This window comes from Erythrolamprus reginae, chromosome 2 (assembly GCF_031021105.1).
Source record: "Erythrolamprus reginae isolate rEryReg1 chromosome 2, rEryReg1.hap1, whole genome shotgun sequence".
Taxonomy (NCBI): Eukaryota; Metazoa; Chordata; class Lepidosauria; order Squamata; family Dipsadidae; genus Erythrolamprus; species Erythrolamprus reginae.
In genome coordinates this window covers 182,247,282-182,317,034 of record NC_091951.1, presented here as the reverse complement: position 1 = coordinate 182,317,034, position 69,753 = coordinate 182,247,282, and the positions used below count along the sequence as shown (strand labels likewise).

General features: G+C 39.7%; 2 protein-coding genes across 2 annotated transcripts; both read right to left on the bottom strand.

Moving 5' to 3' along the window:
- Positions 1-13,115: 13,115 nt before the first annotated feature.
- LOC139158697 (keratin, type II cytoskeletal 5-like) lies at positions 13,116-26,036 on the bottom strand. The gene is made up of 9 exons (XM_070736024.1): positions 25,464-26,036; positions 24,152-24,369; positions 23,666-23,726; positions 22,308-22,403; positions 20,191-20,355; positions 18,431-18,556; positions 15,217-15,437; positions 13,526-13,557; positions 13,116-13,438 (listed from the first exon to the last, which is right to left on the bottom strand). The coding sequence occupies exons 1-9, from the start codon at positions 26,034-26,036 to the stop codon at positions 13,116-13,118; spliced, it is 1,815 nt and encodes a 604-aa protein (XP_070592125.1).
- A 20,240-nt stretch (positions 26,037-46,276) lies between these two features.
- On the bottom strand, positions 46,277-58,614 carry LOC139161494 (keratin, type II cytoskeletal 4-like). Its single transcript, XM_070740688.1, has 9 exons — positions 57,849-58,614; positions 55,352-55,569; positions 53,480-53,540; positions 51,698-51,793; positions 51,033-51,197; positions 50,195-50,320; positions 49,237-49,457; positions 48,178-48,212; positions 46,277-47,342 (listed from the first exon to the last, which is right to left on the bottom strand). Exons 1-9 carry the CDS (start codon positions 58,341-58,343, stop codon positions 47,068-47,070), a joined length of 1,692 nt encoding a protein of 563 aa, XP_070596789.1. The 5' UTR covers positions 58,344-58,614; the 3' UTR covers positions 46,277-47,067.
- Between the last annotated feature and the right edge of the window lie 11,139 nt (positions 58,615-69,753).

The window sequence follows — 69,753 nt, the reverse complement described above, 5'->3', positions numbered from 1 at the left end:
ATAAATAAATATTCACAGCAAGAAAGATATTGATGACAGATTTTGTTTAACATCAAATCATACACTGGCTCATAGGCCATTGTAATATATATTATATTATACTGTAATATCATACAACAAGGAGCAGGGCAAATGGGCAGAGGAAATAGATTCATAGGGTAATTTCAAAGGAGATTGGCCAGTCTCAGACACCTTCCACATAATAAATGAAATTGCTGATAACAAAAGATTTGTCCAAGGTATTGCCAGTATGTAGATAAAACTAAACACTTTTAACTGGCTTGTTCTAGTATTTCTATGAGCAACCACTAAGCAGGGATCCTTCCTTCTGCATTTTGAAGCTTTTCAGAACATAATTCTGAGGTATTCAGTCAGTAGTTGCCACAGACATGATGCTGACCTTCAAACAAAAACCAGACAGACTCAGCTACTCTGCCTAAATATTTGTGGCTAAAAACCAACATGAAACTGACTGAATGGAAATAAGGAAGTGATGCTTCCATTCCTGTCTCTTCTACTTCTTTTAACATTCTCTTCCCATTAAAATCAATAAAAGATCTATTATTTCAACTTTGGATCTGGAGTTTAGAGATTAGCACTGTGCTTGAGGATGCAAGTGGAAGTCAAGAGGAGTTTATATCTCGTGCATCCTTCCTAGTGCTGCTGTTTAGTGCAGTTTTGGAGTCTTGGTTTTAGACTAATTATTGGTTATATCATTTAAAAATCGATGTGTGACTGGTATTCTTTTTATGATCTTTAAGCCAGTCACATGACCTTTAAGCCACCCCCAGGTCATATGATCATCAAGCCACTCCCACCTGGTCACATGGTTGGCAAGCGACACCACAAAATAAGCCATGTCCACAGCGTGGTAGTAAAACTTTTTGCAGCCCTTTACTGCACTGGCGCTACCAGTTCACAGAACTAGGCCAAACCAGGATCAATCCACCGCTGATGGAAACTAAAGAAGGAGACAACCAACCTAGAACAAAGAAGAAATTTCCTTTAGAACAGGTAATCAGTGGAACGACTTGCCTCTAAAAGTTGTGGGTGCTCCAACACCGGAGGTTTTTAAGAAGAGATTAGACAACCATTTTGCTGAAATGGCATAAGATTTCCTGCTTGAGCAAGGGGTTGGACGAGGAGACCTCCAAAATCCCTCCCAACTTTGTTATTATATTATTCTGTTATTCTTGAAAAAACAAACAAACCATGGCTGGGGAAATGAAATGAACTAATCCCATGTGCCTGTTTGGCATCCAAGGAAGCATTCCTATCCTTTCTCTCTTTTCTGGGGCAGAGAGACCTCCTGTCTGCTTTGTTGCCAAGACAGAATAGGAGTTGGAAGAGTAGCCAGCCCTTCTGTAAGCTGGCATAGTTTTCTACCAGGTTCTTATACTAGGTAGCAGTTGCAGTGCAAAAGAGCCCCTAGGCTCTGTCTGGTTTTATATCAAGATCTGTTGTGCTTGAACTTGGGCAACAAGGCGCTTTCCAAGGAATGCTCTGTTGGGTTATATGAACCAGCGTCCTCTTATTTTTCTGCAAATGGAGCAGAAAAGGAGGCTTCAGAAGCTTCAGGGAATTAGGTCACTCCCCACTTCCCAACTACACAGAATCTCTCTCAAGTGGCACACAGATTTGTCCCAATGTAATGGATTGCCACTAAAACAGAAAGCAAAATATGGTTTCCAATGAGTCAGTTTGGTCTAGTGCAGGGGTCCCCAACCCCAAGTCCGTAGACTGGCACAGGTCCATGGCATGCCAGCAACTGGTCCACGCACCTTATACCCTCTCCAGTCCACTGAACCGGTTCCTGGTGCCTAAAGGTTTGGGTCCCACTGGTCTAGTACTGTATGTAAGGCACCAGGCTAGAAACTGTGAGTTCTAGTCCTTCCTTAGGCATGAAAACTGGCTGGGTGTCTTTGATCAATCACTCTCATTCGGCCCAACCTGTTTCACAGGGTGGTTGTTGTGGAGAAATAGGAAGAACCAATATTAGTTCAGTGAAGCAGTGGAAGTGATGTGCCGGTGTCTGGAGGCTGTTGGGGTCTGGATGGGTGTCAACAGACTCAAACTCAACCCTGATAAGACGGAGTACCTGTGGGTTTTGCCTCCCAAGGACAATTCCATCTGTCCATCCATTACCCTGGGGGGGGAATTACTGACCCCCTCAGAGAGGGTCCGCAACTTGGGCGTCCTCCTCGATCCACAGCTCACATTAGAGAAACATCTTTCAGCTGTGGCGAGGGGGGCGTTTGCCCAGGTTTGCCTAGTGCACCAGTTGCGGCCCTATTTGGATCGGGAGTCACTGCTCACAGTCACTCATGCCCTCATCACCTCGAGGATCGACTACTGTAACGCTCTCTACATGGGGCTACCTTTGAAAAGTGTTCGGAAACTTCAGATCATGCAGAATGCAGCTTCGAGAACAATCATGGGCTTCCCTAAATATGCCCATGTCACACCAACACTCCGCAGTCTGCATTGGTTGCCGATCAGTTTCCGGTCACAATTCAAACTGTTGGTTATGACCTATAAAGCCCTTCATGGCACCGGGCCAGGTTATCTCCTGGACCACCTTCTGCCGCACGAATCCCAGCGACCAATTAGGTCCCACAGAGTTGGCCTTCTCCGGGTCCTGTCAACTAAACAATGTCGTTTGGTGGGACCCAGGGAAAGAGCCTTCTCTGTGGCGGCCCCGGCCCTCTGGAACCAACTCCCCCCAGAGATTAGAATAGCCCCCACCCTTCTTGCCTTTCGCAAGCTGCTTAAAACCCACCTCTGTCGTCAGGCATGGGGGAATTAAGATATTCTTTCCCCTTAGGCTTCCACAATTTATGTATGGTACGTTTGTATGTATGATTGGTTTTAAAATAAGGGTTTTTAGCTTCTTTAGTATTGGATTGTCGCATGTTGTTTTTACTACTGTTGTTAGCCGCCCCGAGTCTACGGAGAGGGGCGGCATACAAATCCAATAAAATGAAATGAAATGAATGGTTTATTTGCCTCCTTGAGTCATTTATAAAAATAATAAAGATGGGATAAAAAATAAACATTGTCCCTCTCTCTATCTGCTAAACTTTCAATTGAAATATAAAAGGGTTCCCCACCCCCATGCCTCTGAGACATGTTACTGTTGTGTTCGTTTAAAGAAATACAGAAAATCGCTGATTGGTTAAGACGCGGCTAAGTTTAGGTTGCCGCCAAAAACAAACGGTTGTCAGTTAAAAAAGCCCGCGCTTAAGAAAAGGTATAAATAGGGCAACGGATTAGCCGTTGCCCTTGTTGGGAGTTGCTATTGAGAGGAACGGTTGATTGTTATATCCTGTGAATAAATAATGCTTTTGAATGAACAGAAGTCTCCGGTGCTGTGATTTAACAGTGGCGACGAGGAGGTCGAACTCCCCCTAAGCAACCATGAGCTCGGTCATGGCTCCACCACCGCCTTTCTTCAATCAGGACACAGAATCCTGGACATCGTACATGTCCAAATTTTGGATTTTTTTACAAGCAAGTAACCTGCAGGACGCAGAAGACGACAGAAAGCGAGTTATATTTTTGAGTTATTGCGGACCGGCAATTTATAGCTTAGCCTCCACTCAGTTACTGTAATAGAGTTCTCTTGCATATACAGTGTTCCCTCGATTTTCGCGGGTTCGAACTTCGCGGAATGTCTATACCACGGTTTTTGAAAAATATTAATTAAAAAATACTTCGCGGATTTTTCCCCTATACCACGGTTTTCCTGCCCGATGACGTCATATGTCATTGCCAAACTTTTGTCTGCCTTTAAAAAACATTTTTTAAAAATAAACTTTAATAAATAAACATGGTTGCTAAGGGAGTGGGAAATTGTAATTTATGGGTTTAAAGTGTTAAGGGAAGGCTTGGGATACTGTTCATAGCCAAAAATAGTGTATTTACTTCCGCATCTCTACTTTGCGGAAATTCGACTTTCGCGGGCGGGCTCGGAACGCATCCCCCGCGAAAATTGAGGGAACACTGTATCTATATGTGGTCCTTCATAATACTTCTAAACATACGTCTAAATACAGGTGTGATGGGTGTGGCTAAAGAGGACTTGGGGACAGGTTAGCTGAAGTTCCTTAAAAATGAATAAATGGTTGAAACAGATAGACAGAACCCACTTTTTGAGCATGACTCTTTGGAATCATCAAAAGCTTTGACTTTACTACTCTTTCGTGTCTTCACCTGCATTCTCAGCCAATTGAGGCACGCCAGGTCTATCGCCCTGGAGGGCTATTAAAAGAAACTACAGGAATGCAACCACTTCTGAAAAACATCTATTCCGTGAAGGCCAAGTAATAACTGAATCCGCACCTTCCTTGCTGGTTTTACTCTTGCTAATTCTGGCCCTTTATTTTTATCTTCACAACTGTGCCTTACATTCCTATCATTCTTACCAATGTGATAGAAAAAAAACTTAAATGCCAGTTTCTCTCTCATTGCACAGCCCAGAAGTAAAATTAGGTCTTTCTAAACATTATCAGATTAGCCATTCAGACAGTCAGGAGTCCAATGTCTAGTGCTGACCTGAAGCTTACTGAAGGCAAGCAGATTAAGGCAAAGTAGAACAAACATCATGACCGGGCAACTTCAAATATCAACCAGCAAATGTTCTACCCTCCACATCGGCAAAAAGAATCTGAACCTCATATACTGTATAAACTGAATAAACAAAATCTCACAGCTAACCCCCACTCAGTAAAAGACCTTGGAATACTAATATCAAATGATCTAAGTGCCAAAGCCTACTGCAACACTATTGCCAAAAAGGCTTTTAGAGTTGTTAACCTGATCCTACGCAGTTTCTGCTCTGGCAATCTCACACTACTTACCAGAGCCTACAAAACTTTTGCCAGACCCACCCTTGAATACAGTTCATCTGTCTGGAACCCATACCACATCTTGGACATCAACACCCTTGAAAATGTCCAAAGATACTTCACCAGAAGACCCATTCACTCCTCCACTCAAAACAGAATACCCTACGAAAGCAGACTATCAATCCTAGGTCTTGAAAGCTTAGAACTACGACGCCTAAAACCCGATCTATTCTTCTATTCTTTTCTTTATTTATATTACTTCATATCTATTCTCTTCAATGTGTATTATGTATTGGACTAGATAGATAGATAGATAGATAGATAGATAGATAGATAGATAGATAGATAGATAGATAGATAGATAGACAGACAGACAGACAGACAGACAAACAAACAAATAAATAAATAAATAAATAAGTAACTACTGTATTTTTCTGACTATAAGATGCTTTGGAGTATAAGACTCACCTATCTTTTGGGAGGAAAACAAGAGGGGAAGAAACTGCCTCTGCCTCCCAACATCCATCCAGTATTCATCCGGCCCATTCGCAGCAGCCTGTTTGCTGTGGCCCATTTACCGCAGTCCGTTTGCCATTGTTGTGGCCCATTTGCCATGGTGGCCCATTCACTGCAACCACATGTTTGCTGCCACCACCATTTCCACAGAGGCCCATTCATTGTCCCCACCCATTTGCCCTGCTCATTTGCTGCTGCTGCCTCCTATTCATCAACACCCATTCACCGATGCCAGTTCACGGATGCCCGTCCCCTGTAACCATCTGCCTCCACTGTGGCCCTTTTGGCATGGCCCATATTAATTTAATATAAATAGGAGAAACGGAAATGAGAAATATGATTGCTATAACCCGGATGACAAAAATAGTCAAGGTGGCAGCATAAGGTAAATAACATATACTAAAAATTAAATTATAATAGAATGGATATAGAAATAAAGATTTAAGATTGTGATTATAAGAAGTAAAAATTGAGAAAAGTCACCCAGTCTGTCATTTAATATAATTAAAATTAGCCACCAGAAATAAATTCTCGGACAGACTGATCTACTGGGAATTTGAAATGCAGTTCAGGCTACTTTATTAGTTTATTATAAGAGATAATAATATATAGATTGGTATTAAGAGCCTATGTGTTGTTGTGTATGTTTTTTCAATGTGGAGAAAAATAAAAAACTTTTTTCAAAAAAGAACTTCAAAGCAATTCTTTAGGTTGTTCTTGATTCCTTTCTAGTATCCATGTAGTAAAGATCAACATTAGAAGAAGGAAAAGAAAAAATTGGGGAAAGGAAGGGATGGGTATGAAATGTATATTGTTACCAGTTCTAAGGCTGTTCTTATTGCCGTTAAATAAGGAAAAAATTCCCTTCTTTTTTATTAAAAGAAATTAATAATAAAACAAAACCAAAATCTATTACTATTAAAACTAAAACAACCAGCAAAACCAAAAACACAACTATTAATAAATCCATGCTTTAAAATCTTCATTTCTTAAATATTTATCATAGTATTATAGTAATCTAATAATACTATGAAAATCTATCTGAACACCAATGTATCAATTAATATATTTCCATATTTACTTTACTATAATTTCATTCAATATTTCCAAGCTCAATTAATTTTCAGGCACTTAGCATTTACTATTATTAATTTCATCAATCTTCTACATTTCCAAGTATATTTTAAATTCATAATGCAAACTCATAAAATCATACAGTACATATCATAAACCCCTTTTTTATCCTATGTATCTTCCATTATTTTTACCTATGTAATTCTATATAGTTCTAAAATTCTAATCCAATTTTACGAATTAATACATCCTAATATTAAACAACATCTAAATATATCTTTTACCATCATTCCATAGTTAATCCACATTTAATAATCAATCATCCCTCCTCAAATTTCTACCACTCTTGCCAAAGGGAAGAAACCATGTTATTTTTCAGTAGCCTGCGTTTTTCTTTTGATATTTGTTATTTTACTTTTTAATTATAAGTTACCAAAGGTTTTTACGCAGCTGAGAGGCATGAAAATTGAAGCATATTAAGAAATTGGATGATTGATATTGTTTTGCTGATCTTAATCTGCAGTAAAGATATTTTGGTTTTTAAAAAACCCACCATATTTTGCCTCAGAGAATTTCAAAATAAAATGCTGTGTTTGTAACAGTGACCTCAGAATGGGCAACTTTGCTAAGTATCAAAATGCCACTTAAATAGTTGAGTTAGTTTCAAACTAGATTTTGATTTTCTTTCCCTCTCTCTCTCTCTCTCCCCCTTCCTTTCTTTCCTTCTCTTTCCTTCCACTTTTTCTCTTTTTCTTCCTTCCTCTCTTCCCTCTTTCCCTCCCTCTCCCTCTCTCCCTTCCTTTCTTTCCTTCTCTCTTCCTTCCACTTTTTTCTTTCTCTCTCTCTTCCTTCCTCTCTTCGCTCTTTCCCTCCCTCTCCCTCTCTTTCTCCCTCCCTTTATATTTCTCTCTTCCTTCCTTCCACTCTTCCTCCCTTTCTCTCTCCCTCTCTCTCCCCTTCTCCCTTTTCTCTCCCTTCCTTCCCTCCCTCCCCTCCCTCCTTCCTTCGTCTCCACTTCTCTTTCCCTCCCTCTCTTTCCCTTCTCTTTTCTTTCTTTCTCTCCACCTCTCCAGCGATCAGCCGGCTTTGCTGGCCGGCACAGGACTTGAGCCTGGTGCCACGGGGGGGGGAGAGGTGGCCACCTCCCCCCCCCCCGCCCGGGAAACCGGTGCAGGAAAGCAGCGCGTTTGAAAAGTACGCCGCTTTCCCGGAAAGCCGACTTTGCTGGCCGGCACACCCTCCCCTTGGCTCTGCACCCTCCCCTTGGCTCTGCCTCCTGCCACCACGGCACAGCTCACCTCAGAATCCTTGACGCTTTGCTGGCCAGCACGGTGGCGGGGGAGGAGACAGAGTTCAGGGCAGAGTAGGCCGAGCCCGGACCCATCACCCCCAGCTCCAGGGGGCAGCCCCCAGCATGGCAGCGGGGGAGGAGGTGGTGTTCAGGGCGGAGTAGGCTGATCCTGGGCCCATCGCCCCCGACTCCAGGGGCAGCTCTCAGCGTGGCGGCGGGGTAGGAGGCAGAGCTCAGGGCTGAGCCCGGGCCCATCACCCGCGGCTCCAGGGGACAGCCCCCAGTGCAGTGGCGGGGGAGGAGCCGGAGCTCAGGGCCGAGCCTGGGCCCATTGCCTCCAGCTCCAGGGGACAGCCCCAGCACAGTGGTGGGGGAGGAGGCCAACGCTGACGCCGCACGGGTGGGTATCAGAGCTGGGGCAGCCTCGGCCCTGGCTGCCAACGCCAAAGCGGGGAGGAGAGGAGAAGGTCCTCTGCGTGGGAATTCAAAACTCCCGTGCTGAGAGGGGAAAACCAGCACGCTATAGCGCGCTACGCACCTTAGAGGGAACACTGGTTCAGACTGTACAGTTTTCCCACAAAGATAATGAGATATGCTAGAATTCCCTTCCCCACCCCCCAAACACATTGTACAGCTTGATGTGATTGACACAATCAAAACCCTTTCTAAAATCAGTGAATGACATAGTACTTATTTTTGCATTCTTCGGCTTTCTGATATCCATGTACATTAGAAATATTGCCTCGTGTTCCCCCGTGTTCTCTAAAACCAGCTTGAACCTCTGGCACCTATGTAGGGCTCTAATCTAACAAGAAACCTGAAGATTAGTTTGCCAGCATATGAAAATGATATTGTGCAATAGTTTGAACAATCTCTCCCTCCCTCCCTCCCCCTCCTCTCTCTCTCTCTCTCTCTTGCTTTTTCTCTCTCTCTCTGAATTGGAATGTAGATGTATCTCCTCCAGTAGATTGGCCGTTGTGTCATTCTTCCGATTTGCTTGTGAGAAGCTTGGCTGATTCTTCTTTTGCTTGCCACTTTTCTATAGGTATTCCATTGATTCCTATAACCAACTTGATAATGACCAGAATGCTGATATGACTTCATCTTCTAATATTAGAGGTTATTCTAAGTAGGGGTTATCTTCTAAGGTATCTTCGATATTGATGTTTTTACTAAACGGTATTTTAATAGATATTCCTTCCATCTTTCTTTGATCTCTTTCAATCAATTATTCTCAGTCAATTGGCAACCTTTGGCATACTACTCAAGATTAGAACCTCCTTCTGAGGTTTGTCAGCTGTTAGCTTTTGAATTAGTCTTGTATTAAAGGAAAAGCAAGACCAGGCAATATGATTCCTTGCAGCCTAGATTTAATTTAACATTAATTATTTTAATGTTTGAAAGCAAAAATGTAAGATAAATGTACTTAAATAGGCTGATACTTTTCTTTTTATCTCTCTCTCTATGTGTGTGTGTCTGTCTGTCTGTGTATATGTAATGGGGTTTTTTTGTTTTGTTAGTTAAATTGTTTCATTTGCTTTACATTTTTTAATCTATTCTTTTTATATTTTTAATGATTTTTCCTCTAGATTGTTTAGTAAAAGGTTATTTTCCTTTATGTACACAAGAAACCTATTATATAACAAACTAGGGTTTTTCTTCTTCTTCTAAAGTTAATGGTGTTTTTTATAAGATTCCACACATTCAATACTATTATATAATTCTTTTTAAGAAACGTCAACTGCAACATTTATAGGATACAATTGCTTAGAGAGAAAAAAGAACATCAAGACTTGAAAATCTGCAGTTATTAACTCCTTCAAATGTCGATGTCTCTTTTCTGAAACATACAGTCTGAGGGACCCTTGGTGCTGTTGTGTTTGGGCCTGGGCCAGCCGTTGCTCCCACAGATGGGAGAGATGCAGCACAAAGTGAATGTGAAAGCCTGGCTGACAGCCAGGAAGATGTGGCAGACAGCCAGGAAGATGTGGTAGACAGCCAGGAAGATGTGGCAGACAGCCAGGAAGATGTGACAGACAGCCAGGAAGATGTGGCAGACAGCCAGGAAGATGTGGCAGACAGCCAGGAAGATGTGGCAGACAGCCAGGAAGATGTGGCAGACAGCCAGGAGACGAGGCCACTGGGACGCAGGATTCAGCAGACAGTCTTTCCTCCCTGGGTTCTTCTGCAGATCAATATATTGATCTACGTAGCTGAAGAGCTATGCAAAGAAGGCATCGCTTTAAGGAGTATTACAAATCATTATAGGAGCACCTGGGCTGGGTGTGGTTCCCTTAATGAGGGCTAAAGGGATAAAAGGGAACAAAGGCCAAGGCAAACTGTGGCTGTTTATCTGTGTTGCTTTGTGGTTCCTGCTTCGAAGTTTCTGTGCCGTTGGAGTTTTCAACCCAGCTTTTTCAGACAAGTGGGAGGTGAAAACTCTGGGACTTGCTGTTTGCTTCAAAGATTCAAAAGGACTCCTGAAACGTCTTTGCTCATTCCAGGTTGTCTTTGTTTGTTTTTCCCTGTGTTTTTTGTATGCGGCTGAAGTAAGCCTTGCATTGTTTTCGGACATTAACAACTGTTTTTTGAGTAAGCTATTTTTGTTTATCTAATACAAGTTTGCTGATTAGCAGAGCACGTGTGTGTTTGATTTCTTTTCCTTGAACTATTACGCATTGCGGAGCCAGTCAGGCAGAACAGATGCTCTCTGAGCTTGCTTATTTTCTTGTAGTCATTTCATTACCCAAATTGGGTAACCTCATCGATGCTAGTCACTGAGCTACAAATATTCTCCTTTATTGTTATGTAAGGTATGCTTTTATTTCCAGCTCACCACTAACCAGGATCTGCAACAGCCAAGTATTAAATGTCTTAGTATCATCATTCAGTTATCACAGAAGCCTGTTATTTTGACAAGATAGCAAATAGAAAAGGCTACACAGGAAGATAGTTAGATATCCAGACTGCCTGGTAACAACCAGGTCCTCTATTCAGGTGGGGAAATGGAGACTGCTGATTGGCTGATTCCTATAAAAGGGCTAGCTCTCAGACTGGCTCTCTGCTGGATCTTGTAACCTCTTCTACCAACAAAGATGCCTTTGTATCTTTGAAGATGCTCTGAGGAAATGATTGAAATGATGCAGCAATAATAGCAGAGGAAAGGAAAAAGCTAGCTACTACAGGAAAAGATAGTGTGGATAACCTTCTGGTACTTGCAGCCTCCACCCCATCCCACCCGACCCCATTGCATCCTACCCAGCGTAATTCTGAGTTGATGATGCAGAAAAGAGGCATGTAGTTGCTTCTGTTAAATGGAGTATATGTATGATGTCGAAAGGAGGTAGAAGACAGAAATGCTGGGTTTCCATTGTTTGAGAAGAACAGACACATACATCCTACGGACAGACCTCAGCTATGTAGCTTTAGTGCAGTTTTAGATCAATGATCACAGAGCCAACAAAATGCCAACTTAATTCTTAATTATGTGAAATTGAATTATCATCCATTCTCAGATTGATCCAGCATCCTTGGGCTGGGCCACGTTGTATATCTGTGTTCTGATGTGCTCAAGGTATCATTCAATCATTGGGAGTCAACTCTTTGACCTACTTCAGGAGTAATCAAGCCTATTTCACAGCGTGACATGAGATAGTTTCCTGGATACCACCTTAATTTTTAGAACAGATACAAATAATAAGCAGGAGATAAAACAACCCAATAAAAATCATTTTGAGAAACAAGGACTATTCCTGAGATTCTATGGATGGTAAACTCAAAAAAAGCTAGATGCTGCATCCAAGCTGAAGTTAAAATTTCCATACCAGTTTTAGGTTAACAATTCTGAATACAAAGCAATATTTTTTAAAAAAAATTAGACCTTGAGTAAATAGTTTAAAAACTGCATCAACCAAAAAACCCAAAATCCACCCAAAGTTAAGCACTTTTAAAGGCTGCTGAATTCACTGATATGAAGCATCCATCTTTAAACTACTCCTATTTATCATAATGCTTAAGTTTGGTTGTTCTTATGTTTTGCTGATTTATTTTAATTGGGAGATAGCTGGCCTTAAGGCAAAAGGGATCTTTATTAATTGGCCTGTCCACTGGAATACATCAAGGTTGTGCACAACCCTGGTTTCCATGAAAAACATGATTCTGGGCAAACAAGGATACAGCCAGAGCATCAGTCAATATTTTCCTAAGTTTGTAGATCAACTACCGAAGACCACTCCATAGGTCCCGGAGCAGCAGCTTTGAAGTAGTTTGAGATGTTCCTGACAGATGGTGCACAATATATCCATGTTTCCTCCAATCATGTAAGCTCTTTGCTCTTTGAAACCAGAGTTCACCACACTCCAAGTAAGTAGCTCTGAATAGACCAATTAAACATGAAGTTTTTTTGTCTGACTCCATATTGCCCATATTATTATATCCATATTATTATATGCTGTTTTATGGAGACCCAATTAATTCAGTGAGGTCTATTCTCAGATAAACAAATCATCTTCATGAAAAGTTATTTCCCAGAAAATGATACATGGAGTTTGTGCAAGCCACTTCAGGGATGGTCCATTTTTTCAAATAAAATAATATGCGTGAAACCAACCATTAAAACAACAACGAGACAACAGCTAACTAGACTGCAGTTTATTGAAAATGATCAGCTGCTAAGAAAATGGGAAAGAAAGCCTTAGAAATGAAGATAGGTGCAACATAATCCGCAAAACTGGCCCAAGATTGAATGTTTTCACAGTACAGTCCTTGATTCCTGATTTCCTGACCATGAATTGTTGCTTGCTCAGGATTCTGCAGGACCGTGTCTTTGTGCAAACCGAACTGTTGAGTGAAAATGCAGTGGTGGTATAAGAAAATTGGCATTTAACTTAGCAGTACAAGTTTGACCTGTCTAACATTGACCAAACATATACAATGAAAACAAATGATCTCCTCAATGAAGCAGGGAACTATAGCAAGACTGAAGAGAACCATTGGTGGGAAGAAGACTCCAGGCAGTGGGGAAACATCTGTTTCATGCACATCACAATTTGGCAGCCACCAGCTAGGCCAAGTATATACAGCATACTTAAGGATGCGGAACCCAGATTCATAGTTGATTAATCTCCCCTTTCTTTCTTGGCTGTCCTAAAATGGAATTTGGTTACCATTTCATGACTGGTCATCGAAAGCAATAGAAGTGAGATGGGCGATGACCTCTGCATGGGCTGGTTGCAGGTTTCCTCTGGGAGCGAAATAGAGACCAGATCTTACACTTTAGAAAACACAGTTTGTTGTTTTCTGGGTAGCCAGAATGGGGTTGAAAGAGTTGTGTAAACACAAGCAGCTAAAAGATGTTCCTTTCCTTTGTGGGGGACCAGGAGAGATGCCTAATATCTTCCGCTTGATTTGGTGCACGAGCTGGACGTGGTGGTTCTTCGGATGACAGTGCCGGAGCCGCTTCCTGAGCCACGAGAGAATCCTCCTCCGCAGACAGAGCCACCAGCCCCTCCACCACTTATGATGCCACCATAGCCTCCACTTCCGTAGCCACTTCCAATGCTGCCGCAGATGCCGCTGCCAGCGCCGCCACCAATGCCGCCACCGATGCCACCACAGATGCCACCGCCGATGCCACCGCCGATGCTGCCACCCATGCCGCCGCCGCCAATGCCACCGCCAATGCCTCCACCGTAGCTACTACCCCGCACAGCTGTAAAGAAAACACAGGTTTAGTACACACATCTTCCACAACTGTGAAAACGGTAAATATATTTGGGGGAAGGCATAAGCTACTTACAGACATGGACTGCAGATCCGGAGCCACAGAGTCTGTTTAAAAAACAAACAACCAGGTGATTTTTGAATAAAATTCTCCTTCATGAAGTAGACAATTGCTCAACAGGTCGAATGATATTTCCATATGATGGTCTACTACATGTGAATCATAGAATTATTAGCTGCAGCTTGAAACTGACAAGCACAAATCACCTAACCAATTTGTTGTTTGCAAGATGGATCCCCCCCCTCTCTTAAATCCCCATTTCATACCCAATGATGGGCTCCTATGGGTAGTCAGGTATGTAGAACAAGTAGAAATGGTTTGGTCAGGTTCGCAGAACTGGTAGAAAAATTTTGAATTTTTTTCTTTTCCCTTCTGGGCCCTGGATATGTTTTTCCTATCGCAGTAAATGAGGTTGAATGTGTATAATTTTAGAAGAGCTCTCTCTCTCTCTCTCTCTCTCTCTCTCTCTCTCTCTCTCTCTCTCTCTCTCTCTCTCTCTCTCTCTCTGTGTGTGTGTGTGTGTGTGTGTGTGTACATACATACATATACAATTTAAATAATAGGTAATGTATATTTTTGTGTGCCTGTGTGTAATATATACAGCATGTACACATATGGCATATATACATAGAATTAAATAGTATATTTTGGATGTTCAGTAATAGTAAATAGATAGGGAAATTGTATCTCTCTGAGGCGAGGAGAGGCCAGGCATCTTAACCCTAACCCAAATCCTTGACGTGAGTGACGTCAAGTTGGCCAGCTTTAATTATTATTATTATTATTATTATTATTATTATTATTATTATTTATTAGATTTGTATGCCGCCTCTCTCCATAGACCCGGGGCAGCTCACAACAATAACAAGAACAGTGTAAGAACAAATCTAATAATTTAAAAAATGCTAAAACCCCCATTATTAAAAGCAAACATACACACAAACATACCATGTATAAACTGTATAGGCCCAGGGGAGATGTCCCAGTTCCCCCATGCCTGACGGCAGAGATGAGTCTTAAGAACTTTACGAAAGGCAAGGAGGGTGGGGGCAGTTCTAATCTCCGGGGGGAGCTTGTTCTAGAGGGTCGGGGCCGCCACAGAGAAGGCTCTTCTCCTGGGTCCCGCCAAACGACATTGTTTAGTCGACGGGACCCGGAGAAGGCCAACTCTGTGGGACCTAACCGGTCGCTGGGATTCGTGCGGCAGAAGGCGGTCCTGGAGGTATTCTGGTCCAATGTCATGAAGGGCTTTATAGGTCATAACCAACACTTTGAATTGTGACCGGAAACTGATCGGCAACCAATGCCACGCATGACCTTTAAGCCACTCCCTTAAGCCACATGATCATCAATCCACTCCCACCTGGTCATGTGGCCAGCAAGCCACACCCACAAAACAAACCACACCCACAGTGTGATAGTAAAAAAAAATGTTGCAGCCCTTCACTGGTCCTACCTGCAAACCAGCCCACAAAGGGAACACCTTTGGGATCCAGGTAAGGTAGAGAGTTGGACCTGGAGTACCCACATGGCATGAAGCACATCAACCTTTCCAAAGGCAATTCCCCAAATTAGGGTGTTAAATATTGACAAGACACTCTCCAACTATTCAGATATTTAAACAGACATTGTTTATATCTATTGGTAGATTTTTAGATTTAGCTTGTGGACACTTGGCCCATTTAAAACCAGACCAGCAGACAAACCTGCTCTCTTCTCCTTCCAGCAGTTTCCTGTACATGGCAATTTCGATATCCAGAGCAAGCTTGATGTTCAGCAGGTCTTGGTACTCTTTCAGGAGGCGAGCCAGTTCTTCCTTGTCTTTCGCCAAGGCGCATTCCAAGTCGTGCAGTTTTTGCTTAGCATCTCGGAGAGCCAATTCACCACGTTCCTCAGCTTCATTAATGTCAGACTGCAATTTGGCATACTGCAAGGCAATGGAGGTAACAAACAGCTCTAGTTGCCACCATGAACATCTTTTTTTAAACTCCTTTTAGATGAAGTATTTATCATGCTGTCATTCTATTTCATTTGGGAAATTTTCCAGGGGCTTCTACCAATAGTGCTGAATATTTCTCTCCCAACTAAATAAATTCATAAATTTAAACCCACTGTAAATAATGGGATACTTCTGTACTATCACTTCCTTGGTGGGACTTGGGAGCTGGAGATGTCCAGATCAGAAAAATAATTAATCCATGTTAGTGTTCTAAGTTCACTGTCTGGTTTGGTTTTATTTCATTTTTTTTAAAAGATCTGATAAAACTCAGCCTTTTTTCAGCTATCCAAATGCAAGAGTATTTTAACATAATTACCTTTAATTACAGTTTAACACAAATGATCTCAAGATAATATCAATCTCTAGAATTAATTTCCATGATGTCATTCTTTGTTAACTTACATTTCCTCAGTGTAGGTTTTTAAAATATAAGTTCTCCCAGGTAAGTTATTTTTCTTTAGGCAGCTTATTTCAGAAACATACTATCTATCCAAAATAGCTTCCTCTCTTTTTTTCCCATCCAAGTGGACTAAGAAATGCTTCTGTTCATAGTATATGTTACAAAGGAGTCTGCCTTGGTGGCAGAATGCCCAGTATAGAAACACACTTAGAGACCAAATCAGATTACTTCGTTGATGGTCCTAGGGATTTGATGGTTCATTGATGATAGTCAGAAACCATGAAGGGCTCAGCACTCTGTCTGAATATAACAATCCTTTTTTATTCTCATGTTCCAGGTGTCAGCTCAAATGCTCAATCCAATTTTTAAAAATGCATTATTACTTCTTATTTATTTGAATGTATAAGCTGCCAACTCTAATGGATTTTGAATTTCTGCCCAGGCAAGCCCTAAATATAAGATCATCTGAAACTTTTTTTTGCTATTGTTCTTTTCTGAAGCATCATCAACATAGAGGGGAGTAAGAGAGCTAAATCATTTACACTCCACTTTTTTTCAATTATCATTCCTTTAAAACACCCTGTTACTATGATTCCTTCTGCTTTTCAATTTTCTGAGATTGTGAACGAGGATGCTTTCTTTCCCTTATTTCTCCAACTATCCTGGTGATCTCCTTATACCACCTCCAGGTTGATGGGGGGGTGGAGTGTTTGTAAGACACTCATTTATATCAAGCTAGATCAACCACCTTTTCAGAAAGCCTTTTCCAGCCATATAATGGTAGACCAGTGTAGTTATTTTCTGTGAATGAACTTATATCTGGGCACGGATGAAATGTGAACTCTTTTCACTTCTCTTAACAATCTCTTAATGCACTTCAACAATCTATAGATATCAGCATGGAAAAGGCATCTTAGAAGCTTCTTTAAGCCTTTTGTTGCAAGGCTTAACATGTTTATGAAGATTCTCAGTTGTCTAGGACCAGGGTAGACAAAATTGGCTCTTCTATGATTTGAGGACTTCAACTCCCAGAATTCCTGAGCCTATCATGCTACCTCAGGAATTCTGGGAGTTGAAGTCTACATGTCATAGAAGAGCCAACTTTACCTACCCCCTTTACCTACCAACTCTAGCTCATTTCACTTATCATCCAAAAAGCTTCTTCGGTTCTGAAGAACTGAAGAAGCTTCTTGGATGACAAGCAAACATCTTCAAAGAAAAACAAAGAAAAGCCAAGTTCCTCTTGAAAAAAAATCTTTGGGACAAGGCTTGACTTATTATTATTATTATTATTATTATTATTATTATTATTATTATTATTATTATTATTTATTGGATTTGTATGCCGCCCCTCTCCGGAGACTTATTGCTGTCTCCCCCCCCCCCCAGTCCCATACAGTGTTTATGGACCTTAATTGAGGCTGGGGAATAAGCCTTGTAAATAAAGAGGGCTGCTGTGAAAAGATTCTCTATCTATATGGTGCATTAAAATGTACAGGTTCTTTTCAGATGGAAGCATCAGCACTTAAGCTTCCCACTTGCAACATGTTCTCCCATGAACCACTAAAGAGCAGATTAAAATTATGAAGAGGCTAAGGACGAGGAACAGAGTTGAATCATTGGCTCATCCAGTTAAGAATTGCTGACAATGACAAACAGCAGATCTTTAAGATTTAAAGATTTATGAAGATTCTCCAGCCCTACCTGAAGACTCCTAAGACATTATTCTTGCCAAACCAGTCTTCTATCGTGAGCTGCAGCCCTTTCTTGGTACACAGCCTTTCCTTTTCAACCACTGGTTCAGTGCAGAAAAGATTCTATCCCCAAACCAATGCAATTCACATTGCAACACCCATTCCATTTTGCTACCCAAGCCAACTATATCACACCTGGATTTATTTAAAGATAATGCAATTCATCTTGTGTACAAGAAAGCTCAGCTGCGATGATGCAACAAGATGTGTGGTGCTGCAGTTCAGCTCTTACCACGCTGAAAGATGGGAGAAGTAATTTAAAAGGATTGCAGGTGTCAATGAAATGTGTTAAATTACTGAGTCAGAATGTTATCTGCCTGAGAAACAAAAATGCTTCAAGATCTTAAATCAAATGATAAAAAACAGGCACTTAAATGGCTTTAAAAATAGGCAAATGTCCTAGAACAGAGGTAGGCAAAGTGTGCTGTTCTATGACATGTTGAAATTTGTGGAGTTGAAATCCACAATCATAGAAGAGCCCACTTTGCCTATCCCTATCCTAGAATAAGATTTTGTACAAACCTTCACTAAGAGATTCTTTCCCTTTGTAGCGGTAAATTCAACACTCATGTACCCTGTTTTCCCCAAAATAAGGCATCCGCTGGTAATAAGCCCAATCAGGCTTTTAAGAACATGGCAATAAGGCCAAGAGCTTATTTCAGGGTTCAAAAAAGTATAAGACAGGGTCTTATTTTGGGCAAAACACAGGTAGTGACCTCGATCTTCCAATGAGATTGAATTGTAACCCTTCCCTGCACACTCCATACCTGCTTCTTGACATGCTCAATTTCTGAACGCAGTCTCTGGATGTTCCTAGTCAACTCTTGAATCTCCTGCCTGGTGGTGTGCAGATTGTCACCATGCCGTCCTGCTGTGTGCTGCAGAGCTTCATACTGTTGGGCAGAAAAAGTGTAATTATCCATTTTGCTGCATCAGCCCAGTGGATGACAATGGAAGCAGAACAGCTCAGGGATGGCAAAGGATGGCCAAACAAACATTCCTAAATTACAATTTTTCCAGCAGACCCAGCCAGCATAGTTAATGGTAAAGGATGCTTGAAGTTGTACTTCAGCCACTTCCAAAGAGCCATGATTTTCACATTTTATATTGATTTGACATCAGTTTGATTATTATGATTCCCAGAAAGGGCTTTGTAAATAATTGCGAGTACTGAGTCCATACTTAAGAACTTAGGGCCAAGATGTAGAAGCTGCTAAATCATTTTGTATTAAGGGGATGTTATTGTTTTTATATCATTTTTATTGATTGTAGGCCGCCCAAAGGAATTGGGCGGCTTACAAATCTAAAATTAAATTAAAAAATTAAATTAAAAAATTAAATTAAATTAAATTAAATTAAATTAAATTAAATTAAATTAAATTAAATTAAATTAAATTAAATTAAATTAAATTAAATTAAATTAAATTAAATTAAATTAAATTAAATTAAATTAAATTAAATTAAATTAAATTAAATTAAATTAAATTAAATTAAATTAAATTAAATTAAATTAAATTAAATTAAATTAAATTAAATTAAATTAAATTAAATTAAATTAAATTAAATTAAATTAAATTAAATTAAATTAAATTAAATTAAATTAAATTAAATTAAATTAAATTAAATTAAATTAAATTAAATTAAATTAAATTAAATTAAATTAAATTAAATTAAATTAAATTAAATTAAATTAAATTAAATTAAATTAAATTAAATTAAATTAAATTAAATTAAATTAAATTAAATTAAATTAAATTAAATTAAATTAAATTAAATTAAATTAAATTAAATTAAATTCATTGTAATTGGCCAAATCTGGGCTCAGTTGAAGAATCTATACAAATGATGTATCAACCTCTATCATATATAATGAAGGACCATTTTGCTGCAGATAATTGTTCTTTTTATATATTGTTCAGAAAATTAAGAGGCTTAAAAACTTAAAAAAGAATTGATTAAACTAGGGTACCCACAGTTGACTATTTATGTTCTTTTCTAGCCTGTGTGTCAGCTCTGAGATTTGGCATCTTTAGGATTGACTGGTTGCTCCTTGGCCAGATTTTTAGGCCTCATCGTTCTCAGCCTTCCTCAGTCTGGCCTATTCCAGATGAGATGGGACTACATTTCCCAGAATCCCAAGTGAGCACAACTGAAAACATGCAAGATAAGTACAGTATTCTACAACTTTGGAATGTGCCAGACAGGGGAAAGCTGATCTGTCCTGAGAATATCAGTGAGGGAATTTGCTGTAGAGGCTTTCTTCAGAGAATTATCTATATTGTACTTTGGTGAGGGAATTACAAATTCAGCTTTAGAAGTCTGCAGAGAAACTAAAGTCCAATTTGCAGGGACTGCATGGAGAAAGAGAACAACCGTTTAAATAGCAGTCTCAGCAAATGAGTAGAAGCGGAAAGTCCCTACTGCAATGTTCTGCGATTTTGTAGTTTGAATCCCCAGTTCTTGCTTTCTGGAAAAGCATAAGATAAATTAGGCGCTTTTATTGCCTTGTCTCAGTGCAATTGCTTACCTGGGTGTGATACCAGGCCTCAGCCTCAGCTCGGCTACTGCGAGCAATTTCTTCATACTGGCTCCTTACTTCATCAATAATACCTTCCAAATTCAAGTGGGTGTTATTATCCATGCTCACTACTACTGAGGTGTCTTGGCCTCCAATCTGGTACTGAGAGATTTCCTATAAAGAATTCAAAAAAGCTTGAGTTATGTTGGTAATCTGTCTCACTTTTCCCCTATTTCACTACTGATTAATTATTAGTTTTACTCTCCATACCATGCCTTTTTTAAATTCATACTTTTATTTAGAACCCCCTTCTCGTGTTTCTTTTACAACGGCTTATTTCATTCTGTAACACAAAAAAGCTTTGGCCAAATCTTAGCCTTTCCCTGTATCATTTTAAAAAACAACCTTTTTTGAAAGATTTTCAGATCTGAGTTGTTTAAATTGCAAATGCAAAGGACAGAATCCAGAATTCAGAACAGAATTATGACTTTCAGTTTAAAATAAATGTCTAAACTTCAGGGTGTTAAAGAGAAATATGGGAAAGCAAGGGGAAAACAAAACAAAAAACATGGCTGGCGGAATGTAATGAGGATTTCAGTAAGCAAAAGTGAGGTTTCCCTGAATAAATCACCTCACGACTATCTAATTTTGATCTTCGGTCCACTCTTTATCTCATGCTTCATCTCCTTCTTTTTAAGCTGTAGGTCTATCTGGGGCTTGTTTTTATCAGGCTCAGAATGAAAGTTAAAATGGCTACTGAATTGAACCCTGTTTACTGACCTTACTATGGCCCTGTGTGCATTCAAACTCAGGAGAAGCAGTTAAACAGGGGTTAACTGAACTTTGTGGCATCTGCATATGGTCTTGTGTGGCAATAATGATGTAACGAAAATATTTAAGTACAGTTACTCTACGACTTATGACTACAATTGAGTTCAAAGGTTCTTTTGCTAAAGGAGACGGTTAAATGAGTTTTGTTCCACTTTATGACCTTCCTTGTCACAGTTATTAAGTTATTATTATTTAACATGGTTGTTAAATAAATCTGCTTCCCCATTGACTTTGCTTATCAGAAGGTTGCAAAAGGTGATCACATGACATCAGTAGTGTTGGGCGAACCGAACCTGCAAAGTTCGAGTTCGGGTAAAGTTTGGGTTTGGGTTTGGCCGAAAACCGCGAAATGCCGCCACCTGGGAGGAGAGTGGGGAATCCCATCGTGGGACTTCCCACCTCCTTTTGCTTGCGGCGCTGCAAGAAAAAGGAGGTGGGAAATCCCACAAAGGGATTCCGGGGGTGGGGCTTTGATGTCACGGAGACTACTTCCTGGCCGGCCAAAACGGAGAGGAAGGAGTCTCCATGAGGTCAAAGCCCTGCCCCCGGAATCCCTTCGTGGGTTTCCCACTTCCTTTTGCTTGCAGCACCGCTGCGGCATCCTTTTTCTGTAAAAATAAAAGGAAGCAAAAGGAGGTGGGGAATTCCCCACCTCCTTGTTTATTTTTACAGAAAAGGATGCCGCAGCGGCTTGCTGCAAGCAAAAGTTCGGGTTCAGTGAACTCACCCGAACTTCACAGCAAAGTTCGGGTGAGTTCGCCAAACCCGAGCTTCATTGGGTTCGCCCAACACTGGACATCAGCATACCACATCCATCATAAATATGAGTCAGTTGCCATGCTAGTTAATCATGTGATCATGGAGATGCTGCAACAGTTGTGTGGAAAATGATCACAAATCACTTCTTTTCAGTGCTGTTGTTTAACTTTGAACATCCCTAAAGGAACTGTTGTAAGTTGATGACTACCCATAAAAGAGAGCTGGAAGAAGGAATGGTTTTCCTCATTCCTGTTTCTAGGTCTCCAGTCACCTCTGGTTTTAGATAGGTGTAGAAGGAAGAGCAAGTCAGTCGTCTGGGCATTATAAGAACATTTGCTGTTATAATGTGGAGGGGGTTTTGCATTTGTAGCCAACATCGCTGAAAGGTGTGTCCTGTGAAGATGCCCTTTATGAAATAAGATTCTTTCTTGGGAGAAAAGATTTATGGTATACATAAAGACAAGTCTGAAATTGAGTTGAGTGGGATCTGAAAATACCCTAGTCTTTCTAGCCAATGGAACTGAACCATTCCTTACCAGTTCAAAGATTCTTCTCAGGAAATTAATCTGATCAGCCAAAGCACCAACTCTTGCTTCCAAGTTACTCTTGGACAAATAGGAACAATCCACATCCTACAAGGATCAAGAAGAACGTTAGTGTAAATCTTCAACAAGTCTCATCGCCAGTTGGACCATACCTGAATTCTTTTTAGCAAGTCTACACAAAGAGCCTTGCATGTTCCTGTTAGGTTGTTTAATTTTAAGTCTTTAGCTCTCAGTTTTTGAAAGACCTCATCAGTAACATGTGAAGAAACAGTACACTAGAAAATACTGTATATGCAGGATAAAATTGCTGTTTCTGTTCTCCATTGTGTAATTATGAACAGCAAATCTTTTCAGATCAAATCAAATATCACTAAGCTTCAACACATGATACCTTGCTTTTATATAAATGAAACAATAGGTTCATATTTTAAAAACATATTTTTTTCATCTTTTTGACTAGTGTAAACCTTACCCTAAAAGGATCCATTATGAATTACAGGGAGAACATGTTTACTGTTTCAACATTATCAGGAGCTATTGAATTTATAAATACTGTAGATGCATGACACTTTTTAATGGTTAAGGAGAGAGGTTAATAAGTTTTAATTCCAATGTCAAATTATTATTTTTAGCCAAATCTGAGGACCAAAATTAGTTGTCTGGATTCTCTGTGCAGTTTGCTAATAACAAAAGCCATATAAAGATTAGGAAAATGTGAGATGATAGGTGATAAAGATTAGATAGACCGGTAGATGAGAGAGAGGGAGAGAGGGAGAGAGAAGGGATTACTAAAAAATGCTATACGCTTTGTGAGAGGAAATCAATTGCAAAACCTACATATTTTTCAGGGTAATCTTGCTAGTGGCTATGCATACTTCTCTAAATCATAAATGTGCATCAAAATATTATGCATTCACATTTTTGTATAAACTTAACAAAAAAAATCTTGTTCATGTCAAATGAAACTTGACATACGAAAATCCAGAAATTTGGTCCTGTCTGTTCATGGTTTGGTATGTATATATGTATTGTTTCAAAATACTTTTAATATGCCAGGCTCCCTGAAGATGGAAAACAAATGTATTCAGGAGGTTCACAATTTGATACCATGCTGCTTTTCCATATGCAACGAGATTCAAATATGGAATGTAATCCTATAACTGCATCATGTAGCCTTTTTGGCAACAGCATCAGGAACAACAAAAAGATAGGCCTACATTGGAAAGACATGCACATTGTTGATCCTGGTGATTTAGTTATTAAAAGTTGGAGAAATCTTAAAGAATGATTCAATTCTGTCCGTAGAGCATGCCTTCCATGTTTGTAGCAAACTGCCAGATGTTTCTCACCTTTTTCAGCACAACAAAATCATTCTCAGCCGTTGTGCGCCTATTGATCTCCTCTTCATACCTAGAAGAAAAGGCAAGGTGAGTTTATTGATTTCTTGACCAGGATTTTGACTACAGTCACACCGAGACTACAGAAGCCAAGCTAAATCCTAAATACAAGAAGTCAAGATAAATACAAAGCTATCATAATAAACATAATGAATAGAATGTGAACAATTTTGTCAAAGAAGCCTTAAGAAATTAATTCTCCCACCTTATGCTGATTGTAATGTTATCCCCCAACCTTATATCTATAACATTGGACTGCAATATTTATGTTCTCCAGGGCTTGGAGCAACACATCCAAAGAACATTCCTTGTGGAAAGGTTTCTCAAGAATTGTGATCAGTGGCATTATTGTGATCCGCTGCTCATCTAGGGGACAGACTGTCACCTGACTGCAAGTGCCAAAGGGAAACAGTGGTCTGTTGTTTCTGAGGTTCTCACTTGTTCTTGTAGTCTTCCACATAATGCTGCATACTTTGGAGCTCTGTCGCCATCTGTGTCTTCTGGCTGCGGATATTTTCAATCTGATTCCTCAAGCCATTGAGGAATTGCTGGAACTGACCATCCAGATTCATAGTTGGGCCAATGCCTTGTGTTTGCTGTTGAAGGATTTGCCATTTGGTTTGCAATACCTTGTTTTGTTGCTCCAGAAAGCGAACCTATAAAAGAAATTATTTGAGGTAGTTGCCACCACAATACATTAGGATAACTGTGGGAAAGATTAACAGCAAAGTTGGACCCTTCCAGCTAAATTAACCTTAATTGAGAGATAGGACCAAACCCATTATGTTCTATTCTCTATTTCACTTTTCTTTGTAAAATTAAAACTCTGATCATCTGGGAATGAGATGAAGAACTAAAGGACACAAGCATCTTGAGAAGTTTATGAATCTCACTGGTCTTCCTTCAGCTGCCAGTTGAAATCAATCAAGAGCTTGTTCGGTCTCCTTCAAACACTATTCTGGCCCAGGCACTTTATAAAGGCCTATGTGATTGAGCAAGAATATTCCAGCTAGAACGCATCCAAGGAATGTAAATGCTGCCTCTTTTTTACTAGACTACAAATGATAGACACAAATGTTTTGAGTAACAAGGCATCATTGTTTGAAAACTTGTGATAGTTTTCATGCCCGGCATTTGCACTGAGCCATTTTTAATCCTTGGCATCTCCAATTACAGCTTAGGTAGGAGGGTTTGGAGGCCAGCAACTGATTTAGCTATTACAAAATATCTTTTTTTAAAGGTTGTATGAATATATAAGGCATATATAAGGTAATCAATTATATTTTGTCTTATAAATTCCAACCATGCTAGTTTTTAAAAATGGCATATATAAGGTAATCAAGTATATTTTGTCTTATAAATTCCAACCATGCTAGTTTTTAAAAATGGCAACTCTTTCTGTTATCCCGAAATCATTTTGAAAATCTATTACATAATGAACACTCTAATCACTTTTCTGGTTTTCCACTACTTCCCAGACATTTGCTTCTATTCAGTTCATCCATTTCCAACAGCCTAACAAACAGAAGCATTTTAAATAGTTACTATGAGTCTTTGTAGGTCTCATGATATCAATGTTTCTTATATTATTCTATGTAATTTCCAAATAAAGAAGGTTAGTAAATGAATTCACGTCAGGAACTTTAGACCTTATTAGAATGTCAAGCACAAAGTGCATCAGGTTTTACCAGCTGACATGCATTCCATGACACCAATAAAAAATATAGCACTTTCTGTTCTGTTAACCTACCTTGTCAATGAAGGAAGCAAACTGGTTGTTGAGGACTTTGATCTGCTCTTTCTCTTGATTTTTTACTTGCTGTATTTGGGGGTCAATGTCTACCCGGACTGGTCGAAGAAGACTTGGATCCACTTGGACACTGCCAATACCTCCAGCTCCAATGCCGCCAAGTCCTCTCCCACCTCCTATTCCTCCGTAACCACCTCCTATTCCTCCGTAACCACCTCCTATTCCTCCGTAACCACCACCTATTCCTCCATAGCCACCTCCTATTCCATAGCCACCTCCTATTCCTCCGCAGGTACCTCCTATTGCACCAGTGCCACCACCTATTCCTCCATAGCCACCACCATATCCCCCGCAGATGCCCCCTCCATAGCCAGATCCATAGGAAATCCTTGTACCTCCACCATAGTTATGCATACTTCTGCTACCATATTGGCCTCTCATACCACCGCTGTATCCTCTGCATGAAGAATAGCTACGCCTGATTCCACCTCCAGTGCCACCACCAAAAGCAGAGCATGAGCTGTAGCCCCTTCTGCTCCCCTGGGTGCCTTGGCAGATGGTCTGGAAAGACATTGTTGTGTTCAGGTCAAAGGAGCAACAGAGAGAATGAAGAGGCCTAGTAGCAGCTGCGGCAAAGTTTAAATAAAGGAGTAGCTGGAGAGTGCTGTGCCCAAAGAAAGCCGAATCCCTCTGGATCCAGAGTTGGGATCAGCCTCCCTTTTATATATTCCAGGGAGGTGTTGGATTTGATTTTGCATGGGCGGGAAAGAGGATATTATTATATTGTGTTCGTGGCTTGGTGTGGTTGACAGATCTTCATCTCCAGTTTACCAAACATTGACTCTACCCATCAGGACAGCCCTTCTTACCAAAAGAAAAAAGGGAAGGCGAAAACGAGGAGGAGGACCAGCAATAGTGCAATATATTCAGTGACTAAGATGTCTTAAGCTTGATTATTGTACCTGATGAGTAGACCTGAGACAGAGCAATTGCCTTTATTCTCAATGGCAATGGTATCAGCCTCTCCATCTGCTATTCAAATTGCAGAGTCCCAGGGAAGGCAGCTGCTGTGCAGACTGTCAAGCAATAGCCCGGCTTTCACAATTCCCAAATCACGCCCGCAATTACAGCCTGAGTATGCCTCGATGTGGAAAATTGCCTATGGCACCTTAAGAGCGGTTTTTCAACTTGCAGTTCATAGAGCATCAACATCACCTCAGCAAATCGTTATTTGAAAACTGCTTTGCCTGATAGGATAGGATAGGATAGGATAGGATAGGACAGGATAGGATAGGATAGGAGGAGAGTACAGTGCTTTTTTTAGAGGCAATTCATACAGTTTTGGACTGGGAGCATCAAGGATCTAGCTTCAATATAATTTGAATCTTAGGGGCAGGAAACCAGCTTGCAAAGAATGAAGACCAGCTGCTAATAACAGAAGAATTTATTTATTTATTATTTTAATTGTCAAATAAGAATAGGATAGTAGTATATATAAACATAACATAGGAAGTGATGTTAAAAGAAGACAATAGGACAGTAGGACAGGGACGGTAGGCACAATGGTGCGCTTATGCACACCCCTTACAGACCTCTTAGAAAAGGGGAGAGGTCAGCTGTAGACAATCTAAGGTTGAAGGTTGAAGAAATGAGCACATGTGAGTGATATGGAATGGTAGGTGGAAGGAAGCAATGGAGACCGGCAAGTGCCTACTTTCTCCCACTGAGATAGGCAAAGGAAAATGCAAAGAATTGTCAGGTTAAGCAAAAGCAATAAAAGGATGGTTATGTATGGTTTGTATGAGATGTATGATTGTTTTTTATATTAAGGGTTTTAAATTGTTTTAACCATTGGATTTGTAGTTTTGTTGTGAGCCGCTCCGAGTCTCTGGAGAGGAGCCGCATACAAATCTAATATTATTATTATTATTATTATTATTATTATTATTATAATAACAACAACAACAACAACATAGACAGCAATCACTTGTGATACCAGTTTTCATGCCCTGCTTGCAAGGAAATAGCTAAATCTGTTTTCCCCTCTGCTTCTTTCTTGAAGCAAGCCTTGTATAGGAATAGGCAAGCAGACCTAAGTCGGAAAGTATAAAAAATGAACCCAAGATAGAGAAGTAATTTAGAGGGCGGGGGGGCCAGGGATGGGCAAAGAAGTCTGAAAATGGTGCAGACCATGGTGTACTGAAGCCATCCTGTGCCAGCTTGCAATAACCAATTGAGAACAGAGCCGAGTCATGATGGCTAGTGTGTAGTGACACCATGGTGGCAATGGAGTCAGCCATATCACTGGGGCTTGGAGACACTGAAGGAGTTCAACAGTGATCACCAGTGATCACCCATCACCCATCTTCCCAGAGGAAGGAAATGCTTTGAACAGCTCTTTCCCTTTACAATCAGTTTGGAAAATCCAGTTGTTAATGGCAATGGACCAGATTACCTCCGGAACTGCCTGCTACCGCACGAATCCCAGCAACCGATAAGGTCCCACAGAGTTGGCCTGCTCCGGGTCCCCTCGACTAAACAATGTCGTTTGGCGGGCCCCAGGGGAAGAGCCTTCTCTGTGGCGGCCCCAGCCCTCTGGAACCAACTCCCCCCGGAAATTAGAACTGCCCCCACCCTCCCTGTCTATTGTAAACTACTCAAGACTCATTTATACTGCCAGGCATGGGGGAGTTGAGATAGCTCTTCCCCCTAGGCCATTACAAGTTATGCATGGTATGTTTGTGTGTATGTTTGGTTTTATAATAGGGGTTTTTAGTTGTTTTTTATTATTGGTCTAGGTATAAGTCTTCGGAGAGGGGCGGCATACAAATCCAAATAATAAATAATAAATAATAAATAAATGTTGTGTTTATTATTGTTGTTAGCTGCCCCGAGTCTACGGAGAGGGGCGGCATACAAATCCAATAAATTATTATTATTATTATTATTATTATTATTATTATTATTATTATTATTATTATTAAACATCACTGGGTAAAGGTGGGGCTGCAAACCAGAGGTGAAATGTTACCAGTTCAGCTTGGTTTGAGCATTCCAGTAGCAGCGGCGGCTGGTGGATCAGAGTACAGGCAGTGGCGGCAGTGCGAGGCTCCACCCACCTGCCTGGACATCACCATTTTTTTAAAACCCTCTGTGCATGTCCAGAGAATGAAAAAGTGAATGCTTACACAAGCAATGGATACACTTACAAACTGGTAGGGAAGGTAAGTAGATTTCACTGCTGCTGCAAACCTTTTGATCAAGATTGCTACTGACCCATGGGAATTAGTTCACGAGTTCGCGGAGAGGGGCGGCATACAAATCTAAATAATAAATAAATAAATAAAATAAATAAATTATGTGCTTATGCTCACAATAGTGACATCAACCTAAACAAAACTATGATGAAATGCATGTATTGTTATTATGAAATTAATTCATTGAGACAATGCTGTCTAAGCTGTACCAGGCTGCTATCATTTACTTGATATTTATATATACCGTATATAATACCTGGAGCCATGTGACATGTTTCCCTTTTTTTTCCTTGTTCCTTTTTCATTAAAAAAAACCCCTTATAATTAAAGCAGATGGCCAAATAATATATAAATATCCTCATCATCATCTCATCAATCCTGTTTTAAAATCCACCCCAATACAAACCTGCTTTGATTTACCTACTATGCACTTGAACATTATTGCCCAAGTTTGAGCACTTATTTTAGCACAGTAATTATAACACAGCACCAATCATTTTAATATTAAGGGAATTGCCTCTGGAAGCATCTTCTTTACCTGCACAGAAGTATCACTGGCATATCAGAACACTGTATCTAAAAGTATGAAGTAAAGTCTTTTCTGAGTCAAACATGACTCCTGGTTTTTTATAAGACACACCCTTGTGGTTTTCTTGGCAACCAGATAGAAGTGGTTTGCCATTGCTTTCTTCTACGATGCTTTTCAAATTCCTAGTCTAGCTAAGCTTTGGTGTTTCTTGGTCTCTCAACCAAATATGAAGAGATGAGGAACTGCTTAGCTCTTGTTTTTGTTTTTTTGTTTATTTTAAAACACATACATAAACAAGACAGACAAACATATATGGGTACAGTTCCCCCATGTTTACAGTAAACATCTCTCAATTTGCATCCACCAATATACTTTCCCTATACAGTTATATTTACATTTTGCTAAATTACTTGTTCTTTCTCTCTTCTTTCTTCTTCTACATTATTCTGTACAATGGTCCGTAAAGATTTGATGTTATTTTTTTCAGGTATTGACAGTTCTAGCTCATCTTTTATCCATTCTTTCTTTCCTTCAGCCATTCATATAATTTATTCTATACTGAGTTGTATTCAGTGTTTTCTTTTTCTTTTATTTTCCTTGTTAATTGGTCCATTTCAGTGCAATCAAATATTTTTCTAATTATGTCCTCGTCTTTTGGTGTTTCCTCATTTTTCCAAAATTGCACATAGGTTATTCTAGCTGCAGTAGTGGTGTATAATTAAATAGTTTATTTTCTTTTTATATTTTTTGTAAATTATGCCCAATAAAAATAATTCAGGCTTCCTATCTATATGCTCTTTTATTATCTGGATCTGATTTTTCTCCAATACTTTTTTGCCTTTGAACAAGTCCATCATAAATGAAAATAAGTTCCAATCTTACATTTCCAGCACATTGAGGATGAATTTGAGAACATCCTGGCAATTCTTACAAGTGGTAAATGCCACCTGTAGAATATTTATTTATTTATTTGTTTGTTTGTTTATTTATTTATTTACTTACTTACTTACTTACTTACTTACTTACTTACTTACTTACTTACTTACTTACTTACTTATTTATTTATTTATTTATTCGGTTTTTATGCCGCCCTTCTCCTTCTTACACTGGTTTTCCTTGTATGCCACTGACATTGTTAATTTGCAATTAGTTGTCCAAATGTTTTCCCATTTCTCTAAATCAATAGTGTGACCAAAATTTTTCACCCATCAAATCATCATTTCGTTAACTATCTCCTTTTCCATTTTATATTTTATTAGGAACTTATAGATATTGCTTATTAATTTTTTTATTATTGTTGTTGTTGTTATTGTTATTATTGTTGTTATTGTTATTGTTATTGTTGTTGTTATTGTTATTGTTGTTATTGTTGTTGTTGTTGTTGTTGTTATTATTATTATTATTATTATTATTATTATTATTATTATTATTTATTAGACGTGTATGCCACCCCTCTCCGAAGAAGTCCCGGGGCGGCTCACAGAAAACAATACGTATACAAATCTTATAGTTAAAACTAATCTAAAATCCAATTACATTAAAAAACAGTCAATTTATTCAATCACATCCACACATAACATTTAATAGTCAGAGAAAAGGGGTCAAGATCTAGCTGCCTCATGCCTGGCGATATAGATGGGTCTTAAGGCTCTTGTGAAGGGCAAGGAGGGTGTGGGCAGTACGAATCTCTGGAGGGAGCTGATTCCAGAGGCTACCACAAAGAAGGCTCTTCCCATAGGCCCCACCAGACGACATTGTCTGGTCGACAGGACCTGGAGAAGGCCAACTCTGTGCAACCTAATCAGCCGCTGGGATTTGTGTGGCAGAAGGCGGTCCCATAAGTGATCTGGTCCAATGCCATGTAGGGCTTTATAAGTCATCACCAACACTCCAGAAACCAATCGGCAGCCAATACAGTCCACGGAGTGTTGGAGAAACATGGGTATATCTGGAAAGACCTATGACTGCTTCATATTAAATAATATCCTATCAAGGTCCTTGGTTTTTTCCTGGATTTCATACCATTTTATATCTTTATGATATTTAATTTGAACTTGTGTAGAGGTTCACCAATCCAGGGACTGCTTAGTTTTTGGAAGTCAGCTAAGTTTGCCTAGTTGCAGCTTGACAAAAATAGAATAGTATATCAATGGACATATGTTTTTTAAAAGCATGGGGAAATGTAGGTTTTCTTCTCAAGAAGAAACCCTGCTGTTCTGTTTGAAAAAAGTTCCTAATATTATGTTCGGGTCACATACGACCCGGACCGAAAACTCTTCATTTGAAGTGCTTATGTTTGGTCAATTTGAAAACTTTTTTCACTTGGAAAGTAGTCTGAACATTTCTGCACACAATGATATGAAAATTGAAATGAAAAAAGTAAATCTTATTGGTTTATTTTGCAGATATAATGCATGCCCCCCCCCTTTTTGTGAATTTTTTTCACTTTATGGATAGTTTTGCTAGTAAAATCCATTCTATTTTACTAAAGTTGGTGTGGGATTGGTAGCTTGAACATTTCTGAACATAATGATATGAAAATTGAACTGGAAAAATTGATGCATATTGGTTTATTTTGTTGATGAAATGCATGCCACCCCTGTTTTTTTGAAATACTCTTCACTTTATGGATAGTTTTGCTAGCAAAATACATTCTATTTTACTAAAGCTGGTGTGGGATTGGTAGCTTGAACATTTCTGAACATAATGATATGAAAATTGAACTGGAAAAATTGATGCATATTGGTTTATTTTGCACATAAATGTATGCCTCCCCCCGTGTTCAATTATTTCAATTTATATAAAAATTATGCTGTTAATTTCAAACTTGCATACTTTTTTTTTAGTAAAATGGATTTGTTTCATAAAATTAGTTCTCTGGCTACAATGTGGTTGATTTTCAAAAGGATATTCCAAATATTTCTAGCCAAATATGTATAACAAGTGACAATAATGGCACACAGCAAGGCCGAGGGGGGGTGGCCCTTTTGTGGCAAAAATAAACCAATAAGAACCATTTTTTCCAGTTCATTTATATTTTTCTTATATTCAGAAATGTTCAATTTAGTATATCAAACCTTTTGGGGGAAAATTCCTTAGGGATTTGTAGCCTTAAAAAATAGAAATTGACACGAAATTCAGAAAGGATGGGGGGAGGGGCTTTTTGATCAAAATGAAAATATAAGTCTCAATTTTTCCAGTTCAATTTTCATATCATTATGTTCATAAATGTTCAAACTAGTTTTCCAGTTGAAAAAGTTTTCAAAAAGATCAAATTCAAGTACCTAAAAAAATAATTTTTGGTCCGGTCATATACGAACAGAAACAGACTCGAAGTTATGATTTTTTTTTGCCCAGAAAACAATTAGCCACCACCCCAAAAATATTTTTTTATGATCAGCATTGTTAAATTGAGTAAATGAATGCCTAAGATTTTAAAGAATATTTCGGATTTGGAGCATAAAAAAATAAAAAGTGAAAATGGTTGCAAGTAGCCGAGGGGGGGGGGCTTATTTCTGATGTTAAAAAACCAGTAAGAATCATTGTTTTCAGTTCCTTTATATTTTTATTATATTCAGAAATGTTCAAGCTACCAATCCCACACCAACTCCAGTAAAATAGAATGCATTTTGCAAGCAAAACTATCCATAAATTGAAAAAACTTTCACAAAAACGGGGGGGAGGCACATTTATGTGCAAAATAAACCAATAAGGATTAATTTTTTCAGTTCAATTTTCATATCATTGTGTGCAGAAATGTTCAGACTACTTTCCAAGTGAAAAAAAATTTCTAATTGACCAAACATAAGCACTTCAAATGAAGAGTTTTCGGTCCGGGTCGTATGTGACCCGAACATAACATTAGGAAGTTTTTTTGCCCAGCAAAAACTAAGCCCCCCCACCCCCAAAAAAAAATTCTGATAGAGATAACCCCTGAAATGATGAAAAGTCATGAAATTTCAAGTTTCAGATATGCAGGGAAAATGTTTTACAGGGACTCAAACTTGGCTTCGGGTCACATACAACCCGAACAGAACAGCAGGGTTCATCTGCTGATAACAGCCACTTATTTACAATCCCAATCCCATGCAGTGAAGGGCTACCAAAATTTTTACTACCACACTGTGGGTGTGGCTTATGCAGGATGCCCTGCATTTTCTTTCAACATCTTTCTGTTCAAATTGGGTGCTCTGGGGTGGAGCTCCATTTTTGCTACCCCACTGCATTCCTCTCCATCCCATGATCCCTTGTTGCTGTAATGAACGAGGACTACCTTAGCGTGTAACAAAAGAAGGTGCACAGGTCCAAAATAACAGGGCTGCTTTAGATGACACGAGGTAGTAAAGAATACTTTTAATACAAAACAAGAGGGAAAAAATAAAGTCATGAATTTGCACTTGAGATGGGAGTAAGGTGAGTACAGAGAGACATTAATCATTCCTATTCTTCAAAAATATCTGCTGGCTCATTTCAGCAAGTGCAGATAAGTCCTGAATTTAAGTTTATTGATCCTTGCCCAGCCTATGATCCTGCCTGAGTTCAAAGTTGCAATGGGATCAAGTGAGTTAGATAAAAAGAAAGCCCACATCCCTGAGTAAACTCTCCCAACAATGAAATGATGTCCACAACCTCAGCAGAATAATAATCCATTAGATTATTTTGACTTTTATTACTTAAAAGTCAAAAGACAAAAAGACGGTGTTTACCCAGCCTTTTCCCAATGCAATTCTTTTCATGAGACAACTAGCAACTACTGGTATTGTTATAGAGCCAGCCCTTGTATCAGATTGTGTCAGGGAATTGCACAGAAATTGTCCAAATAGTTTTATATAAATAAATACATTTAACATATTTTATAGCAGACCAGGTAGTCAGAAACACAGGAACATCAGGAGCAGTGGTGGGATTCAAATAATTTAACAACTGGTTCTCTGCCCTAATGACTAGTGGGGATCAAAAACATATATTCAAAGCAGCACGAAGCTGATTATGGTGAATGTGATTTCACTGAAAAATCGCATAGACACTCAAAATATTACACGGGGTAAAACCCGAACTCAGGACAATATATATATATCCCAGTAAGGAAGGGTGTGGCTAGCTGATGAGGCCAGAACAAGGCCAAAATGGTATCATCCTAGTCTCCCTAAATTTTAAAATTTCAGGTAAAAAAATCTTTTGATACATACAGAATATAGTTGTCGGCTATGAATAAATTAACTGCCTTGAAATGGTCCTGGGTTGGGCCTAGAGGCAAAAAGGAGCTGTGACGTTCCTTCAATATACCAGGGTGATCCGACATAAAAAAACATATAGCCCCTCCCTGGTACAGAGCTGGAGGGATCAAGGTCTGGTGGCTCAACTGCTAACTCTCTGCCTTACAAGGCAGAGGCTGCCAGATCGAATCCCAGTAAGGAAGGGTGTGGCTAGCTGATGAGGCCAGAACAAGGCCAAAATGGTACCATCCTAGTCTCCCTTAATTTTAAAATTTCAGCTAAAAAAACCATTCATATATATATGAATGAACTCAAATATCCGAGTCTCCAGAGAGGGGCGGCATACAAATCTAATAAATTAAATAACATTTTATATATATATATATATATATTATTTAATTTATTAGATTTGTATGCCGCCCCTCTCTGGAGACTCGGATATTTGAGTTCATTCATTAATTATCTGAACAGCCTGGACCAACAGATCTGAACATTCCTCTGAAAAGCCTGGATTACTGATTTTATGCTTTTGATCTTGCTATTATTATTACATTATCCATTGGTTTTAAATCCTCTGGAATGAGGTTTCCAGATAATGTATTTTTGGAGTACAAAACACACTTTTTTTCACCCTAAAAGAGGGCGGAAAATTTAGGTGTGTCTTATACTCTGAGTGTAGCTTTTTTTTTCAGCCCTAACACCATCACAAATATGAATAAGTTGCCAAGCGTTCAAATTTTGGTCACATGACCATGAGGGTATTACAAAACTGGTAGGTGTGAAAAATGGACATACTATAAGTCATTTTTTTCAGCGATGTTGTAACTTTAAATGGTCACTAAATGAACTGTTGTAAGCCCAGGATTATTTGTACTATTGACTAATGAAGATCAGACGACAGAACTGGTTAACTTGCAGTTAGCATTTGTTGGAGAAGCTCTATGCGAGGAGAAAAGCTGCTCAGGTTGCTATAAAGAAGAGGGGGTCAAGCAAAGCACCTGAGAGTTCAACAAGAAGCAACGGGTGGAAAATAATCAAGGAGAGAAGCAACCTAGAACTAAGGAGAAATTTTCTGACAGTTAGAATAATTAATCAGTGGAACAGTTTGCCTTCATAAGTTGTGAATGCTCCAACACTGGAAGTTTTAAGAAGATGTTGGACAACCATTTGTCTGAAATAGTGTATGGTTTCCTGCCTAAGCAGGGGGTTGAACTAGAAGACCTCCAAGGTCCCCTCCAACTCTGTTGTCGTCGTCATTGTCGTTGTAGTTGTCATTATTATTATTATTATTATTATTATTATTATTATTATTATTGTGTCAATACAACACAGCAAACGAGATCACTATGGTGGATTTCGTATTTCATCAACAGTCGGGCGCTTCCCAAGCACCTAGGACTGTGTGATGTAGTGGCGAATTATGTTTGCCAATCCCATTAAAGCGGCTTTTTGCAATTGACAGGTGGAGATTTTGTCAATTCTGATGGTTTTCAAATGTCCACTGAGATCCTTTGGCACTGTGCCCAGCGTGCCAAGTACCACTGGAACCACTTTCACTGACTTATGCCAGAGTCGTTGCAGCTCGATTTTTAGATCTTCGTATTTCACTAATTTCTCTAGCTGCTTCTTCTCAATTCTGCTGTCTCCTGGGATTGCGATGTCGATGATCCATACTTTCTTTTCCTCCACAATCAGGATGTCTGGTGTGTTTTGCTTCAGAATTCGGTCAGTCGGAAGTCGGAAGTCCCACAGTAGTTTTGCTTGCTCATTTTCGACCACTTTTTCAGGCTTATGATCCCACCAGTTCTTTGCCACTAGTAAATGGTAGTTCTGGCACAAGTTCCAGTGGATCATCTGTGCCACAGCATTGTGTCTATGCTTGTAGTCAGTCTGTGTGATCTTTTTGCAGCAGCTGAGTATGTGATCGATTGTTTCATCTGTTTCTTTACAGAGTCTGCACTTTGGATTGTCTGTTGATTTTTCAATTCTGGCTTTGGCAGCATTTGTTCTAATGGCCTGTTCTTGTGCCGCCAGTATTAGTCCTTCTGTCTCCTTTTTGAGTGTTCCACTTGTAAGCCATGACCAGGTCTTTTCTTTATCCACTTTGCCTTCAATCTTCTCCAAGAACTGTCCATGCAATGCTTTGTTCCGCCAACTGTCCATACGACATTGAGTTACATTTTTTCTGTACTGGTCCTTAGTTTGCTTCACCTTGAGAAGCTTCCTATTGTTGACCTCCATCAACGCTGACTCTTTGCTTCCCTTCACATAGTCAGCTAATGCATGCTTCTCTTCTTCTACTGTCTGCTTCACTTGCAAAAGTCCTCTGCCGCCTATTTTCCTTGGTAAATACAGCCTGTCAACATCACTGCGGTGGTGTAGTGCATGATGGATCGTCATTAATTTTCTGGTTTTCCTGTCCAGGGTGTCCAGCTCTGCTTGAGTCCAGTTCACTATGCCAGCTGTGTATCTAATGACAGGTATATTATTATTATTATTATTATTATTATTATTATTATTATTATTATTATTATTCCCCCAAGGTCCCTTCCAATTCTGTTATTTTATTATTCATGGAATCCAATTGTACCATTCTGGATTTTCTCATTCCCACAAACTGTTCCAATCAGGCAGCTAGCAACATGCACGTGTCTGCATACACAGATTATGCACCCATTTAATGTCATTGGGAAAAGATAATTCAGAATGAACAGAAATGAATGTTTCACATGCAAATTCAGCACCTCTCCAAAGCAGCTATAGCTTTCTTTAGATTTCCATATGAATCTGGGGGGAAATGTGGCTGCTCTATTGAACAAACACAGAGCACATCTGTGTGCATGTCTCCATGGGCGTAAATTGTTCTTGTCATCTAAAAATGTTAATATTGCTTCTGACCCACAAAAAACAAAACTGCAATAGCATAGTTTCACACCCAAAGATAAAGCAAGAAATCTACACAAAAGTATTCTAGGGTTCACCTAGAAACCAAAAATAAAGCAAGCATAAATTTTCCATGCTTATGCATTAAAGAACACTAAAACTTTTAAGATCAGTTTTGATTTGAGATAATTTTTTTCCCTAGCTTTTGAAATAGGTCTCTAAACTCATAAAAGCTCTTAGATAAAAGGCTATTTCATCACCATTTTTGTTCACACACCTGTGCACACAACATTTATTTTTTAATATCTTTCCACTTCTATTTTTGCATTCCTTTCATTTTCTACAGAGCTATATTTCAGTCAGAATGAATGAACTTGTCATATTCGTCTCATGTACAATAACTTTTCTTCCTTCCTCCACCCCACTGAATATAAGGAAGCTATTAGATTTGAGGCAAGACATCCTTACTGGCTAACAATAATATATTTTTTCAAGGAGATGGCCTATTTCACATAAAAATGGGCAGAACAAAAATTGTGTCAGCTTATGGGGCACAAGCCCTTTGATTCTACAAACAGTTGTTTAAAAGAGGAATCATTGAGTCTGTCATCTGCACCTCTATAACTGTCTGGTTTGGTGCTGCAACCCAACAGGATCGACACAGACTTCAGAGGACAATCAGAACTGCAGAAAAAGCAATTGCTGCCAACCTGCCTTCCATTGAGGACCTGTATACTGCACGAGTCAAAAAGAGGGCGGGGAAAATATTTACTGACCCCTCACATCCTGGACACAAATTGTTTCAACTCCTACCCTCAAAACGTCGCTACAGAGCACTGCACACCAAGACAACTAGACACAAGAACAGTTTTTTTCCGAACGCCATCACTCTACTAAACAAATAATTCCCTCAACACTGTCAGACTTTCTACTAAATCTGCACTTCTATTCTACTAGTTTTTCTCATCATTCCTTTCACCCATTTCCTCCCATGTTGACTGTATGACTGTAACTTGTTGCTTATATCCTAAGATTTTTATTAATATTGCTTCTTCATTGCTTATTTGACCCCTATGACAATCATTAAGTGTCGTACCACATGATTCTTGACAAATGTATATTTTATTTTATGTACGCTGAGAGCATATGCACCAAGACAAATTCCTTGTGTGTCCAATCACACTTGGCCAATAAAAATTCTATTCTATTCTATTCTATTCTATTCTATAAAGAGAAGTTGGAGGTCTAGATTTGTTCATGATCAGCAATGCTGATGTACCCACATGGCCATCTTAATCATGACCTTTTCTATTTCTGTCCATGTGAATGTTGGATTGCTGAAAAACAGGTGTGTATTCTCTACGTTTAGCTTTGTGCTAAAGCAAGGGTGTCAAACTCACGTCGTCACAGTGGTGTCACGTGACATATCAGGATTTTTTTCCCTTCAACTAAACCGGGTGTGGGTGTGACACATCTGGCTTGTGGTCCAGGAGTTTTACAGCCCTGTGCTAGAGAAACTTAATTGGAGGAATGGAGCAGGACTTGTCCCATTCAATGAATTGGACTATTGATGAGCTGGGGTGGCGCAGCAGGTAGAGTGCTGTACTGCAGGCCACTGAAGCTGACTTGTAGATCTGACGGTCAGCGGTTCAAATCTCATCACCGGCTCAAGGTTGACTCAGCCTTCCATCCTTCCGAGGTGGGTAAAATGAGGACCCGGATTGTGGGGGCAATAGCCTAGCTCTGTTAAAAAAGTGCTATTGCTAACATGCTGTAAGCCGCCCTGAGTCTAAGGAGAAGGGCGGCATAAAAATCGAATGAATGAATGAATGAATGAATGAATGAATGAATGAATGAATGAGTGAGTGAGTGAGTGAGTGAGTGAGTGAGTGAGTGAGTGAATGAATGAATGAATAAATAAATATTGTATCCAGATACTGCAAAGATACTTTTAATTTAAGAGAAAATAGTTTCTTCACATTGAATTAAAACCAAGCTCGTTGTCAAAAGAATCTAGACAATTCTGTAAAGCAATCAGACAAGTATTAGGGAAGGACACAAATGCCAAGAACATTGTTCTCCTCCTTAATGCCTTAAAGGTATTCTCTGTTTCATCTCAGGTCTTCTCTAGCTAAAATGTGTCTGGGTTTTGCAGCCGGCATGTACAGAATTTGGCAACCAAAAGTGTATCCCGCAAATTAAAATGGTACTTGATTGCAAATCCTGTTCCTAGACATATAATTGATTTTTGGTTAGCTTTTGATTTTATCATAGAGGTATTTGGCATTTGGAAACTCTAAATGGGGCAGTGTGTATGAGGCCAGTGATACAATTAGAGTAGAGCAAGAAGAAGAAGAAAAGTAATAGCAAGAACAAACAAACACAATAGTACAGATATTGGATTTTTTGCTGGTGACTTCTCACCTATTGTTTTCTGGGGAAGCATGGTGGTCGAGCCCTTCTGTACAACGTTAAACCATGTCCCTTAAGTGTGAGACATTATTCCTTCTCTACACAGTTCAGCCTACACCAGGGGCAGACTCCTCTTACCTGCCACTACCGGCACGCTGTGTGCGCAGCTTGAGTCTTCTTGCACGTCCGTGCATGTTATGCACATGCACGCATGTCCTCAGCATGATTTTGCTTCCGCACATGTGCAGGAAGCCAAAAAAATCACCAAAATCTCTTCTGCACGCATGTCCCCTCATAAGATTTTGCTTCTGCGCATGCACATGTAGCAAAACATACAAAAAATTAAATAAAAAAGATGGTGGCACCCAAAGGACTGGGATTGGAGCAGTCCCGCGCACATTGCACAATCTGGTGGCCGCTACAAATGCTCAGTCGCCTACCACACCAGTAGCAACCCATCCCTGGCCAATAGCATTGCTCATCAACATGAAATGATGCATTAAAAGTATGCCTATGCCACTCCCTTAGTATTGGTCTCAGCTTCAGTGTGGATGATCAAGCCCTGATAAGCATGGTGCATCTTAGGTTAAGGATGTATGTGCATCTGTGCCCCTTCTTCCCTTGTGTGGGGTTTGAGAGGAAGCAGAATGAGTCCATTGCCCCATTTCCCATTTCAGAGTTCTGTTATGGTATTGCTTCTATTTGTTGGTTTGGTTGATTATCGGATCATCTATGCCAGGGGTAGGCAAAGTTGGCTCTTCTCTGACATGTGGACTTCAACTCCCAGAATTCCTGAGCTAGCATGATTGGCTCAGGAATTCTGGGAGTTGAAGTCCACAAGTCAGAGAAGAGCTAACTTTGCCTACCCCTGATCTATGCTCTGGGTACCTGCAGTGATAGGAACTTAATTCCAGGTTTGCCAATCTAGCAGGTTGGAAGGAATTCCTTGAGGGAAGCAGTACATCTTAATATTTTCTCATTATCTTCTCCTACTGCTGTTTACCGTATCTAACCACTCCACTAGGGTCTCTTAATGCTAATATGCATGATTTTCCTTTCCTCTTCTTCAAATATCTTGCCATTTGTTGCATTGGTTCTGTCCCCCAACTTATTATTTTTTGTCTCATTATCATTCTCAGTTTATTCCATTGGATCTCATCAAACAATTTCAATTGTTTTCTTTTCAATTTCAGTAGGATATTCCATTCCCTACTCTTAGTTATTTTCAATGGCTCTTGTGTCAAATCTATTTCCCTTATTCTACCCCACCTCTTTCTTATGTCTACTTCCATACATATACATTGTCCCCTCATATAAGCCTTGCATGCATCCCAAATAAGTGATTCATATATATCACTTACATCATTAATTCTGATAGGAAGATAACTCCAAGTTTGCCAATCTAGCAGTTTGGAAGGAATTCCTTGAGGGAAGCAGTACGTCTTTCATTTCTATTTGTGGGTGGTTAAGCACTTACTAATATCAAGGAAAGTGATTATCCTTCATTTAGCCCTCTCAGCAGAATCAGATGCAGTATTATCTTCTCACTTCAAGGGAAACAAACATCAGCTTCTCATACATTCTCATGCACTTAAATCCACTTGGATCATCCAATGGCAACCAAACGCATTCTAGAGACACCCCAATACTTCAGCTTTTGGAGAAGAGGAGCTCTATTTTCTGGCAATGTTGTTCATAGGAAAAATTCTTCCCAACTATGACATAAGTGCAGCTGGTTTACACCACTCCCCTGTCCGGATATATATGCAGAGTAATGCAGGAGGACTAGATAAAATATCAGAATATAATGTGGCAATTAAGGATCCAGATAAATGACAAAGACTCATTTGTAGAAAACAATAGTTTACTCTTCAGTGCAAAATATCTTCTGCTTCAGGAACATTACATTAGCTATATTCATCTTACTTACAAATTGATACTCAAACAATCCAGGTTACAAGTAGATACTAAACCAATCCAGGTTTCCAGTAGATACTAAACCAATCCAGGTTTCTTCGTATTACTATCATTACTGTATTCAACATCTAATTCACGCTCAAACTGCTCCAGCCAGCCAACTAATAACCACCATCAACAGCAAACAACAGACAACCACAGAATCATGGTGAAGTTGAATTGCATCTTATAATGCTCTGGCCCAACCGCATCGCAGTTCACACCCTATGACTCAGCATTAGCATGCTTACTTTCTACCTTTTACCTTATATGCTAATACAATGAAATATCACACAGGATTGCTAATCCTGACATCCCCTGACCTGGATGAAAAAAACTAGACCAGGGAGAGGGTGTCCTTGCACCACAAGACATTTTGGATAAAGTGAGTGGAATCCTTACTAATCAAAACTCAGCAACCTTACCTTTTTGGATAGTGAAAGGGGGCAGTCATATTTCTTATTTTTGCAGATGCCATTTTCAGGAGATGAAAGTGCTGAGGAATAAAAAAGAGGGGAATCCTAGGTATGTGATGCAGCACAGGAACTATCAGCTGATATTACCTCCGGAACCACCTGCTACCGCACGAATCCCAGCGACCAATAAGGTCCCACATAGTTGGCCTTCTCCGGGTCCCATCGACTAAACAATGTCATTTGGTGGGCCCCAGGGGAAGAGCCTTCTCTGTGGCGGCCCCGGCCCTCTGGAACCAACTCCCCCCAGAGATTAGAACTGCCCCCACCCTCCCTGTCTTTCGTAAACTACTCAAGATTCACTTATACCGCCAGGCATGGGGGAGTTGAGATATTCCTTCCCCCTAGGCCATTACAAGTTATGCATGGTATGTTTGTGTGTATGTTTGGTTTTATAATAAGGGTTTTTAGTTGTTTTATTATTGGATTGTTACATGTTGTTTTAACATTGTTGTTAGCCGCCCCGAGTCTACGGAGAGGGGCGGCATACAAATCCAATAAATTATTATTATTATTAATTATTATATTGTGATATATATAGCTGATATTGTGATTATGTAAGAGACATGAAGCATAAAGATCTTTGTTTGTGGCTCCGGGTTGAAACGAGGGATCCTTGGAGTTCTCTCTGCTTATTTGTATTCTTGCAAAGGTTTCATTACCCAATCTAGATAACATCTTCGGTGCATTGACTGTACAACCTAGTTTGGATAATGAAACATCTACAAGAAAATAACCAAGGTCAGAGAGCACCCAGGACCCTTCATTATGTTCTTGCAGCATTCTGCTCTCTATGCACAAAGATTATTTGCATTAATCCCTGCTTTAATTTGAAACAGAATGTGGACGAATTCATATGTAGCCTTTCTATGGGAAGACTTAATCCTGCTGTTCTGTTTAAGAAAAGTAACAAATCTTCTGTTCCCGGGTCACCCTGACCCGGACTGAAAACTCTTCATTTGCAGTGCTTATGTTTGGTCAATTTGAATACTTTTTTCACTTGGAAAGTAGTCTGAACATTTCTGCACACAATGATATGAAAATTGAACTGAAGAAATTAATCCTTATTGGTTTATTTTGCACATAAATATGCCTCCCCCCCCCGTTTTTGTGAATTTTCTTTAGGTTTATTGATAATTATGCCTGCAAAATACATTCTATTTTACTAAAGTTGGTATGGGATTGGTAGCTTGAACATTTCTGAACATAATGATATGAAAATTGAACTGGAAAAATTGATGCATATTGGTTTATTTTGTTGATGAAATGCACGCCCCCCCCCCCGTTTTTTTTACATAGTCTTCACTTTATGGATAGTTTTGCTAGCAAAATACATTCTATTTTACTAAAGTTGGTGTGGTATTGGTAGCTTGAACATTTCTGAACATAATGATATGAAAATTGAACTGGAAAAATTGATGCATATTGGTTTATTTTGCACATACAGTATGCCTCAATTATTTCAATTTATATAAAAATTATGCTGTTAATTTCAAACTTACATACTTTTTTTTAGTAAAATGGATTTGTTTCATAAAATTAGTTCTCTGGCTACAATGTGGTTGATTTTCAAAAGGATATTCCAAATATTTCTAGACAAATATGTATAAACAGTGACAATAATGGCACACAGCAAGGCCGAGGGGGGGTGGCCCTTTTGTGGCAAAAATAAACCAATAAGAACCATTTTTTTCAGTTCATTTATATTTTTCTTATATTCAGAAATGTTCAATTTAGTATATCAAACCTTTTGGGGGAAAATTCCTTAGGGATTTGTAGCCTTAAAAAATAGAAATTGACACGAAATTAAAAAAGGATGGGGGGAGGGGCTTTTTGATCAAAATAAAAATATAAGTCTCAATTTTTCCAGTTCAATTTTCATATCATTATGTTCATAAATGTTCAAACTAGTTTTCCAGTTGAAAAGGTTTTCAAAAAGACCAAATTCAAGTGCCTAAAAAAAATCATTTTGGTCCGGGTCTATATGACCCGAACAGACTAAGTGTGACTTTTTTTTTGCCCAGAAAAAAAAATTTTCCCCCACCCCCACAAATATTTTTTTGATGGTCAGCATTGTTAAATTGAGTAAATAAATGCCTAAGATTTTAAAGAATATTTCGGATTTGGAGCATAAAAAAATAAAAAGTGAAAATGGTTGCAAGCAGCTGAGGGGGGGGGAGGCCTTATTTCTGATGTTAAAAAACCAGTAAGAATCATTTTGTTCAGTTCCTTTATATTTTTCTTATATTCAGAAATGTTCAAGCTACCAATCCCACACCAACTTCAGTAAAATAGAATGCATTTTGCAAGCAAAACTATCCATAAATTGAAAAAACTTTCACAAAAACGGGGGGGCGTGCATTATATCAGCAAAATAAACCAATAAGAATTACTTTTTTCATTTCAATTTTTATATCATTGTGTGCAGAAATGTTCAGACTACTTTCCAAGTGAAAAAAGCTTTCAAAAAGACCAAACATAAGCACTGCAAATGAAGAGTTTTCGGTCCGGGTCAGGGTGACCCGGGAACAGAAGATTTTTAACTTTTTTTGCCCAGCAAAAACTAAGCCCCCCACCCCCCCAAAAAAATTCTCATAGAGAGAACCCCTGAAATGATGAATAGTCATGAAATTTCAAGTTTCAGATATGCAGGGAAATTTTTTTACAGGGACTCAAACTTGGCTTCGGGTCACATACGACCCGAACAGAACAGCAGGGTTTTAAACCAAGGGGCTTGTACAAGAAGCCCCTTGGTTTCACATGGGAAGCTGCTTCTCTGAAATGGTTTTCCATCAAAATCTAATAACTTTTTTGTCAGTTCTGTCAATTTCATATACGTGCCACTTCAGAACATCTGTAGAACAAAGGAAGTACGATGAGGATTGTTGCCTTTTGAAATAAATACATGCAGCAACTTTAAATGAGACTGAATACTGAATTTTGGCCTCATATCAAGTGTTACTACTGTGGCTTCAGTGCTATATGGCAACCTATCTTCTCAGTATTCTGTAAAGATGGGGAGTTTTGTTTCAATTTTCATAGATTATGGGGACTATTCAAGACCGCCTTCTGCGGCATAAATCCCAGCAGCCGGTTAGGTCCCACAGAGTTGGCCTTCTCCAGGCCCCATCAACCAATGTCATTTGGCGGGGCCTAGGGGATGAGCCTTCTCTGTGGGGGGCCCGGCCCTCTGGAATAAGCTCCCCCCAGAGATTCGTACTGCCCCCACCCTCCTCATCTACCACAAGAGTCTTAAGACTCACCTATGTCCCCAGGCCTGGGGCAATTAGACCTTGCCCTCTGACCAATAAATGTGATGCATGGTGTGATTGGATTGTTTGACTATGTATTATATAGGGTTTTTACTTGCACTTTTTTAATATATTAGATTTGTTCTGTATGCTTTGTCTTTATACTTATTTTGTGAGCTGCCCCAAGTTTTCAGAGAAGGGCGGCATTCAAATTTAATAAATTGAATTGAATTGAATTGACTATTACGTTTAGAGTGCGGGGAAGATGAAATATAATAAGAGTGGATTGTTGATATTTAACATGATTGCCCAAGATTATTAAATTAGTATCCTACTTGTAAAGTAATCCTTAAAATCAAGTTCAAAAATTGGAGTTTAAGTTTCTAAACTTTTTCAATTCCTAAAATATTATGAAATTTGAATTATTATAACAATGTCAGTTACTTTTAGGGTCATCTGCAGTGAAGGGTTACCAATTTTTTTGCTACCGCACTGTGGGCATGGCTTATGCAGGACGCCCTGCATTTTCTTTCAACATCTTTCAGTGCAAATTGGGTGCTGTGGGGTAGAGCTCTGTTTTCGCTACCCTACTGCATTCCCCCACCCCCAATCCAGGCAGCAGCACCCCCAACATCTGTACTATGAAAGTGCAGTGATTTTCAGCAACTTCATTTCCTGTGGATAGACTCATATAAAATGCCAGGAGCTCTGAGGAGTCTGCCTCCATTTCGGCTATATTTTCGAAAGTTCCCACTGTATGGGGCTGAGCTCTCTATTCTGCAGTAGAGTTTTCATGACACAAGGCCAGGGTATAAATAACAGAACACACCGAAACATTCTTTACTGAGGCTTTATTGAGATGCAGATAGTCATATACCCATGAAAGAGAATCAACTCAAAAAACTAAACTGAGCAAAGAAGTTTTCAGTGCCACAAAGAAAGAAAAGGAAAGAGGGAAGGAAAACGGGGCATAATTCAGACAAGGTTAAATTTGTGAAGATCCCACTTTTTTTTTTCTTAAAAGAACATGCTCGCAATAAGTGCTTATTTTTTTTTTCACTGAAATGATAAGGCCCTAAAATAGCACTTAACCCTGGCAAGGTGGAACCTACACTTTGTGCACGATAATGAAAAACTTTTCCACTTCTATCTAAACATCTTCCAGGCCTTCCACAGTTAACCATGGAAAAAAAAAGACCAAGGGGAAAAATCCCAGAGTTTTGGAAATAGAGAGATGATTCTCCCTGATGGGGCAACACAGAATCTATACTCCTATCACTCAACAATGTGTGTATTGATCAACATAAGCACGCATACTTGACATAAGCTTCTATGAAGTGAAACGATCTTTGTCATTTTAGGTTATGCAAACATAGCCTGAATGTGTTTTGCATTTGTTCTTTTGACTGATTCATTCTGATTGATATTTGGGCATGAAATGTAATAATGAGTCAAGGACAAAGAATGCAAGAGCTAGACATATTATGAGAAAACAGACACAGTGGTTGTAAGAGACAAAGTTCTTTTCTCTGAAAGATGCCAAGGTTGGGTTGGGTATGCTTGGTGGAGATCATCAGAAGAATGTTCCTTTGATCCAGAAGTAGGCTGTCATTGCATCTGTGACTCGTTACTTCCTACTCATGAAGGAGGAGGAAGAGGAGGAGGTGGTGGTAGTTTTTTTCACAATGGCACTTCCGCAGCTGGAGGAATATCCTCCTCCATACCCTCCTCCTACGGAGCAGGCTCCTCCTCCACCACCTATGCTGCAGACACCTCTCCCACTTCCAGAACTGAAGCCACCGAAACCACCAGAGCCTCCTCCAAAGCACGATCCTCCTCCGTAGCTACCTCCGTAGCCACCACCCATTCCTCCGCCAGAAGTCATGGAAGAGCCAATCACAGCTGGAAGGGGGAAAAAGAGCCAAGATTATTGCAAGTTTCATTAAAGCAAATACTTCCCAGTGATGGTTACAATGAAAACAACCATGACATTAAATATAGCTGGAACCAGCAAGGAAATCTAATTTGCCCTAGAGATTCTTTCCTAGGAACTTGAGGTTAAACTCAATGTCTATGCACAAAGCTCATTTGACACTTTTTGTTGTGTTAAAAAGGCAGGGGGAGGAAAAAGCTCAAACGTGTATCTTAATGTCAGATTTAATGTTTTTAAAATTCACACATAGACATAAAGCTACCAAACAGCCGTGTTGTAAACATTGTGTGTGTGAAGGAGGGAGGGAGGGATTCAGCACCATAACCATAAACACGTATGTTGTGGTCTGTCCAGAGTCTCCTATGGCAAGATAGATGATTATACAGTATAAGCAAATAAATAAAATGTTGCATTTGCAGCAAAGATCGTTACTAAAATCCATGACCCACAATATGTTGATCACTTCACTATTGTCCCTCTTCATTATTGTTCATGTAGAATGCTAGTCGTTGTAGGTCAAAAATTTATTTATTATTAATTAATTATTATTAATTGGTCTTATATAAATACCTGAAGGGCAATTAATTTATCACTCCTTCAGTACTGCAAAGTTCTATAATTAAATTATTACATTAACTTTGCATTCAATTCCCCTGCAGACTAGACTTATGACGGGTTTTAGATGAATATGACAATTGTATGATGCTCAATAAAAATCAGATTTGCCGCTATGCATATTCTGGATTTTTCTTTTAGTTATGAAAAGTAGATTATAAATGAAAACATAAATCTAGTTTTACTTACAGACGCTCACAGCACTTTGGCACTCTCCAGACATTCTGTGAAGGAAAAGTTGTATTTATAATGAGTTATTAATGGTGATGTTTAATTGGGCAATTATATAAAATGCTAAAAAAAAACACAATATGTAATCAATATGAAGAAATCCTCTTAAACTTGGCTAGTACCATCTGCCATAGAACTACCATGAATGTACTGCAACCTCTTTGCTTGGTTAGTAAGTTTATAACTTTTAAGAAATAATTGAAGATTATTATTTCGGTCCTTCCAGTTCACACAAGCATGATATCTATCTCATATTACTCTGCCATGACTCTGAGTGATTGATTTAAAATATCTAAGTCGTGTGGATTGTCTCTCCAGGTTACTATGCTTAAATAAATCCTTATCTGAGTTGGGACATTATATTTGTAATATTCCCTGAAGGTCAATGTTTCTCAACCTAAGAAGCTTTCAGATATGTGGATTTTGATTATCAGAATTCTGGGAGTTGGAATCCAGACATCTTAAAGTTGCTGAGGTTGAAAAACAAAGCTTTAGGTTTAGTCTGTTTTTTCTTTTCAACACAATCATCTTGAAGCATTCAAAGGGCTGCACTCAGCCACATTTTTCACAAGAAGAGGACTCAATAAATCTTTCTCTGGGTCTAAAGTTGCATTGATTTCTAAGTGGATCCACACTCCAGAAGTTAACAAATGCAGTCAGGAAAAAAAAGGAACATGTACTAGATTCTGCCATAATTTTTTGTCATTAACAATAGCACTTAGACTTACAGTATATACCACTCCACTCCATGGTGCTTTACATCATTCTCTAAGTGATTTAAAAATGTCAACATATTGCCCCCAACCATTTTCCTCATTATACAAACCTCGGAAGGTGGAAAGCTGAGTCAACCTTGTGCCAGTCAGGATCGAACTCTTGGCTATGGGCAGAGTTAGCTTGCAATAGTGCATTCTAACCACTATTCCTATATTGTGTCCTATACTGCACCACCATTACTCCTATATTGTTTCTTCATGGGGATTTGGGATACTTGTCCATCTATTACATTTTACCCACCTGCTTTCTTCTCCTTCCAGCAATTTCCTGTAGGTAGCAATTTCAATATCAAGTGCCAGCTTAACGTTCATCAGCTCCTGGTAGTCTTTCAAGAGACGAGCCATCTCTTCCTTCGACTTCTGCAAAGCCTCCTCTAGTTCAGAGAGCTTTTCTCTGGCATCCTTGAGTGCCAGGTCACCACGCTCCTCAGCTTCTGCAATAGAAGCCTGCAGCTTCTCACACTGAAAGAGAATAGAAACTAAAAGATAGCAAAGGTATTTCTTCCTGGGTCCATTTATTTATTTGTTCCCTGCTTTTATTATCTGTACAAATAACTCAAGGTGGTGAACGTATCTGATACACCTTCCTTCTCCTGTTCTCCCCACAATGACAGTTCTTTGGAGTGAGTTGGGCTGAGAAAGAGTAACTGGCCCAAGGTCACTCAGCTAGCTTTTATGGTTTACTGTGGGACTTGAACTTACGGTCCCCAACTTTCCAGCCTGGTGCCTTAGTAGTCTATCAGCTACCAAGATAAATACCAATACAATTATAGTTGTGTCCCTACTCATCTCTGCCATTTTCCTACAGGCCTGTAGGACACTGGCACCATCAGAAAGTATATCATGTTGATACTCCATAGTCCAAGAGGCTTATAGGAGAAAACAAATGCTAAAATAGGAGATGATGCTTCTAAGGGTCTCTCTTACTATTACCCAAAGGACATCAGTGCCTCCCATGGATAACTCAATTATCAACATTATCATGCACTAGGAAACTTATTCTCTAGTCAATGGAAAGCAAGAACATTGAGGTTGCATCTTCTTGCTTGACACATTTATTAAATTTTATATTCTGTTGCAATTAAAGCATCATCAACACTAGGTCAGGCTAACCAAACAATGTTTTTTTTACACATTAGGAAATTCTAAAGAAACTTCCCCTTCTTCAAGTTAGTCCTACAAAAATCTTCTGGCCATACCTGTTTCTTCACATTTTCTATTTCAGATCGCATCCTCTGAATTGTCCGGTTCAGCTCAGCGATCTCAGTCTTGGTATCACGTAGACTGTCACCATGTCTCCCAGCTGAGACTTGCAGTTCTTCATACTAATATTCCACACAGAGAGAGAGACCACACACACACACAAAAAGGGAAGGGCAAAGATTAAATCTGAAAATCTTTGGGAGCAAGGCCCAACTAATTAAGCTTCCCCCAAATGCTGTGATGCCTTTGTAAAGCTGTCTCCAGAACAGATGTGTTTATAGCAAAGGCACTTTTTCAAACAAGGCTTGCCTGCAATACAACTTTCTGAAGTATTGCAGATGGATCATTGTCCAATTTGACCAAAAGACCTTTTGGCATTTTAGTACTTGGCAGCAGAGGGGCATAGGTTCAATGCAGAGCTTCTACAAATAGGAGTTTGTCTCTGAAACTGTGGAAGATGCCTTCAGCCAGATAAATCCATTGACTGATTGAGTTCATGTCAGCTCTTAGCTACCACTTGGACTTTCCCCAGGAGGATGTTTCAGGTCTTTGGTAAACCCAATGGTATAGGATTTTCTGCCTAAGTAAGGGGTTGGACTAGAAGACCTCCAAGGTCCCTTCCAATTCTGTTAGTCTATATTATTTTCTATTCAGTATAAGGAAGATTTTAATGTCCACCCACTGTTGATTGTGTTTCCTAAGAATGCACAGTTCAGTGGTCGAAGCATTCCAAGAGAGCTTATTCAGGCTTATTGCGTATCACATATCTGCGTCTCAGCTGAGGATTATTCTACATTGAAAAAGCTTGAAAAGAACAAACACTTGAAGGCTCACCTTGCCTTGATACCAAGATTCTGCTTCTGCCCGGCTCTTCTGGGCAATGTCCTCGTATTGAGCTTTAACCTCAGCAATGATGCTATTCAAGTCCAAGTTGCGGTTGTTGTCCATTTGAAGGACAACGGAGGTATCGGAAACAGTTTGCTGCATCTGGTTCAGTTCCTGCAAAGGGAATCCAACCATCTTCATTAATCCAACCTGAACACATTAATTTCCTCCAATGTATTTGTTGTCGCTGTTTTTATATCTTGCTTTTATTGTGCCACTTGAAGATGGTATACATAATGCTTTCTTTTTCCCCACAATAGTAATTCTGTCATGTGTGTCAAATGGCAACTAGCTGGCGTCCATGCATAAGGTCAAGGCAGAGCCCACCTCCTCCCAGGTTATTTTTATTATTATTATTATTATTATTTATTGGATTCGTATGCCACCCCTCTCAGGAGACTCGGGGCAGCTAACAGCAATAACAAGACAGTATACAATAATAATCCAATACTTTTCCAGCATCTTAACCACTATATCAAACCCATGTTCACATTACAAGTCTGGAAAGTGTGTGTGTGTGTGTGTCTGTCTGTCTGTCTGTCTGTCTGTCTGTCAGAACAAGGACTCTATCACGCGCCATGTTGCTTGCATTAGTGATCAGCCTATGTACTTACAGCTTCATACAGACACCTCAGGAAATTGATTTCATCTGTTAAGGCATCCAGTTTTGCCTGCAGTTCCACTTTGTTCATGTAAGCAGCATCTACATCCTGTGGAGGGACAGGACAGAAAAAGGTTCAGTCCTCTGCACATCTGACATTGAACAGGATGAAAATCACCTTCATTTAAAAGACGGGTGTTATTTCTTCTAAAAATGGCAGTTTCGGAATTAAACTACAACACGAGGAGCCGGGAATGTTGTTCTGTTACATAGCAATTATATTTTTAAGAGCTCATGGGTAGATAGGAATGGTAGCAAAAGAATCCCATTCTCTGTTGTTTTTTTAAAAAATCCCTAGTTTCCTTCAAAGTGCAATTTTCAGTCAGGCATGAAAGCATCTAAGCCTTTTAAGCAAACATCAAAAGCAGCTATGCATCTTATCAATATCAAATAATAGCATCTTACTTCTCTTCCCTACTCATTATCTGCTGTGAACATTTTCAACTTCCTAGACAGTATACTTCCATGGTGTTGAATCTATGGCAAGCGTGCCATGGGTGGCACACAAAGCTATATCTGAGGGTATGTGAGGCATTGCCCTATGTCAACTCCAGTGTGCATGTGTATGCTGGACAGCTGATTTTTGGTTTTCCGGAGGGTGGAGGGCAGTGAGGCCATTTTCACCCTCTGGAGCCTGTGGATGGCAAAAAACAGACCCAACGGGCCAATCAGAAGTTCAGAAACTAACTTCCGGTAGGCCCGGTAGGCCATTTTTCAACTCCCCAGGCATCAGGAAGATATCCTGAAGCCTGGGAGAACAGAGGCTTCAGTGAGGCCTGCACGCATGCGTAGGGGGGCAGCAGAGTGTTGTCTGTGCAGGTACGGGGAGGGCATTATATTATGGGTGTGGGCACACTGGCGCATGCTATTGCATGTTCACCTGGCCTTTTGGCACCCAAACAAAAAAAGGTTCAGCATCACTGGTATAGTTACTCTTGGCCAGTGTTACTTTATATTAATCTCTAAAACAAGGGGACACAATCTGAAGTTAGTTGGGGGAAAGATCAAAGGCAACATGAGAAAGTATTATTTTACTGAAAGAGTAGTAGATCCTTGGAACAAACTTCCAGCAGACGTGGTTGGTAAATCCACAGTAACCGAATTTAAACATGCCTGGGATAAACATATATCCATTGTAAGATAAAATACAGGCAATAGTAAAAGGGCAGACTAGATGGACCATGGGGTCTTTTTCTGCCGTCAGTCTTCTATGTTTCTATGTTTCTAAAATAGTGAACTATCCTATTCTTTTACAAGCAGCACCGTGGAAGTGGATATTATAAGAAACTGTTGTCATCAGGCAATAGAAATCAGGAGCCAGGGTTCTTTCAAATTAGTACAAGTTTATTCCACGCTATCTCTAAACAAAAATCTGAGCTACTAACAGTCAAGGCAAATTGGCAGCAGATAAGAGTCAATGGAATTAAGGAAGGCTCGACTTAGGCCTATTGTAGGTAAGAAGGGACTTCAAACTGATGACAAGCCTGATCCCCTTCCTTGGGCTCAGCCTGGTCATCTCTTACAAGTGCCACTTTAGAACTTTTCCCCCTCAACTCATAAAGAAAGAGTAGGGTTTACTGCAAACAGTGTTGAAAGCAAGCATAATTTAATGGGAAGGACACTGAAGGAGTATCCTGAAACTTTCAACAAGCCGAGCCTGTGGCTACCACCAGGGCTCCTTAACTCAAGCCAACTTTCCTTTTCATCCCTTCACCATTCCAGTTGAAGCGCTTACCTTTTTCAAGAGCACAAAATCATTCTCTGCTGCAGTTCGCTTGTTAATCTCTTCTTCATATCTGACGGAAAGAAAGAGAGAAAGAAAGAACGGTTGCATTTCTCCTTCTGGGTGTCTGGTACTATGGTCTCCAATGTATCATCCATTCATCCATACTTTCCAAACTATTCCAATTTTTTAAAGAATCCTTTAATTTCCCTATCCAGTCATGTCTGACTCTAGGTGCAATGCTATCTCTGTTTCTTGGCTGAAAGAGCCAGTGTTCTCTGAAGACATTGTCCATAGATGTGTGGTCATCACAGCTATATACCAAAGGCACATGAACATTGTTAACCTTCCCATTAAAATGGTATCTCTTCATCTCTCATTTGCATGTTTTCCAATTGTTATGTGGAAGGAGTTGAGTCAAGAACAGGAGTTCATCTCATTGTGTGGAGCTTGGGCTGCCAGCTTTCAAACTCAGCATCTTTAAGCACTGAGCCATTGCAATAATCTTTACTTTGGAGTTAATAATAATAAGGACTCAAGAGGCAGATAAAAATACCAAATCCACTGTAAACATTGGCGGACTATGTGATGGACCATAATAATAATCAGATCGACCAACCATAATAATGTAATATTTAAACAAGGAATCAAAAACATTTTTCACATATTTGTGATCTCCTATTTTACTTTTCTTTTCTTTTCTTTCTTTTTAGGTATGGAAAGTGGAATAGGATTAGCCATGACTTCTAAAGTGTCCTACCAATCAAAATGCTTTAAAATCTTTTCATTTAGTTTTTCTGCAGCGGAAGAATTCGGAAATCTGAAAGTCGACACTTTTCAAAGTTGCGGAAGAGCATGGGCTTCTCAAATTTGGGCTATTGTACAGCATTACTTTATAACTGGAGATAACATCTATGGCTTGAGCAATATGAAGCAAAAGATGCTATACTAAAAAAAAAATTCTGGAATTCAACCCTATTATATTGGCCTAAATTATAAGCGTTTTAAAGGAGCAAGCCTTCCCCAATTCTGTATACAAGTGATGGTGAACCTTTTCAGACCTAAATGCCCAAACTGGAATGTGGGTGCATGCACATCTATGTACAAGCGGCGGAAACCCAGAGATCAGTTGGCCAGGGTGTATGCGCGTGCTGGCCAACAGCTCTTTGGGTTTCCAGCATGCAGTTGTGTGCCAGCCAGCTGGTCTTTGCAGGGCCAGAGCACTGGAAATCCGAAGACCAGCTGACTGGGGCACGCATGCCGATTTTTGGGCATTTTTGGAGCCATTTTCAGGGCCATTTCGGGGTTGGCTTTTGGGCATTTCTCAGGGTGTTTCAGGGCATTTTCCAATGCTCTGGCACCCGCGTTGGAAACCAGAAGAGCAACTGACAATGGCATGTATGCCCACATGCCCCATGCATGTGCCACCTCTGGCAGGTGTGCCATATGTTCGCCATTACGACTATATACATTCCCTAAAAACTGGACAGTGCACAGCAGCCAAGATGAAAAATATGTCATAAAACAGATTATTGGTAAGAATTGGTTGAATGTAGCCCACACTGATATATAAAGGGAGGGAAGAAAAGAAGGAGAGAGATGAGCTAAGATATGTCTTTCTATTCACAGGCATGCATTTCCAATACATGTGATAGATAATTAAGCATGTGCATTGAAAAGAAAGAGACGAAATGATCCTCATTTTTAGGGAAATGGATGCTCTTGTAAAGAAAAAAGCACCCCCTTGAAATGCCATGAGTAAATTGTTCCAGATTCTTCATAAGACAGAAGAAGTACTGGACATTTATCTAACGAAACCCAATTTTCGTGGATTTATATGAAAGAATATCAAGAGTTGTTAATTTGGATTAATTCTCCCCTTACTTGTTTTTGAAATCCTCCACAAGATCTTGGAAGTTTTTCAGTTCTGAGTCAAGTCCTCGCCTCTCGTTCAGAAGACCATCCAGCTGCCTCCTTAGATTGTTGATATAAGCTTCAAAGAATTGATCTAGATTTTTTCGACCACCAGTGCCTTGGCCCTGTTCTTGCAAGAGTTTCCACTTGGTCTCCAATATTTTATTCTGTTGCTCTAGGAAACGAACCTAAAAAAGAGAATGGGGCAGAGAACAGAAAAGCAGAGCAAAAGTCATATTCCAATAGGTTGGAAGAAGTCATATTCCAATAGGTTGGAAGTCATATAGTCCTATTGGAAGTAAGATAGTCATATTCCAATAGGTTGTATGTAACAGAGTTATCTCTGTATTTTTAAGCATTTGATTCTAAGATATTGTTTTATTTCTTTGCCTTCTAGAATGATTCAGAGTGGATTGTATAGAAATGTTCTTTCCACAAATTCTTAATGTCGGAATTGAGTCCTCTTCACTGACTCTCTAGTCTAGAACATGAATCTTTGTTTACTGATAGACTCCAAGTTTCATCAGTCAGTGATTGGCACCCAGGCAGCAGTGAGCAGAATTTTAAACCAGATGGATTCTTCAACCCAACGGAAAACGTTAGAATTCTGGATTGATTTCTCATTATGGTGAAGATACACCATACAACACAATGTGCTATTTTATTCACTGTCACTGCGAATGTGACTATATTAAAACAAAGAATATTGAGGAGACTACATTAGTTCTTAAGTATGGAATGTGATAGACTTGTCTCATTTTATATCAGTGAAACCGATGAAGAAATATACTAACTTACTGTACTCTACTACAACAAGTCTACCAATATCTGCCTCCAACACCCCCAAATTCTCATCTACAAAATTTGCACACATCTTCAAAGCTGAGCCTCATTCACCTCAATGCAATCCTTGGGGAAGTCTTCTTGACTAGACTCTACAGAAGATTTCCACATGAAGAAGATTCCTTACCAACTTGGTAAGATTAAATATTTTATTCCAGATAAGCAATGCAGCAATTAATGCAAAAGTACTTTGCATAGTTAGAGTTTATAATCTACATTTTTTTCTCCTTGTCTTTTGAATTTAAGAACATGTAATAAGTCAACTAATCGTCTGGGGCAGGGGCAGGCAAAGTTGACTCTCCTATGACATTCAACTCCCAGAATTCCTGAGCAAGCACAATTGTTTCAGGAATTCTGGGAGTTGAAGTCCACAAGTCATAGAAGAGCCAACTTTGCCTACCCCTGGTCTGGGGGACTGTCTGTTGTATGTACTTATCAGTACTATCCCAACAGATTAATTACCATACCAAAGCTAATTTGAAACCATGCCACGTGTTGTCAGCAACCATGGCCTTAAAATACTTTCTGCAACAGGAAAAATGTGTTTTTCTTTTTTTATACCAGTGAGGTTATTCTCTTTTCCTGAAATTGCCTGCCTGATGATAACAACCGCATCTCTAAAATAAGTTCCCATACCACTAAGCCTCCAAATAAGTCAAACCACAAGAACCAGGCACTACATCTTCCGTAGAACACTCACAGTGATTGCTAATTCAGATCTACCACAAAGGCACAATTGTTGCATCTACTGGCACTAATTTCAGTTCTCTCTCCAAACCATTTTGGATCTTTTGTTTTACTTTTCCTGTATTTTTGCCTACGTGGCTCACTATCGGGGTCACCCCTCATATTTAGAATAGCAGGTCCTACTTCCTATTCTTCTATAGGATCCTTGCAGTTGGCTGAGAGATAAGAGTACTGAAATTGCAAATAAAAGTCATTGGAAAGAACAACCATGTGGGCTATCCCTACTGTTAATGAACAGTTAATGAGCATAGTTAGTGATTGGCAGCCTAGGTAAGGGTCAGGTATATAACTAGTACATATCCTGTAATTGAAATCCAATAGATCTACAATCTACTTTTCTGCACTTTGACATAATGATTATCGCACAACTTAAATTCCAGATTCTTATTGGCCTGTCTTTTCTCTACTGATGTCTTATTGGCTGTATGTTAATTTTGACAGCATGAGAAGAAATGCAAAGTAATAGCACATCAATAGCAAACATTTCAACTAGACTGATAGTCAGATTTCTCCCCAGCATCCTGGTATGGAGTAGTAGTATTTTGCCTTTAGGCTTAGAACAACCTCAGGGAATTTCTAGCACTTCACCAAACTACAGTTCCCAGAATTCTTTGAGAAAACAAGCCATGACAGTTACAGATTTAATCACAGTCCATGTGCCAGCAAAGATGTTTTTTTCTCCTTCATAATTCATTGTAAAGCTTTTAAAATCACTCCATATATCTTGGAGTTTACTGTTTGTAAAGCAATTCACAAATCATATGCACTGTAAAGTTAAACTATTCCAAAGAAAGTAAGGAAAGGTTTAGAAAAATAAGAAAATTATTATTATTATTATTATTATTATTATTATTATTATTATTAGAAACTTTCTCACCTTGTCAATGAAGGAGGCAAACTTGTTGTTAAGGTTCTTGATCTGTTCTCTCTCTTCTACCCTCACTTTCTGGATCTCTGGATCTATCTCCAAATTGAGGGGCTGCAGGAGATGCTGGTTGATGGTCACTTCCTTGATGCCTCCAGGTGGGCAAGCTGGAAAGCCACCACCAAAGCCACCACCAGCTCCATAACCGGCACCAAAGCCACCACCAGCTCCAAAGCTTCCACCCCCTTGGACACAACCCCCACTGAAACCTCCACCGAAGCTACTGCCAACGCTACCATAGGAGATTCTCTTGTTGCCCCCTTGATTAAGATTATACAGACTTCTGCTGCCAAAAGCACCACCTCCACCTCCGCTACGGACAGAACAGCCACGGCTGCTGGAAACGGTGTTGAAGCTCATTCTTTTTCCACCTGAGAAGCAAGCTGAGCTGGAGCTGAATCCCTTGTTCCCTCCTGATACGCTTATCCCAAAAGACTGACGAGACATGGTGATTAGGGGATAGCTGGCTGATGGCAGTGACTCTTTGAAAGAAAGACGTTCCTAGTTCGGAGTACAACTGAGCCCCTGTCCCAGTGAGGCCAGAATCTTCCTTTTTATCTGTTCAGAGAGTTGGCTTGGATGAGAGGGGAGTGGAAAATCTTTTTTTAAAAAAAATGTATTCCTGGGCTTAGGTGTGCTTCGAACCCTCCCTCTTGCACGGTGCCAGAAACTGACCTACCCTGTAACACACCCCAAGGGAGCTAAAGAGACTGACTATGAACTCTAGACAACCCCAAATTATTTGCATCACCCTTCTGTCAATGGAAGTTAGCTGCTGCTATGACTACTGTCTGTATGGTAGGGCTTGGCAAGTTTCTTTGACATTCTTCAGCCCTGCAGGAAAAATAATGCCTTAAGACACATTCTAATCCCGCTCTTTTTCTTAAACCTGATGGCAGATTATTCTTTTCAGCACGTTCCAGAAAAAAAAAAGTGTATTTAAAAAAAAATCCACACCCAATGACTGCATCACCCATCCCTGGATTTTTTCCCCCTTGAAATAAAAGAAAGAAATCCTGCAAGAATCTGTCTGATTTCTCAGCAGGAGGGGAAAAAAACCATTTTCTCAGCACCATTTTTCTTTTTTAAAAAAAAAAGGTATGTAGTCAAAGATAGACTGTATATCTGCTGTGCTTCCAGCAAGGAACTCAAGGTAGAATACCTAATTCCTGATTATCCCAAATTAATCTTTCTTTCTTTCTTTCTTTCTTTCTTTCTTTCTTTCTTTCTTTCTTTCTTTGTATGCCGCCCCTCTCCGTAGACTCGGGGCGGCTCACAACAGCAATAGAACAATTCATAACAAATCTAATAGTTTAAAAACATTTTAAAAACCCCATTATTAATCAGACATACATACAAACATACCATACATAAATTGTATAGGCCCGGGGGAGATATCTCAATTCCCCCATGCCTGGCGGCAAAGGTGGGTTTTAAGGAGTTTACGGAAGGCAAGGAGGGTGGGGGCAGTTCTAATCTCCAAGGGGAGCTGGTTCCAGAGGGTCGGGGCCGCCACAGAGAAGGCTCTTCCCCTGCGACCCGCCAAACGACATTGTTTAGTCGACGGGACCCGGAAAAGGCCAACTCTGTGGGACCTAATCGGTCGTTGGGATTCGTGCAGCAGAAGGCGGTCCCGGAGATAATACATTTTCTCAATTGCAGAATCATGATATTGGGCAGTATCTATTCCAACTCCTTTCCAAAGTGGAATCTTTGTTCTCTGCTAAGTGCTATTGCTGTTAGTTGAAAATCTCTGGGGGGTAAAGAAACCTGTCTTTCCATTCAGTATTCCTTTTTTAGTATAAATTATACAAACTAAAAATATATAAAAATGAACACATGGACATTATTGATACTATTATTTCTTTAATACCAAATTACATAGCATTTTGTATAAGTCATGTTCTTATCCAAATTGGTTACAATCCCAAATTTAATGTTCAGTGTGTGTTATATGAAAAATAAATAAGAATTAAAAAATAATGTGATCTAACAACTACTGAAAAATAATGCATCCCGGACATAAATGTTTTCAACTCCTACCCTCAAAACAATGCTATAGAGCCCTGCACACCAAGACAACTAGATACAAGAACAGGTTTTTCCTCCAAAAGCCATCACTCTGCTAATCCAATAATTCCCTCACCACTTTGAAACTATTCACTAAGGCTGCATTACTATTACTATCAGTCTTCTCATTGTTCCTATCACCCATCTCCTCCCACTTATGACTGCAGGACTGTAACTTGTTGCTTGTATCCTTATGATTTATATTCAATTCAATTCAATTTATTAGATTTGTATGCCGCCCCTCTCTGAAGACTCGGGACGGCTCACAACAACAATAAAAACAGTATAACAATGGAACAAATCTAATAATAAAATTACATTAAAAAACCCCAACAATTTAAAAACCATACAACCCATACATACCAAACATAAAATATAAGAAAGCCTGGGGGAGATGTCTTAATTCCCCCATGCCTGGCGATATAGGTGGGTCTCGAGTAACTTGCGAAAGACAAGGAGGGTGGGGGCCATTCTAATCTCCGGGGGGAGTTGATTCCAGAGGGCTGGGGCCGCCACAGAGAAGGCTCTTCCCCTGGGGACCGCCAAATGACATTGTTTGATACTGATTGTTTCCTGATTGCTTATTTGTACCCTATAACCAGAGGTGGGCTTCTAAGGCGGAACAGTGACATGTGCTCTCCCCCGTGGCTCTGAGTGTTAGCAGAGTCCAGCACAATTCTGCTACTGCACCTGGGCAGGTAGTGAAATCGCGCACGGACACGCAGAATTGCCCTAGCAGTCAGAGTCATGGGGGCGAGCACACATCAACATTCCACCTTAGCAGTCCACCTCTGCCTATGACCATCATTAGGTGCTGTACCTTATAATTCTTGATGAATGTATCCTGTCTTTTTATGTACAATGAGAGCATATGTGCCAAAGACAAATTCCTTGTGTGTCCAATCACACTTGGCCAATAAAGAATTCTATTCTATTCTGAAAAATAATGCAAAGGCTTTGTGTGAAGAACTTTAGGTTCTGTATGTGAGAAAGAATGAAATTATCTACAATGAGGGAAAAAGCCCTTCAACTTCGAGGTGACACACACCAGAGGATGTGATTAGAAAAGTCCCCTTGATGCAACATTCACCCCCTTTGTTATAAATATTTTTCTTCCTTCCTCACCAGCCCTCAAGGGAACCAGAAGACTGAAATTCTCACCTAGCCTGTTCCCTATCTATCCCCTCATCAAAATCATTAGAAGATATTAAAAGGTATCTGGGCTTAAGACAGAGCCTTGGGATACCCCATTGAAAACTTTCTTCCACGTACATTAGATGCAGTTCCATGGAGTACTACACATTGAGTGTGATTGATCAGCCAGTTACAAATTAATATGATGATGATGCCGTCTAACTCACACTTTTCTGTTTTAGAAAGTAGTAAGTTGTGCTCTACTTTATCAAATGCCTTATCGAAGTCCAAATAAATTACATCCACAGCATTTTTCTGGTCCACTAATTTTTGTCAGTTTGTCAAAGAATACAATAAGATTTGTCTGGCATGATCTGTTTTTGACCATGTTGACTTTTGATTATGATTTTTTTTGTTTCCAGATGTTTACATATCTGTTGCTTGATTATCTTTTCCAGAATCTTCTCAGGTATTGATGGCAGGCTGAAAAGTCTCTAGTTTCCTGGGATCCATTTTTTTCTCCTTTTTTGAAGATAGGAACTACATCAGCTCTTTTCCAGGCCTCTGGTAGTTCCTGGTGCTCTAGGATCTGGAATTAGAACACAATTCCCACTAGTTATGATATATTTTTAAATTAAATTTATATAGCTTATATGTAACTGTAACAATTGAACTTCCCGCCTTGCTCATCCAGGACTCCAGCCAGCTCCCCTAACCCAAATCTCTTCCCACCCAACTGATCCACCCTTCTTTTCCTTTATTGGCTCTCAGAAGTCAGGTGATTCAAAGGACTGGCTGTTCTCCACTATACTAGCCAAGTCAAGTGAAGAATTCCACCCAGTTTATTGTTCAATCCCAACAGAGTTGATATTCTAGCTGTGGCACAACTATATTTTTCTATATATCATAGATTGCATATCTTTCTGTATCTCTACCCTCCAGTTTTAGTACTTGATCACAGAAAACCCAAGAACCTGATTTTAATGTGGTTAGATTCTGTTACCTATAAGCAGGGGTGGGCTATTGCCCGGACGGGGGAGAAACGCAGTGCGGTAGCGAAAATGGAGCTCCACCCCAGAGCACTCAATTTGCACGGAAAGATGTTGAAAGAAAATGCAGGGTGTTCTCCATAAGCCACGCCCACAGTGTAGTAGTAAAAATTTTGGTAGCCCTTCACTGCCTATAAGATATGTTGAAATATGCTTTTTGCAATCAGCACTGGACTCCTCTTAGGAGAGATGAAAGCTTTTAAACTGCTGAATTTTTAACTTTGACTTTTTCTTTTTACTTGTAAAGTTGTAACTTGTTCTTAAATCTGTTTTCAATTGATGCTTTTATTCATGTGTTTATATGGTTTTATTATGGTGTTGTAAACTGTACAGTTTAGGTTAGCTGGGAAGTATACAATTTTAATAAATAAATACAGTTCAAAGATTTTATTAATGTATACAAAATGCACATCAGAGTTTCTGCTCTTAAAATATAGTAGATAAAATACCTTAAAAAGACAGCAGAAAAAAATAAAATTAATACTCTCTCATAACATTACTAAAAAGGCAAAGAGCAGGAGGGAAAGCAATAAACGTGGATGAGGTGCCATCAAAATGGAAGGTTTATTTTGAAAGGAAGGTTTTAAATTGTCAGAACACATGCAGGCTATCCTTGTGCCCCTCGAACTGAACAAGCCTTGCTAAACAGCAGAGAGAAAATTGTTTGGTTGTTTATGTTTTAAAACCAATTAGATCTAGTAGTTTAGGCCCCAGGGTAGAAATCCGTGCGTTCAAGTCCCACCTTAACCATGAAAGCCAGCTGGGTGACTTTGGGCCAGTTGCTCTCTCAGCCCAACACACAGGGTTGTTGTTGTGGGGTGGGAGAGAGGAGGAAGACAGTGTGTTGGAGAGGTTAGCCGCTTTGCATTCTTTACAGAGATGATAAGATAAGATAAGATAAGATAAGATAAGATAAGATAAGATAAGATAAGATAAGATAAGATAAGATAAGATGTATGTAAGTAAGTAAGTAAGTAAGTAAGTAAGTAAGTAAGTAAGTAAATGCTTTTCCTTCTTCTGACACAGTTTTTGCCAATCTGGGACAATTTGTTCACCCAAACATACACTGTGGGCATATGCTACGGGTATACACTGTGCTTTTCTGTCAATAGGCATTTCCTTTCATGGGCATCTTAGATTGGGCTGCAAGAGAAACATTTGCCAAAATAATGGCAGATGGGTAGCCTCTAAACCACTTATTGCACTATTGCACTACAGTGTTCCCTCAAATTTTGCGGGTTCGAACTTCGCGAAAAGTCTATACCACGGTTTTTCAAAAATATTAATTAAAAAATACTTTGCGGGTTTTTTCCCTATACCACGGTTTTTCTAGGCCAATGACGTCATATGTCATCACCAAACTTTCGTCTGCCTTTAATAAATATTGTTTTTTAATAAACTTTAATAAATAAACATGGTGAGTAATAATCTAAATGGTTGCTAAGGGAATGGGAAATTGCAATTTAGGAGTTTAAACTGTTAAGGGAAGGCTTGTGATACTGTTCATAGCCAAAAATAGTGTATTTACTTCCGTATCTCTACATCGCGGAAATTCAACTTTCGCGGGTAGTCTCGGAACGCATCCCCCGCGAAAATCGAGGGAACACTGTATTGGATTATCTGAGGACCCATATATATATTTAAATGCATTATTTTTATGTACTTTTAATTTTGCTAATACTTTTTAATTAATTAGTTAATAGAAGTTTTGGATGAATGTGTATGAATGGGATAGATTGACTGGGTAGGTTTTTAGTGATGAAATGTGCATTTTATTAATACATTTAAATATATATCTTATTATTGTATTTAAGTATTTAACTAATTCTTTTTAATGAAGGCTGTTTGCTATATTGTTTGAATGGATATGATTGAAAGGCTGAATTGTAAATGAATGGGTTCAATGGAAGGGCCAGTTTGCCTGGCAGCCTGGAGGCGGGAGGAGTGGGGGAGCCCGTCTCTGGGGTGGAAGAGGGCCGAAATATTCCGGTTGTGTTGGGGAGAGGCAGATATGGCGGGAGACATGAGATAAGCCGCTCGGGTGGAATAAGGGACCGCTGCTTGAAAGCAGTTCTTGTTCCGCCCCATAGACTCAATGCGGAGAACTGGTGACCAACAAAATCCAGACTCTGGGCTCAGGCTGTTGCTGCTCAATGCCAGGTCTGCTTTAAATAAAGCTCCCCTCATCCAGGATTTTCTCCTGGAGGAGGAGGCAGACCTGGCATGTGTGACTGAGACCTGGCTGGGCCCAGAGGGTGGGGTTCCTCTCTTGGAAATGTGCCCAGCCGGGTTTCAGGTGTGGCACCAGTCACACCCCAGGGAAGGGGGGGAGGAGTGGCAATTATAGCCAAGAAGACCATCAAACTGCGTAGGCTCACTGCCCCTGAGATTGCGGGCCGTGAGTCCCTTCTTATGAGGTTGGGCCTAGGGATACAGGTGGAATTGTTACTCACATACCTGCCTCCCAGCTGCATGTCAACAGCCCTGCCTGTGCTACTCGAGGGGGTGGCCAGGCTGGCGGTGGAGTCCCCCAGACTTATTGTCTTGGGCGATTTTAATCTGCTGTCACTCGGCGAATCCTCTGGTTTGGCGCAGGAGTTCATGGCCACCATGGCAACCATGGACCTGAACCAAGTAGTTCAGGGCCCGACCCATGAGAGGGGGCACACCCTCGACATGGTATTCCTCTCAGAGTAGTTGAGTAATGATCTGATATTAAGGGGCTTAGAGACATTGCCTTTGTCATGGTCAGATCATTTTCTATTACGGCTTGATTTTAAGGCTCCAATCCTTCCCCGCAAGGAGGCGGAACCAATTAGGAGGTTCTGCCCCAAACACCTGATGGATCCAGAAGGCTTTCAAACCGCGCTTGGGATTTTGCCGGATTCACTTGTACACAGTTCAGCAGAGTCGCTTGCTGCAGCCTGGAATAGGGCTGCGACTGAGGCTCTAGACCGAATTGCGCCTTTGCGACCTCTCTCTGGCAATAGACCCTGGAGGTCTCCTTGGTTCACTGAGGAGCTCTGGGGAATGAAATGCCGGAAGAGATGTCTAGAGAAGCGTTGGAGGAAGACCATATCCGAATCTGACTGAGCACTTGTAAAAGCTCATATTATGATTTACAAAGTGGCGATCAGGTCGACAAGACGTGCATATAATGTCGGCCTGATTGCATCTGCGGCCTGATTGCATCTGTGGGAGTTGGGGAGCCCTTGTAGGGTAGTGCCGAGGCTTTTAATCAGTTTTTCACAGATAAAATCGCTCAGATCCGGACTGACCTCGACTCCAATTGGAGGGCAGAGTCAGCTGACAACTAGTCAGTTGAGGTGACAGGGGCCCATCTTTGTCCACCTGTTTGGAGCGAGTTTGACCTGGTGACACCTGATGAAGTGGACAAGGTCATTGGAGCTGTGATTTCCGCCTCTTGTTTGCTGGACCCGTGTCCCTCCTGGCTGGTCTCAGCGTCATCTTTTAAAACCCTGCAGAGCACCAAATTCATACTTTTAAGTCTCGCAGACCACTCATATGATTTTTTTTTAAAAAAAAGATAAATACGTTTGTAAAATAATAATGAAAACTTCCATTTTATTTATATGAAATGCACCTATTTAATAAAACAAAATCGTAAATGCTTATTTAATCATAACAAAATATTTAAAGGTTGTTTAATTGTAACAACGTTATTAAAGGTAGTGCAATTATTACAAAATAATTGAAGCTTATTTGACAGTGGCTTGCTGATGTTGTTGGGAAAGTCAGTCCCATATTCCAGAGCTGTAGCTGTAGTCCATTTCCTTCCCTCTCCTCCCTTCCCCTCTTTCCTTTCTTTTTCCTCTTCTTCCTTTCCTTTCCTTTCCTTTCCTTCTTTCCTTTCCTCCTTTTTTCCTTTCTTTCCTTTCATTCTCTTTCCTTACTTTTCCTCTTTCCTTCTTTCCTCTCATTTCCTTTCTTTTGTTCCTTTCCTCTTCTTCCTTTCCTTTCTTTCTTTCATTTCCTCCTTTCTTGTCTTTCATTTCCTTCTCTTTCCATACTTTTCCCCTTTCCTTCTTTTCTCTCCTTTCCTTCTTTTTTTTCCTTTCCTTTCCTTCTTTCCTTTCCTCTTCTTCTTTTCCTTCCCTTCTTTCCTTTCCTTCTTTCCTTTCCTTCTTCTCTTTCCTCCTCTTTCCTTTCCTCTTCTTTCTTTCTTTCTTTCTTTCATTCCTCTCCACTCGTTTCCTTTTCACTCAGTCTTAAGGGTGGGGACTGACATGTGGGCGGGTGATATTGGGCAGTGCAGCCTTTTGTTCCTGCACGCAGGCTGGATTAATTACTTTCAGCCCTATGTGGCGCAGGGGCCAAGATTTCTCCACAAACCACCAAACTTTTCTCCCGAACCACCATTGCTCCATGGACCACTGGTTGGTGACCTGTGGCTTATATAGAACTTTCAACACTGTATTTTTAAAAACTTTTAATAGGGTTTCATTTTTAGACTTCATAACTGCTGTGGCAGCTGGCTCATCAGCATCGACTGAAGATGGTCGGAACGGTTTCAGAAGAACAACACACAGTGTGGTGGCAGCAGGGGTGGGATCGCAGTGGGGTAGCAATAATGGAGCTCCACCCCAGAACACCCAACTTGCATTGAAAGATGAAAGAAAATGCAGGGAATCCTGCATAAGCCACACCCACAGTGTGGTAGTAAAAATTTTGGTAGCCCTTCACTGGGTGGCTGCCACTTGAACAGCAGGTGCACAGTGGTATAGAACAGTGATTTTCAACCTTTTTTGAGCTGCGGCACATATTTTACATATACAAAATAATGGGGCATCTTGAGCGGGGGGGAGTGGGGAGGGCTAAAAAAGTTTGGACAAAAAAATTCTCTCTCTCTCTCTTCCTCCCTTTTGCTCTATTTCTCTCCCTCTTTCTCTCTCTTCCTTCCTTCCTCTCTCTCTCCATCCCTCTTTCTCCCTTCCTTTCTCTCTTTTTTGCTCTCTTTCTATCTCTCCCTCCTTCCTTGCCTCTCTTTCTCTCTCTCTCTTGCTTTCTTTCTCTCTCGCTTGCTTTCTTTCTTTCTCTCTCTCTCTTGCTTTCTTTCTCTTTCTCTCTCTCTCTCGCTTGCTTTCTCTCTCTCTTGCTTTCTTTCTCTCTTTCTCTCTCTCTCTCTCTTGCTTTCTTTCTCTTTCTGGTTGAAAAACACTGGTATAGAAAACAAAGAGAAGGTTACTACATTATATATTTCCCAAGAAAACCATGATAATGGTGGCAAAACCTACTTTAATACAAATAGGATTGCCGACGTGATCGTCAACGTCCGTTGACGGATATGGCTCAAGAAGAAGGGCTATATACCGCATATAATTCAGTAAAGACAGGAAACTTTCATGTTCTTTAAAATGGAAACTTTGAAAATAAATAAATAAAAACTGTTCGTGGGAAGCTGAGTGCACTGTTCTTAAATGGCACAGCCCACATGGCACTGTGGATCCATTAGGCTGACTCAGTCTGAGTCATTCTGAGTGGTTCAGTGTAAAATCTCCAGCTGCCCCAAACCAACTTTATTATCCTCCTGATTAATTCTTGCTTGTGCTTTCCAATTTTTTTAACCTCACAAAATGTAGGGCTTCCCTCTTAACCAGACGCTTGCTCTATTCCCGATAGCCCACTTCTTCCGTGGTGGTGAGACTTTCCCAAAATTCCCATCATCTTCAATCACTAGAATTTGAGTCCAATACATTACAGAAGGTTAAGCTGACTACCGAGACACTTGCATAAGGCAAGAATTGTACATGCTCACATAATTAGATTGCTTAACTAGGCTTTATACTGACACAATGCATAGCTAGATACCAAAGCAAGATGCAGAAAGATAGTGACACTGTTTAATCAAAAGTGATTTTAAGGTGAAAACAGGCACACCTAAGAGATTTTTGTTATCTATGAAGGTATGCAAGCACTAAATTATGATTTTGATCTTCGATTCAAGGTAGTGTTCTTTGAATTTGAGTCATATTCGTATTTTACTTGAAACAGTTGATCAGCACGCCTAAACTTTTTGAAAGGCTATCACCTTTTAAAATTCCTTTTATTCAAAATAAGTGGCCAGATTGATTTTTCTTCCTGGTTCTGTTGCAAGAGTTTCACTCTACTTTTTTTCACTGTAAAAATATACCTACCTTACAACTTTATACCTGCGGCCTCAAAATATGAAGCTCTGCCCATTTTCAGAGAAATGTTGAAATGTTCACTACTGGAGAAGAATTGCAGGAATGCAGGCAGCACTAATCTTTATTTAAGCAAATAGAATTTTGTCTCCTTTTTCCATTAAAGAACACTTTCAATGCTAAGTTAGTCAATGAGAGCAGGAGGAATGACTCTGGGTTGTCTGTGGTTTTTTTTTTTACATTTTCATTCATTTTTCACTTAAAAAATAAATTAATTCATACACTATTGTCACCCATCTCTTTATTTCATTATTTTTCCAACTATCTATTGTAGTTCTGTTAAGTTAGTAGTGGGAATCAGTGGGAAAGGTTAAGCTTTTCAAACCTATTATATAAAAATACACCAAAAAAAAGGATTTCATAAGCTGTCATATTTATAGTATGATCTTCTCAATCTTCCACTTCTAAAGATTTAGTAAGGATATTTACATATCCCCTCCGGAGAGGGGTGGCATACAAATCTAATAAATAAATAAATAAATAAATCTCCATTTTATTGCAAACAGAACAATATTTTTTTCTTCGCTTTTTGGGGTTTGGATTAGGGAAGCCTTGGAACCAATATGTAAAACTGGAATATTGAGAGCACTTTCATCAAATGGCTATCACTAGAACACTTACATTGCTGCCAGCATTAGCTAACTTACTTTGCTAATAGCATAAATGCTGTTATCATTACCTAATGGTGAACAAAGACCTCAGACCTTGAGAATTGAAGAGCCACTCTGGCAACAACTACTAGCAGATCTCTATGGCTGGTCAAGAAATCCTTCCAAAAAAGGTTCCCAGTGTTTGCAGACGTTCCAAGAATAATGATCATAGAGTGATCATTAAGAGTGATAGAGCTGAAATGGGGGTGTGGGAGATGGGGTAGGAGGAAATTGTTATCTGTCCTCTGTTATTACAAGTGAGAAACAACAAACCTGAAACAGGTGGAAGCTTTTTCAGCCTTCAAGAATTCTGTGTGGGAATGGAACACGTAATGGCAAGGCATTGAAAAAGAGAGCTCTGCAAAGAATGTTAAAATTTGCTAGTAATCATACAGAAAGTATGCATGCACTTCAGCAGTGGGTTGCTTCCAGTTTGGACTGGTTCTTAGAACCAGTACCACTGGTGGTGGGAGGCTCCACCCACCCCCAGGGGACACTTCTGCGCAGAAGCGTTGTGCATGCGTGCACAAACTGGTAGCAAAATCATTTACAACCCACCATTGATGCACTTGAAACAGTTTCATAGCCCAAACTTTAAGGCTCTGAGGAAAAGGACTTCATACCTAAGCTCAGACTTGAAGTCCAGCCCCGAGACCCAGTGCCAGCCCTTCAAAATAACTCAGACCAGAAGCGCCATTACACCCAACGAGGTCAAGAAGATTGAAAACAAATGCCTAGTCTGACTGGGAAA

What these genes read in the sequence shown, in the direction of transcription:
- LOC139161494 (XM_070740688.1), bottom strand. Translation starts at nt 58,343, where the DNA reads ATGTCTCGTCAGTCTTTTGGGATAAGCGTATCAGGAGGGAACAAGGGA. An exon ending in ATTTTGTGCTCTTGAAAAAG is followed by an intron (nt 51,794 to 53,479) that starts GTAAGCGCTTCA and finishes GTCCCTCCACAG; the next exon opens with GATGTAGATGCTGCTTACAT. An exon ending in CTGGAAGGAGAAGAAAGCAG is followed by an intron (nt 48,213 to 49,236) that starts GTGGGTAAAATG and finishes TTTCCTTCACAG; the next exon opens with AATGTCTGGAGAGTGCCAAA.
- LOC139158697 (XM_070736024.1), bottom strand. Translation starts at nt 26,036, where the DNA reads ATGTCTTTCCAGACCATCTGCCAAGGCACCCAGGGGAGCAGAAGGGGC. An exon ending in TTGCTTCCTTCATTGACAAG is followed by an intron (nt 24,370 to 25,463) that starts GTAGGTTAACAG and finishes TTTCTTTTATAG; the next exon opens with GTTCGCTTTCTGGAGCAACA. An exon ending in ATTTTGTTGTGCTGAAAAAG is followed by an intron (nt 22,404 to 23,665) that starts GTGAGAAACATC and finishes TGATCCTTGTAG; the next exon opens with GATGTGGATTGTTCCTATTT.